The sequence below is a fragment of the Trichosurus vulpecula genome, chromosome 2 (genome assembly GCF_011100635.1).
Source record: "Trichosurus vulpecula isolate mTriVul1 chromosome 2, mTriVul1.pri, whole genome shotgun sequence".
Lineage (NCBI taxonomy): Eukaryota > Metazoa > Chordata > Mammalia > Diprotodontia > Phalangeridae > Trichosurus > Trichosurus vulpecula.
The window spans coordinates 83,014,502-83,086,590 of NC_050574.1; the positions used below are offsets into that span (position 1 = coordinate 83,014,502).

Below are 72,089 nucleotides of genomic sequence, written 5' to 3' on the forward strand. Positions count from 1 at the left end.
GCAGAAGCCCCCAAACTCAATTATTCTCATATTCTTTCCTTTTACCATATCATCTCAACATTAAAGGAAGTTCTTGCCAAGCCTGCCCTCCTCCTTCTGCAGATACCCCTGTTCACAGCTCACAGCTACTCCCCAAAGTGTTCTCAGCCAGAGTATGACCAGGGATCCCTTGTCCTCTTAAGGGCAGCTAAAACACGATTCCGACCCTGCAAAATTACAAACATTTCTATTCTAGGTTTCTATATCCTAGATATGGGAAAAGAATGTAGTGAATTAGAGAAGACCTTACAACGGCTGGCAGGCATTAATCTTAGTAGCTTCTGTTGGATCTGTGCATCCATGTGGAGAATGGTTCATGTCTGTGTTTGTAGTTATAAATGCATTCAGAACTTCATATAAATGTAGTTCTTTGAATATATGTTTGTGTAGGTCTTTGCTTCTGTGCATGTGGGTATGTACTCAGGTACATCTCTTTAGATTTGTATGTGCATACCTCCTGGCAGAATGAAATATTAGAAAAATTCATGTCTCTGGGGTCAGAGGACCTGGGTTCAAATCCTGCCTCTGATGCTTACTACCCTGCGATGCTGAGAAATTCACTTAACTTCCTTGGTACTCAAGTTTCCTTATCTATAAAATGAGAGAGACACTCTTTTTCTATCTTCTAGCTATTCATCTATGATCCTATTCTCCTAAATGGATGTGTTTCTGCATGTCTGTGTTTGTGCTTGTCTTTGTACTACGGAAGTCATTTTCATTAATGTTTGATTTTCTTAGAATAGGCCCTATAAATCTCCTGTGACCACCCCTCAGGTTATAGGGATCTCCCATTCTTCAAGATCCAAGCTCTGTCACTGGAGTTCAAATGTCTTAAACCCAATCTCCCCCTCTCTATTGCTACCATCATGTGTGGAGATTTCTCAGTCAGATTCTAACTAAAAGTTAACTTACCAACCACCTTATTTCCAAAGCCTGGAATTTTCCTTTAGTCACAAGCCTCTATAACACTGCCTAGAGTCTGTGTTAATCCTGTACTCACCTCACCATGATCATGGGAAGGAAAATTTATACTGGGAGTGGCCTCAGGATATACAGGGACGTGGCATAGGTTAGAGAGAGAGTTTCTGAAGTCTCTGGCCACAGGGTTGAGCAAAATAGTATGAAAATATGTCCCTGAACAAGGGTCCCAGGAGGTACCAGACTGACACACACATTTCCTTCTCACCTCTCCCCATTTTAATTTTGTCTCCAGGGGTCAGGAAAAAAGAATCCAAAACAATTCCCCATGCTTCTCAGACACAGCTCCGGTAGATGGGGATAAAGGATGGGTGGAGACTAGTGTCGATAATGAATGGACTTCAAGGAATTTCCTTCAAGGAATAAACTCAAGGAACTTTCATGAGGCTAGGGCTCCAATTTAGTCAATTATGTTTCTACCCTGAATAATACATGGAAGAACCAGAGCTCCTGTGAATGGGAATGTAAAGAGTCTGGATGTTTAGAAAGGTGTCTTTCTTCCCTGATTCTGACAGTTTTCCAATCTAGGGAATGGACTCTGGAAAATTAAAATTCAAAGATATTAGGAAGGTACCCGAATGTAGGTATTGATATCTTAATATTTGAAATGATGAAAACCAAGGTTAACAACAACAATATAACAAGAACAATGGAAATCACCTCCAAATTTCTTTCTACCCTTCCCACTACAACCAGGCTGCCACTATTCCTATAGGAGGTGGTGGTGAAGGAGGAGAGCAGATAAAAACTTCTGGTACAGACACATATACCATTGAAATGGGGCTTATGACCATACCAGCCTAGGGTTGTTGTAGGGTTTGTAAAGGTCCTTAATCAATCAAAAAGCATTTATTAAGCAACTACTGTTTACCAGGCACTGTGCTAGATTCTAGTTGTACAAATACAAAGATGAGAGTTGATGTTCTTTATCCCACAACATTGCTGTTATTGTGTGCAGTGTTCTCTTGGTTCACTTCCCTAGGCATCAGTTCATGTAATTCTTTCCAGGTTTTTATGAAATCATCCTGCTTGTCATTTCTTATAGTACAATAATATTCCATTACAATCATACACCACAGCCTGTTTAGCCATTCCCTAACTGATGGGCCTCCCTTTGATTTTCAATTCTTAGCCACCACAAAAAGAGCTGCTATAAATATTTTTGTACAAACAAGTCCTTTTCTCTTTTTTTAGATGTCTTGGGATATAAACCTAACAGTGATATTGCTGGATGAAAGGGTATGCACAGTTTTATAGCCCTTTGGGCATAATTCCAAATTACTCTCCAGAATGGTTGGATCAGTTCACAACTCCACCAACAGTGCATTAGCATCCCAGTTTTGCCACATCCCCTCCATCATCCAACATTTTTCCTTTTTATCATATTAGCCATTCTGATAGATGTGAGGTGGTACCTCAGACTTGTTTTAATTTGCATTTCTCTGATCAATAGTGAGAAAATCCCTATTCTTAGGGAGCTTATATTCTATTGGCGAGGCAATACTGACATATCTAAGTATATTATGTTACCTATAGAAATAAGTATAATAATATATTACATTCAAATAGATATGTATATCTATATAGAGAATAATACAGAAATAGTCACAATATAGTTAAGTACAAGTCAGGGAGGGAGGACAGTAGCGATGGAGGGGAGGCGGGAAATCAGGAAGGTCTTTGTGTAGATGACATTTGAGCTGCATCTTAAAGTTAATAGTTGAATTCTATGAAATGGAGGTGAGGAAAGAGTGCATTCCAGACAAGGCAGGTAGAAAGTACAAAGGCACGGAGATTAGAGCTGGAATGTCATGTGTGATATACATAGAGCTTTCTGGGCCATACCATAGAGCACTCCTCCCAAAAAAAGGAGTATGTAGCACAGGGGGTTGAATGCTGGGCCTGGAGTCAGGAAGACCTGAGTTTAAATCCATCCTCATACACTTGCTGTGTGCCCCTAAGTCATTTAATGTCTCTTCACCTCAGTTTCTCCATCTATAAAATAAGGATAATAATGCACCTACATCCCAGGGTTATTATGATGACAATATTAGCAGTGATAACATGAACTCCTTTTGACTCATAAACTCACAACTTCATGCTATACTACTCCTAGAGACAAATCATAGCAAGGAGAAATGATAACAAGAATAATAATAATGATTACAGTAATAACAGTACCCACCACTTTATTTTTGACCTATGGTCTTCATTGGTATAGGGAACTCCCTAAGAGGAAGCAACCTTTACACATGCAGATCACCACCTGCTCTGCAAATTATAGTCAGAGAGAGTTGCCTGGGGGTACTTAAAGGTTTAGTGACTTGCCTATGGCCCTACAGCTAGGATATGTCAGAGAGATTTGAACCCAGGTTGTCTTCTTCCCTCTCAAATCAAATCCTTTATCCAATCTAATTCCAATAGTTTAGTTCTTGAATAATGGAACGAATCTGAGATGAAATAGAACAGGGAAAAATGTCATGTTATACAAGAGTTCAAAATATCAACTTCACAAAAACAGGATATATAATAATAACTGATGACAGATTATATCAACATAGTGTTTTAATATTTGGAAAAGTACTTTACAAATGATTCCAGACGTTATTCGAGCCTCAGGCAGCAGAGGAGGCAGCAGCAGGGTGGGTCATGCCCCGCAGCAGGTCCGAGTCCCGCTTTTCCAGACCTCGCTCACCGCGGCCACCCAGCTGCGCCTCTGCTGCGAACCCAGCCATGGCTCCAAAACAGGCCCTGAAGCCCGAGTTCCAGGAGGGCGAGCGCGTGCTGTGAGTCCACGGGCCGCTGCTGTACGAGGCCAAGTGCCTCAAGGTGGTCACGGAGGACAAGCAGTGGCTGGAACAATAACTGGGGGGAGTGGGTGCCCGAGAGCCGCGTACTCAAGTACTCGGAGGCCCACCTGCAGAAGCAGCGTGACCAGCAGAGGGCCAACCAGGTGCACCAGGCCGAGGGCCAGGCGCGGGGCGGGGACCCGGGGCGCGGGGGCAGAACATTCGCATCACGCTCTCCACCTCGGTCGCCGCCTCCACCTCTGGCGTGGCCACGGGCGCGGAGGTCCCCGCTCCGGGCCCGGGCCGCAAGACCCGCAAGAGCAAGCAGAAGACCGGCGGGAGCGACCGTGGCGCCGGCCCCAGCACGAACGCGGCCCGGGACCCCCCCGCAGCCCCTGCACCGGCGGCACGCCCTTGGGGTCCAGGCTTCCAGGAGCGAAGCGGCGGCCGCCGCGCGCCCGGAGCCGCGGGTAGCAGATCCCCGCCGAGCTGAAGCCGCTGCTGGTTTGCGACTGGGAGCTGGTAACCCAGCAGGGCCGGCTGTTCACCGTGCCCGCCGCCAAGAGCGTGGACACCATCCTGGACGAGTACGTGGCCTTCCATCAGGCGCAGGGCTGGCGCGACAACCTGGAGTACGCGTCCGAGGAACTGGTGGGCGGCATCCACGCCTACTTCAACGTGCTGCTGGGCACGCAGCTGCCGTAGGAGAACGAGTGGCCGCAGCACGACCGTGTGCTGGCCGCGCACCCCGACGAGCCCATGTCGCGGCTGTAGGGCGGCCCTACCTGCTGCGCCTCTTCCTGCGCATCGGGGCCATGGTGTCCCACACTCACTTCGACGACAAGAGCCTGGTGCTGCTCTTCGCCCACCTGCACGACTTCCTGGGCTTCCTGGCCAGGGACCCCGAGGCCTTCTTCAACGCGGCCGAGTACAGGGAGCCGGCCCAAGAGCTGGCCCAGAGAGGCCCCTGAGCGCAGGGCGCCGGCCCCTCCATCCCCTCCGCCCCGAATTGTGCTGCAGACCCGACCGGTGTCCCGGGGAGGTGTCGGAGGCCTGGGTGGGGTGGGTACACAGTTTCCGGGGATGTTCGGAGGCCCATCACTGATCCGCTGCGCTTGTGTTGTGTTAATGCGCAGTGAGGAAACTTACTGATGCTTGTTTTGAAAGTTTCACCTTGGGGTCAGGTTGGGGACTCTCTTTACCTTCAGTTTCTTTTTTGATGCTTGAAGTCAATGGTACTTCCAAATGTGACTGCCGTTCATAGACATTTCTCCTTGACTAGACTGGGGAAAAAAGGTGGTTTTTCTTATGGGTTTTGTATTCTAATGAATATTCTCACTTTGGGAAATGCAATTCTTGTGTGGTTTTCTGGGGGAAATGGTATTTCAGTAGCCACTTTGCAGGTATTCATTTTTTGAAATTAAATAAAAGGGGATTGGACTAGAGTATCCTGGAGGTCTCTAACATTTCTGACTTTTTTTTTTTTGTTATTCACGCCATAGCCAGTAACCAGGTACCAATGGTACATACAGATGTATAGTGATTTACATGTTCTGGTTCTTCCTAGAACTGGCATATATTTTCAGCCTTCATATACCTTCTTAATTGTTGCAAATATTAATGTAAATGTTTTGCATACCCAGTCTTGTTGCTAGGAAGTCTTTGATAGTGGGGATGTGGTTAACTTAGAAATCACTTCTTTTCTGCATTATAGCTTTACAAATATAGTAATTTGCTTTTGATTCATTTCAACAAACTTATGGCTGGGCTCAGGATTCTTCTGGTTACAGATAAAAGTTTGGCTTGTAATGTTAGGTTCCAGAATACAACTATGTGTGAAACAGGAGTAATTCGAATATCTGTGAAGGACATGTTTTATGTTCAGTATTCTGATTTACTGCTTTTATGAAAAAAAAAAGGACCACTCAGCCACAAACCAAGAGGTACTCTTTGTAGTTTAATTTAAAAAAGCCTTAAAAAATCATTTTGAAATTTAACCAAAACAAAACAAAGCAAAAACCATATATTATCACATTTGATCCTCCCAACAGAAATGAGAGATAAGTGCAATTTCTATCCTCATTTTACAGTCCAGAAGACCAAGACAGACAGAAATTTAAGTGACATGTCCAGGGCCACATAGTTATTAAGTATCTGAGGCTAGATTTTAATTCAGGTCTCATGACTCTAAGTCCAGTGTCCTATGAACAGCACCACCTAGCTGCCTAATAACAAAGATGATATGGCGCAAAGTGTGTGAGCAAGATTTGGGGATTTCAGTAGTATGCACGCTCAATAATGCAATATGACCAAATTCACAAATATAATATTAGGTGGTTTCACTATAAGTTGTTGACTTGATTTATGTTATATAAAAGTATCTTCAAAGGTCTTAGAAGAAGGCAAAAACTAAAGGCATAGACTATACTTAGGAGGAAAGGAGGAACAAGAGGGAAGTCACTATTGCATAAGAGAGGTACACAACATGGAGCCTATAGTCACAGAGGAAGGGAAGGCAGAACTGGCATCCTATTAACCTCACTGAATATTGTTAGCATGTTCTCCTGTTCACATTATTCTCTTGACATGAGAAGTCATTTTACATAAACTGTCTTTCCCCCTTAATCACCTCTGATCCTAAGTTTTTAATGTTTCTTCCTTTTAATCTTCCATCCAATCTTCCATTCATATGCCTCTCTGCAACATTTGTGTTTGATTATAATTATTCCTTATCTTTCTTGTCTTCCCTCTTAGACCGTTCTCTGTGCTAGTCTTATCTTTATTTCCTCCTACTTCCCTTTTGCTCATCATGTATTTCGATCTGAGTATATGATTGTGTCCAACCTTTTATTATCAGATTCAAGGGAAAGCAAGGTTTGTATTGTGCTGATCCCTCTAGTTAGGTAATAGTTATAAGCACTCAAACTCAAATGTTGGGGAGAGGCATGTATATGGAGGATTGAAAGAAAAGAAAAAACATTAAAAACTTGAGATCATTGGTTAAGGAAGGAAGATTTTCTTCATGTTTCCCATCATCAGTTCTAAGGTGTAATTCCCCTTGCTATATCTAATCTTTCTAGTTTTTCCACTTTTTATTTCTTGTTTCATTTCCTCCAGGTACTCCTGTGGTCCCTGTGATGAAGATATTTTTCAGTGAGGCTTTACCTGGAATTGTTATGGAATCACTAACTCCTTTGCTTTTTATCCAGTTGGCATCTCTCAAATCAAAGTATTTCTTCTTGGTATTTAGATTCTTCCTTGGTTTGTTCCTTCCAGAGACTGTAGTTCTGGTCCAGTAATGGGCTCTGCCTAGAGGGTCCCCCTTGTCACAGGGCTCTGGGACTCCCCCACCCAGTTCATGGATCTTCCTGGCACCTGCCCTTCACTGATTGGTGTAGGGGTTACCTATATGCTGTCTTCCTGCCATAGGTTTCAGGACTAGTTTGGTTGTATTTTGCCTAGGATCTTCTAAGGTCACCAGTGCCCACTGGACTCTGCCTAGTATACCTCAGGACTGCTCTTTCTGATTGGCTGGGTGTGAGTTGGAGGGTATGGGGAAGGGCCAACCTAAGGCTTTGTCTCAGCTCAGAGTGCTTAGAGGGAGTGGTAAGCAAATGTGAAACCTCATTAATCCAGATAATGTCCAGAGCAATTAATTGACTGAATTAGCCCAACCTTACAATAGAAATGGGCTTTCAATGCCAAAGGATTTTAAATTTGATCCTCTAATTAATAAGGAAACTTTGAAGTTTATTGAGTGTTTGTGTAGTGACATGGTTAGTCCTGTGCTTTAGAAGATTCACTTTAGCCACAGGTTGAAGGACATACTGGAGTATGAAAAGACCTGAATCAGGGTAACCATTTAGGGTCTTGACAGAATGCAAGTGAGATGTAGTGAACACGTATGTCAGTACATAGAAGAGGGCTATGTGGGAGATATGAAAGTAGAAAGGGCAAGACTTGGTAAATTATTACATATATGGTTGAGTGAGAATTAGAGGTTGAGAGTTATACCAGGTTGCAAACTGGAGTGACTAGGGCAATGGTGATTCCTTTGATATTAAGAGAGAAATTTAGACGAGATGATGGTATTGGGAAAGAGAAAAAATTCTGTTTTGGACACTTTGAGTCAGAGATACTTGTGGGACATTTAATTCAAAATATCCAATAAGGAATTGGTGATGCACAAGTAAAGCTCAAGAGATGTAGACAAAAAATTCTGGGAATTCTTTCATAGAGATGGTTGATGAACCTATGGCAGTTGATGTGATTACCAAGTACAGTAGTATATGACCAAAGCAGAGAAAGATTCAAATCTTAAACTTGGGGGATAACCCAATTAACGGCAATGCTATAAGTAAACTGAAGGGACAAACATGTAGGAGAACCAAGAGAGAACGGTGTCATAAAAACTGAGAAAAGAGTGTATCTAAGGAGAAGATGATCAAGTATTCAGTGCTGCAGAGAGGTTAGGAAGATGCGAATTAAGAAAAAGTCATTGGGTTAGGCATTTAATAGATCATTGACAACTATGGAGAAAGCAGTTTCAGTTGAATGATGAGCTCAGAAGAGAGATTGAAGAGAGTGAAAGGAAAGAAGTAGAAGGTCCTGGTGACTAAAGATTTTTCAAGGAATTTAGGTCACAAAGGAACAAGAGATACAAGATGACATTGTAAGTCATGCACCTCTGGAGAAAAGAACTGCCCCACCAACATATGCCCAGGACATGCACGTAAACCAATAGTGCTCCTTTACAAACTTTCCTTAGATATGCAATCAATTAGTAAACATTTATTATGTGCCTACTGTATGTTAGGTACCGTGGAGTGGAGGAGAAAGAGCATTCCTGGCATAGGGGTGCAGCAGCCAGAGAAAATGCCTGGAACTGAGAGATGGAGTATCTTGTTTGTGGAATAATCAGGAGGTCAGTGTCACTGGAGCACAGTGTCACTGATTGAAGAGTACATGGCAGGGATTAAGACGTAAAAAGACTTGTAAGGGAGAAGGGGAGTAGGTTATGAAGGGCTTTGTTGCTCATGGAAGTAATAAGGAGCCACTGGAGTTTATTGAGTAGGGAGATGACATGATTGCACTTGAGTTTTAAGAAAATCAGTGTAGTAGCTGAATGGAGAATGGTTTGGTGTGGGGAGAAACTTGAGTCAGGGAGGCTCACCTGCAGGTTCTTTGGTGCACAATTATAACGAGCAATTTAGCTACAAAGAGCAAAAAAATATAGGACTATAATAAGCAGGGATGGAAGAATAAACTGAAGGATTTTTTTTCGGGATGTGTGACATATGGACATGTTTGTAGGCAGCAGAAAATGAGTCAGTAGAAGGGAAGAGATCGAAAATAAATGAAAGACACAAGGACAATCTGTTGGAGGAGATGGAATGGAATGGGATTGCCAGAACAAGTAGAGGGGAGACCTTTGATAGGAGAAAAGCCACTTCATCATGTGAAACAGGGGTAAAGGAGGAGAAAATGGTAGAAATCACCTGGGTGATAGGAGATGAGAAATATGAGGGGAGAGGGGATTCACAGCAAATGACCTCAACTCTTTTTTGTAAAACATGAAGTAAAGTTCTCAAGAGAGTGGGGGGGGGAGGGAAGACCATAAGAAGTTTGAGAAGGGATGAAAATGTTTGGAAGAATCACTGTGGAGAATGGGATAGAGAGTTGGTAAATGAACCTTAGTAGGATTGCCTAGCAGTAATAAAGCCCATTTGAGGTTATGTAGCATAAATTTGTAGTGGAACCATACAGTTACATACTTTCTCCAATTTCATTCAGGAACATGTGTGTAGGTACAAAAGCAATGAATGGTGGTAGTGATCCAAGACTGAGGCTTATCTAGCTGTACTTGGCAGTATGATGAGGGAGTATGGATTCAAGAGAGGAAGACAGTGTTGAGTTGAATTATTTTACCAAGGAATCAAAATGGGGAGATTGCGTTCAAATAAGGGAACTTCAGAATTCTTGAACATGAAGGTGATACATTTGTGTGTAATGGCAAGATCAAGGGCATGACCATCTTTGTTTTTGTCTGAGGTGGAGTGGAAGAGTGGGAGGTGAGTAGCTTAAGGAACTGAATGTTCAGGGTATTTAAAAGAGAATCAGTATGTATGTTGAAACATCCTAGTATGAGGGTAGGAGTTGAGGAGGAAAGAAAAGTTGTAAGACAGGTATCAAACTCACTGAGGAAGGAAGGGGAGTAACCTGGAGGTCTCTAGACAGGATTTTCATTGGGTAATAGATATGAATGGATAGTAGCATGAATGTCAAAGGAAGAGAGGTTACTGAGTAATGTGGGAAACCTGGAAGTGGCTAGGAATATTCCAATTCCCTTGCCTCGACCAGTGAGGTGAGGAGAATGAGTAAAGGTGCAATCAATATTGGAAAGGGTATCCAGCAAGGCTGTGTCATCAGGTTAAAGCCAGATTTCAGTAAGAGCTAGTATATGGAAGAAGTGAGAAAGGAATAGATTTAAGATGAAGGGAAGTTTGTTGCCTACGGAACAGGCATTAGAGAAGGCATGGTGGAAGAGGTGGATGGAGTTAGGATGACACTTAGAGATTGGAGGAAATGAGAAATTGAGTAGGAAGTATGGAATGGGTTTGGATGATGATCTATAGGAGTTCCAAGTTACTGGGATGTTAAGGGTATGATCATGTGTGAGAATGTTCATCATTAAGTGAAGGGTGCTAGCTTTTGCTCTCAAAGGACAGGAGCAGGAAGAAATGGAAGGCCTAAAGTCGATGGGAGAGTTGCTTTTCTTTACACTCAAGATTCTCCACATTCCATTTGGGATAATTGAGCTGGCAGCAGGAGGTAAAAAAAATGCCTTGTGCTGGGACAGAGGGAAGTGGTCATTTTGAGGTAGATGGAAGATGCCTAGCCTGGCTCCAAGCAAGCTTTCCTCAGGGAACTCACTGTGCCAAGCAAGAGATGCAAGGTTCCATGGGCTAGCACACATGTACTATACACTCATATGCAGCACTACTGCTGCACATATTTATGGGAGAGTGTGCCTCAAATATAAGGGAAATGCTTTATTTCCACTTTGCTTACTGTCATTTCCTTAAATACCTTTGCTCTTCAATTAATTATCTTCTGACTGACTTGTGAATGTAAACACATTGGTGAGGGCTCAAGAGCTATGATTTTTGCATATGTGTGCATATAGAGTCCCTTGACATTGGGGTAACTTTGTCCTAGGTAACCTTTGTGGTCACCCCAGGTGCTAAAAAACATAGCACCTGCATTAAAAAAGGTTACAATTTAGTAGGGGAATAAAACATGACAAAAATACATATAATACAACTGAATGGGAAAAGTGCATAGGAGAAGTCAAACATATCCTTGGAGATATTGGGAAATGTCATATTAACATTTGTCACCTGGAATAGGAGTTCTATTATTCTGGTCCAGAAATACATGCAGTCAAGCAGGCAAGAAGGCTGAAATGTAAATTGAATGTAAGAAAGTGGGATGAAGGAAAGCTAGAAAGATGGACTGAAAACAAGTCTTAGAAGTTCTTGAATGGTAGAGTAAGGGAATTATTCTTTGTCCTATAGGCAATCAGGAACTTTTTAAGGCTTTTGATTAGGAGAGTAATAACATTCTCAGAGCAAAGCTTAGGAAGCCTACTTTGAAGGCATGAAATGTAGATTGAAGGGAAGAGACAGGGAGATAATGAGGTCTGAATTACAATGGTATCAGTGAGAGGACAGAAGAGAATGCATAGCAAGTGTGTTATACAGTTGCACTGGATACCACTGGATGAGCAAATAAAAGTAGAGGTGGGTGTGAAGAAGAGGTAAGAGTCTAACATGACAACTTTAAGTCCTGGTTGCCTGGTGGATGATAGTGTTAGCCACAGAAATAGAGAAAAAGTAAGAGTAGGTTTGGGGAAGGAGACAAATGTCTTTGAGACATGTTGGGTTTGAGAAAATGGTGGAAAACTCAGATGGAGCTGTCCAGAAAGTACATTGGAGGAAATGGATGGCTAAGCATTGATAGATGCTTTTTTCAGTAGCCTGAGTTCTTCAAGGCAGCCATTGTTACCAACAGAGGTGACATCTAATTTAGTCCCATTTCTCTTCTCTTGAAAGAAATTTGAAAAAAATCTAGCAATAAGTAATTTCTTGAGTTATAAATCTAAATTTTATTATGACTAACATACAACTTTATAATTAGTTCATATGGAATGAGTGAAATATGATACTAATTGCTACAAGTCATATACAAATGATAGATAAAATGGTAGATTCATAGAATCTCAGAGTTGGGAGGGACCTCAGAGATCATCTAGCCCAACTCATGTTTGAACAAATGTCCTTTCTAATGATACTCCAGACAAGTGATTATTGGAGCTCCACTTGACAAATTCCAGCAATGGGAAACTCACTGTCTAACAACAGCCTGTGCCAATTTTAACCGTTTATGATTGTTAGAAAGTTATTTTTTATATTCAAGTGAAATATGCTTCTCTGGAGCTTTCTCCCCTCACATCTAGTTCTGCCCTCTGGGCCCTCTAGAAGTAATCAAATAGCTATGAAGGTTATACAAGTTTAGAAACTCTTTGACCAGAATACTTTCTTAAGTGGTTGATACTCTGTAGTCCCTCGCCCTGTATGCCTCCCTGTGTCTCTCTCCTTCCCCCCTCTGCCCTGCCCCACCCTCCATTTAGGACTTAGCATTTCATGTGGACAGTAGATGACTTATCCTCTTGTTCTTTAGTCTTGGCAATATGGATGTCACTTCTCTTTCCACATTGCTATCTCCCTCTATTTCTTTTTGCTCTGGGCCTCACAGTTTGCAGGTCTGTATTGGGGCACTTCCTACTCTATTCTCCATGCTCCCTTATTAATACAAGGAACCAAGATCATAGATATCACAGCAAAGTTTTTCCTGCTCTAAAAGGAATTGAAAATGATTGAGATAATCTGTTGTCTGTGGCTAAAGAGGCCTGTGTAGTACCTTTGGCTTCCTTTCTGCTCTATGTCCCCACCTAGTGCCTTACCTTGGTCATTAATTTCATCTTCAGTTTTTTTTTCTAAATCTCTCTGATCCATTATTTGTTATAGATGATATTATGTATTTGATACCTCTACTGCACGTCTTTAAGCAATTTCTGGTGGTGTCCATTTTAATACACTTTTATTCATCTATTCATAGAACTATAGAGTAATAAATTTTTAGGGTTCGAAACAAAAGGGGGAAAGGAACATGCATTTATTAAGTGTCCTCTATGAGGCAGGCATTGTGTTAGTTGCTTTGCAAATACCTTATTTGATTCTCATAAAAACTTTGTGAACTAGAGGCTAATATTATCCCTGACTATTACAGCTGAGGAAACTGAGGCACAGAGAGGCTAAATGACTTGTTCAGGGTCATACAGTAAGGGTCTGAAGGTGGAGTTAAACTCAGGTCTTCCTGAGTCTAGAACCAGTACTCTATTCTCTGTAGCACCCAGTTGCCTCTAGACAAATGGATCTGAGTGGTCATCCAGTCCAACCCATACAATACAAGCAAGAATCACTTCCACAAACATCCCTGGTGATTCTCCCCCACTTAAAAATCTCTGGTATCTTTTAAGATATACCCTTTCATTTTGTGGCAACTCTAATATTTACAAGGTTTTACATTTTATCCAGCCATAATTTGCTTTTTCTATAGAATGCATGTTTTCCTCCTAATTTGATTCTCAGAGATAAGCAAATTAAGTCTAATCAGTCTTTCAAATGACAACCTTCAGAGACTTTAAAATAATTATCATTATCACACTTTGGCTAAGTTCTTTCCTTTCACTCCTTCCATTTGGTTGTTGACATCAGTGTATTACTGAGGACAATCTAGTAGCAATGATCTTCCTGATTTTTTGTTGTTTGTCACAGCCAGCCCCCAGATCATAATGTGGAGGGGATGGGACAAGGAGGACACTGTTGCGGGGTTCAGCCACTATCCTTAGCTAATTCTGGGAATAGAATTTGAAGACAAGTATAGCAACTTCATCTATAACTGGTCTAGGTTGAAATATTATAGATTTACAACTGGAAGGTAGCTAAGAAGCCATAGATTCCTATTGCTTCATTTCACACATAAGGAAAAATATGTAAGAGGGCCAGAAAGTGGCTAGATTAGGATTACAAATCTGATAAATGTCTAAGGGAGGATTTGAACTAATCTTCCCTGCTGAAAGTCAAATACTCTGTCTAGCCACTGTGCTACCTGGGTGCTTCAGAAATGTAGTCTGAAGCCTTTGAACGATAGAGCCCCGTAATATCATTGAACTGTTTAATATAAACTCCATTTTGACATTTGTCAAAATTTTAGATTCATAAATATAATATCAATTCATCTGTGAATATGAAGACATTTGTAACTTCTGGGAGGTAGTATCAAGACAGATGGACCACTGTAAATAAAAATGTATGAAGGGAAAGGGAGATAAAGTAGTATGGACTATAGTGGCAAGAGAACTGAACTAGGAGCCAGGAGACCTACATTCTAATTGCTGCTCCAGCACAAAATACCTGGGTATCATTCTGGGCTTCTCATCTTAGGAGTTGGACCTGAAATGCGAAGGAGTTAGAATTAGGAGACTTCCAGTTGTAATATTCTATACAGGTGAAGAAGGAAGATGAGAAGCTGAGAAACAGAATAGGAAGGAGTTATCATTCTCTAACCCCAACCCCCACCATTTAATTTTTCCTAAATTCTGTGATTGATGGAGTAGGGTGTTGGCTTAATTAGCTTTCAGTGCTATTCCCATCAAACTCTGATTCAGTAACTCTCCTGTGGTGTCCTAGTTCTTACGAGATGACAAAGAAAACCACTGAGATAAAGAGAGCACATTGAGGAAAGTATCTTCCATTCCCTGTATAGTAGTTACTCTTTCTGAACAAAGATCTTCAGAACACACTCCCGGATTTGTCTAGTCCTAACTCCATAGATGATGGGGTTGAGTGCAGGTGGGACAACCACATACAGATTAGCCAAGAGGATGTGAATGTATCGGGGGATGTTTCGGCCAAATCGGTGGGTCATAAAAGAGAAAAATGCAGGTGTGTAGAAGCACAGCATGACACAGACATGGGAGCCACAAGTGTTGAGAGCCTTGAGCCGGGCATCACGAGAAGGGAGCCGAAAGACAGCACGGAGGATGAGCATGTAGGAAGTAGCTATCAGGATCACATCCACTATTATGTTAGAAATCACCATCAACCCATAAATGATATTGACCCTGATGCTTGCACAGGCCAATCGAGCAAGGCCCATGTGTTCACAATAGGTGTGAGGAATGATATGATGCCCACAGAATGGCAGTCGGTGAATGAGAAATACAAATGGGGTAACCAGAATTAAGTTCCTCCCAACAACAACTGAGGCTAATATGATGATTGTTTTGCTGGTGAGAATCATAGTATATTGGAGGGGATTGCAGATGGCCACAAAACGATCATAGGCCATGGCTACCAAAAGTACTGTCTCCATGCCTGTAAACATGTGAATGAAGAACATCTGGGCGAGACAACCAGCAAAACTTATTTCCCTCAAGCTGAACCAGAAAATGCCCAGCATCTTAGGAATGGTGGATGTTGACAAACCCAAGTCAATCACTGACAGCATGGCTAAGAAGTAGAACATGGGTTGGTGGAGACTTCGTTCAGTTTTGATTACTAATAAGATGGTGACATTCCCCACCAGTGCAATTAAATACACAACACAGAAGGGAAAGGCAATCCAGATGTGTATACCTTCCAGTCCTGGGATTCCTAGCAGGAGAAATGAGGAGGGATGGAATTCAGTGACATTCATAGGAGACATACTCCTAGGCAGTAATAATAGCCCACGGGAAAGCAAGAAGGCTTGCCTCTCTTCCAAGGCCTTCTCACAACCAGGCCCTGGAGAGACACAAAGTACATCAGCTTTAGTCAATACTAAATAATAATAATAATTCACATTTATATAATACATGATTGTTTACAAATTGTTTTCCTTCGCAACAACTCAATGTGATATTGAATGCAAAGATTGGTTATTGTTCATTTTATAGGTGGAAAATATGGGGTTTAAGCAAGTAAATTAATTTTTGAGGGCTATCCAAATAATATAAGTATCAGAGCCAGAGTTTGAATGTAAATATTTTTACTTCAAGCCTAATGTTCTTTCTCCAGGTTTTGCAATCTTGAGAGCTGGGATCAAATCTTTTTTTTTAACTCATAATAGTTTTTTGGCTGTAGACAACTCATTTAAAGTCCCTGATCCTCAGTTTCCTCATCCTGGAAAAAATTATTCATACTGCTTACTTCATATGGCTGTTGTCTGGAAAGCATTTTCTTGAAATCTATGAACATATGAGTTATTACTATACACTTTTATTGTACAATATGTATTAATATAATATATATTATATGTATTACTTTTATAATATACTTATTACTTTTATAATACACTACAATAATTACTTTTATAATACAATACTACTTATTACTTTTATAATACAATACAATAATTACTTTTATAATACACTTATATTACATATTATTCATTACATCACGACATCTCTCAATGTTCAAGAGGAAATAGGTGTTTTTAAAAGTTGACAGAATTTCTTTCTCTATCCTCAAGGTACTTAACTTCCTTCACACAGTGCCTATTATTAGCATCAGTATTGTTTACCTATTATTCTTACTGTTTCTAATAACTCCTACACCAATGTCACATCCTGGTATAGAGGTGAACCTAGGTTTTCGTTGATGCTCTTGGAGTACAAGGTCTGGCAGTTCTAACCAGTCTGGAAAGACTTTGGATGAAGAGCTAACGAGGACATCTATATGTATTTTCTGAGGTATGGCCTAGCTAATAGCTAACATTTACATAGTACTTTAAAGTTTGTAAAGTGCTTTATACTGACTATCACATTTGATCCTCATAACAACTCTGAAAGGAGGGAGACTGAGAGAGATTAAGAGACTTGCCCAGGGTTGCAGTTTCTGGGGGTATGATTTGAACTGTGATCTTGCTGATTTCAAATCTAACATTCCATCAACTAAACCTCTTACCTAAGTTTGGAGAGGTTCATTACCAAGTTGGTCACAGGTGGATGATGATGTCAATACTAATTTAATGTTTTTTGCTACCCCAATGATTTGATACCTTATAATGAATTGTAGAGAAGGACTTCAATGTTCATCAGTGGAAGAACTGAGACTACCTACCTGACAAAATGAGAAAATCTTGACATAAGTATTCTTATTAAGGGGACAACTCTTCCAGGACACAGACTTGAGTTTTCCAGTCCCTTTTTTTGTTTTTCCCCAGGAAATCAGGATGGGGCCATATACAGGAACCTTTAGCCAGTAGTATAGGGTGATGGCTAGTGGCTCATTTATCTTAGCTCAAGAAATATGGGGGAAAAGATGGGGCAGTGAGAGTAACAGCCTCAATAATGAATGGATTGTACATATTCCTGAGCAAATTCCCAGAAATAACAGAGTCAGTAGCAAACTTCAGTTTAGACAAATTACATAAATCCTGCTATGCTCGAAATGGGCTACCATGTGTGTTCAGAAGAATGGATGGCAATAAGGTTGATTTGACTTTTTGGAGTGGAGAGATGAGGAGAAATCAGACATTAATACCTTAAGGTGTCTGGGGTTTCCTCAAAATAGTAGCTATATCTTCTACAGCATTTGCTTATATTTAATGGTGGATATAACAATAAAGACGGTGACTATTAAGTACAAAGATAATTAGTTGGCTATCTCTTATTTCTCATACTTGCTCTTCATTGATGTCTCTTGCTCAGCGTTCATTCTCCATCTAAATCCAGCACTCTCCTTTCTCTCACCAATATGCACTATTATTTTCTCCTTACTCTGCTCATCTCCTGGTGATCCCATATTTAATTCTACCCAAGAGAAAGATAATCTCTGGTGCAGGAGAAGCATAGTCTCTTTCTACAGGAAGAACCCTATGTCCCAGAGGCCCCCCTCTATTCTATTTACCACAGGCCCTGTATGTATGTGTGACAGTCTGACATCTTCTTCAAGAACCTTGGGCATACAGACACACATACACATACATGTGCATATATATATATATACACTTACATATATGTTTACATATAAATGGGCTAATATTTATATAGGAATGGTGGATGTTGACAAACCCAAGTCAATCACTGACAGCATGGCTAAGAAGTAGAACATGGGTTGGTGGAGACTTCGCTAGGCACTGTGGTAAGCACTTTACAAATATTATGTCATTTGATCCTCACAATAAACTAGGGAGGTAGGTGTTATTATTATCCTTATTTTGCAGATGAAGAAACTGAGTCAAACAGGAGCTAAGTGGCATGCATAGGATCACACAATTAATAAGTTTCTGAGGCTAGGTTTGAACTCAGATCTTCCTGACTCTAGGCCCAACTCTCGATCCACTGTGCAACCTATATATACATATATTAGATATTATGTGAATATATATTTAAAGTACTGGAAAGCACCATCCCTGATCCAGAAGAGTTGCTAACCTAATCCCTATTTGAGACATGCATGCCTGGGGGGTGGGAAAAGGCAGAAAAGCATCTCAATTGAGTATCAATCATAGGACTGCGATGTCCTACTCCAGGAAGGTCTCCTGTCCTAGGAAGCTGTCAGTCTGTGACTTACAGGATTTATAAAATGAAAAGCTTTTAGAGATCATTTATTCTTTTATATATAAATGAGGAATCTGAAGCCAAGAGAGGTTAGCACATTTTGTTAATATCACATAGGAAGGAAGGAACAGAGTCAAGCTCAGTTTAGTTCAGTTCAACTCATCAAGCATTTATTAAGTCCTCCCCATTTTCTAGGCATTGTAGGTACAAGGATGAAACATTATTTGACCTTAAAGGGCTTACAGTCATTCTGGGGTCAGGATTGGAACTCAGATTCTCCCAATCCAGATCCAGATCTTGTTTTTGGCTGCAACATCTTGCCTAAGAGTCCAGTAGAGGAGTATGAGACATAGATGAAAAAATAATAATCAGTTCATAAGTTAATAAGCATTTATTAAGTGTCTACTACATGCCAGCAACTTTCCTAAGGCAGGGGCCTACCAAGAAAGGCAATAGATAATTTCTGCTCTCAAGGAGTTCACAGTCTAACAAAGGAAACAACATGCTACATAAAGGATATATTGGATATCATCAACAGAGGAAATACACTAATATTAAGGGTTATCAGGAAAAGTTTCCTATAGTGAGTAGGATTTTAGCTGAGCCTTGATGGACACACAGAAGTGGGAGTGAGGAGGAGAGCATTCCAGGTAAGATGGGCAGCCAGCACAAATAGCCAAAGTCAGTGAAATATTTTGTGCGAGGAACAGTAAGGAAGTTAGAGCCACTAGATCACAGAATATATGTGTGTGTGAGGGTGTGTGTGGAGATTGGGGATAGGTAGTAATCTATAAGAAGACTGAAAAAGCAGGAGAAAGCCAGATTATAAAGGGCATTAAATGTAAAATAGAGGATTTTATATCTTATCCTGGATGGGATAGGGAGCCACTGGAGTTTATCGAATATGGGGGGAAGGATTACATGATTAGATCTGTGCTGTAGGAAGATCAATTTGAGTGAATGATGACCAGAGTAAGGAGAAACTTAAAGCCAAAAAGAAGGCTAATGTGATAGACCAGGCATGAATTAATCAGATCCTGAACCAAGGTGGCGACAATGTCAGAGGAGAAAAGAGGGTGGTGGTGTCTTTGACAATAATAGGGAAGTTTGGAAAGAGGAAGGGAGGATTTTGTGGAAGAGTCAGAATTCAGTTTTGGACATGTTAAGTTTCAGATGTCATGTCTATGGGATATTCAGCTGGAGAGGATCAATAGGCAGTTTGAGTAATAATATCAGTAAGTTCCTAACATTTCTATAGTGCTTCAAAGTTTCCAAAGCACTTTACACATGTTATTTTCATCTCACACAGGAGGAAATGTATACTATATACATTAAAGAGCAAATACTTTGAAGAATTTCAAAGCAAATGGTTATTTGACATCTAAAATGGAAAACTATTATCAATGAGCAATCAGGGAAGGCTTCCTGAATGAGATGGCATTTTCATAGTGTTTCAAAGAAAGGTTGAAGTTTTAACACATGATGAGATGGAGGGAGGGTATTTTGGGAATAGGAAACACATGGGCAAAGATGCTGAGCTGGAACAGCACAGGCATGTTGGGTGAATTGGTAGTTTAAAGTAGTTTACTTGTCAGGAATGTAGAGTACATGGGAGGGGAAGTGATATGAGATAGGAAGGGCAAGTAGGGTAATGTAAGATGATGCGAAATCTTAATGCCATAAAAAGGAATTTGAACCTCTTTTTTCCCTGTAGTCATTAGGGAAACACTAATGACCCCAAATTTAAAGAGTAATATAACCAGTACTGATGCATAAGAAATATTATAGCTTAGATGTGAAAGGGAAATGATGAAGACTTGGTATATCACTAATGCGATAGTTCAAGTGGAGAGTAATCTGGGTCCATATTAAGGTGATGGGAGAGGAAATGGAAGAAGGAATATATATTGGGGATGTTATAGAGGTAGAATTATTAGAAATTGGTAAATAATTGGATAAGTAAGGTAAGGGAGAGAAGAATTGAGGATAACATGAAGTTTTATTATTTCTTATAGACAAGAGGAATGGGGTTATTATTATTATATATTATTTATTAGAGACGAGAGGAATAGGGTTACCACAATCAGAAAAATGAGGAGTTAGAAATAAGATCAGGCCTAAGCAAAAAGAGAATAAACTTGATCTGATGTGTGAGACCTTATATTTTAGAGCAAGAAGGGATCCTAAGTCTAGAGCTTTAAGGGATGTTAGAGTTTATCTAGCCCAAGCCTCTTATCTTACGGATGAGAAAACTGAGACCTAGTGAGGTGCGGCTTACTCAAAGCCACACAGATAGTAAGTGAAAGATGTGGGATATGAACCCACTGACTCCTCTGACTCCAGAGTCAGTGCCTCCCATGTTGAATTTGAGATACTACTGTGAAATCAAGGTAGAGATGTCCTACAGGCAATTTGAGATGCAGACCTGGAACTCTCAAGAGAGATAAAGGCTTGAAATAATAGATCTGGAACTTATGTGAAAAGATTCAATAATTGAAGTTGCAGAAGTGAATGAGATTTCTAAGGAAGAGAAGACAGTGAAAAGTTTAAATGTTCATAGGACATGTCATTAGGGAATATATGCATCAAAAGTTTGGAAGTAAAATGATGGTATATAGTAGGAGAATTATAGATTATTGCTTGTAATGTTAAGTGCCCCAGAATGCAGGAAGGATGAGGACTAAGAAAAGTCCACTGTTTGTTGATCAGGAGTCATTAGAGATCTTAAGAGAGCAATTTTAATAGAATGATGGTGGGGGGACAGATGGAGGTAGAAGCCAGAGGATTTAAAAAAATTGAGGCAAGTGCTGGATAAGTAGGAAATAGAATCACTGGGCATAAAATATTTTTATTAGAAGTGAAAGAGAAGAAAGGGATGCAATAACAACCACAGGGTATTGAAGAGTCAATGGAGATTATTAGGGATTATAAACTGACACCTACCAGAATAGAATATATTGATAGCAATGTGAGACTAAGAGAATAATGAAGGAGAGGTTGTAAGTCTCATGGGGATACATACACTTTTTTGCTTTTCATCCCTAGTTTCCTTCATCCTTTCCTTTTTGCTATGTTTGAGTGTGCTATGTTTGCTAATTATTTGATAATAAACATTTTAAGTGCCTAATATGTTTGAGGTGCTGTGATAAGCACTGGGGAATCCCTGAAGAAGCTTGCATTTTTACAGCGGGGGTGGGGGGCACGCAACATAGAGACAAATTAGTATAATGCAAACAAAATGTTTGTTCTTCGGTAGAAGAGATTCCTTCAGTCACTCTTAGTCAAACTTCTTTGACCCCATATTCCCTACCCTGGACCTAGATATGGGCTCTGTCTTTCTCTTTATTCCTCCCACCCTACCATCCTTTGTTTTGGAGCAGATTTACCTACCTCAATGTCTGCCTCAAGGACAGAACTTGGCTGCTTTCATCCAGCATGTGAGGTCCAAGCTTCCTTTGTTTTGAAGAGAGAGAAGGATTTTTTTCTAAAGCTGAAACTCCTTGGGGAACTTCATTGGGCCTCTCTGTAGTCTTGTAATACGAGGATGGAAGAATAGTTGTCTCCAGGCACGGGAATGTTATTACTGCCAGTATTCACACATGGGACTCCTCTTCCCCCCACCCAACCCCTACCACTTGTCTGGGTATATTTCTTGGGTCCTAAGAAATCTATGATTAACAGTATGGCTGTTGGAGGGGAAGTAATGGAGTCAAGGCGAAGGAGGAGGACACCTAGATAGTTTAGGGGATTTCATCTCTTGTTTTGACTTAAGAAAACACTAAGACAACACTTTGATGTTTTCTTTTCTTATATTCAAGGGAACACGCATTCTCCTCCATCCTGCCCTTAGCAAGACTACTCTATGTACCAGACACTTCTACATCCTAAGAGTTGCAAAGGGCTTCAGAAGACATTAAGCTCATTGTCAACCAAAAAATGAAAGTCATCTACAACATCTATCAAAAGAAAATCATTTAGCCTCTGCTTGAAAACATCTAATGCATGTATAGGTCTCCACTCAATTGTTTCTTTCCTCCCCCTGGATTCCAGCATTTTAGTCTAATGGCAGGTTTTTAAAAAAAATCCTCAGCAAACCATAATCAATTTATATTATCTGTGCCCATTTAGATGAATTATAATACCCTATCCACGTAGTTCTACAAAACTACTAACCAGATCATTACCCTAGTCACGAGTCTTAGCAGTAAAAAATCATAAGGCAAAAGATATAATTATCAAAAATTAAGATAATTGATTCCCCATCACTATAATATTAATACAACTCACTATAATCCTCCTTTCTTAATAGCATGCAAAGACGAACATCAGTATTGCCCATTACCACCTTGAGGACAGGTTCATCCTTCCAACTGACAATTAATGGAGAAGTGGATGTGGACACAACTTGTTCTGGACTTTCCTCACCTCCTTCCTTATTGTTTTGGAAGAGATTCAAATGGATTGAGAGAAGTTAAAGATAGTTTTACCCCAGAATTGTAGAATCATGACTATAGAGTTGGACATGTCCATCAAAATGCTACTGTACAACCTTCACATTTTGTATATGAGGAAACAAAAGCCCAGATCACACAGATAAAAAGAACTACATTCAGAATTCTAATGCAGGTCAATTGATTATGAATCTATACATATTACCTATCTATACTTTAAAAAAATGAGTTGGGAGCTGAGTGAAGGGTGGATTAGAATTTGGAGACATATGAGTAATGGAGACCAAGCAGAAGGCTATTGCTCTTATTAAGGTATGAGGTGTGCAGGCCCTGAACTAGGGTGTTGACCATATAGGTAGAGAAAAGACATGTAAGTAAGATGTTGTGAAGATCATAGCAATGTGTGGGGCAAATAAGTGAGGAAAACACTACCTGTGAGCCTAGGCAACTGGAAAGTTCATAGTATTCCCCATAATAATGGTGAAGTTTGGAGTAAGGAAGGCTTTTTTTGGCGGGGGGGGATATACAATGATTTAAAGATAGAAGAAACGGATATGTTTGTAGACCAGAGAGGATGAGCTAGTATATAGGGAGAAATGAAAGATTAGAGGGGATATCTGAACCCAAGTCTTCCCATATCTGAGGCCAGCTCTCTATTCACCATGCCATATCACCTTTTTGAGTTTTCAAGTGGGCTCATTTTCTGTGGTAGAACAAGAAGTCCCTGAGACTTCTTGTTCCTGTCATGTCATTCTTTTTTATAGAAAATCTTCAAAACTCTCTCTCGGATCTGCTTGGTTCTGACCCCATAGATGACAGGATTGAGGGCAGGTGGCACAACTACATAGAGATTGGCCAGGAGGATGTGGATGTAATGGGGGATGTTGTGGCCAAAACGATGAGTGAGGAAGGAGAAGAAGGCTGGCATGAAGAAGGCTAAGATGACACAGATGTGGGAACTGCATGTATTGAGTGCTTTGAGTCGAGCATCCCGGGAAGGGAGGCGGAAGACGGTCTGGAGTATCCTGGCATAGGAGATGATGATCAGAATCACATCCAGAAATAATATGGAAATATTTCCCAGACCAAAAATGATGTTGACTCTGATGCTGGCACAGGCCAGTCGAGCCACACCCATGTGCTCACAGTAGGTATGGGGGATGACTTTGTGCCCACAGTAAGGGAGTCGAAGCAAGAGAAATATACTAGGAGCTATCATAAGCAAGCTCCTTAGGAAAACCACTAGAGCAATGAAACCAATGGTTTTGTGAGTAAGGATCATGCTGTAGCGGAGGGGGTTGCAAATGGCAACATAGCGGTCAAAAGCCATGACCAAGAGTACAATACTCTCCATGACTGTGAAGAAATGGATAAAGAACACTTGGGTGACACAGGCCCCAAAGTCGATAGCCCTCAAGTGAAACCAGAAGATTCCCAGCATCTTAGGGATGGTAGCTGTGGACAAACTCAAGTCAATTCCTGACAACATGGCCAGGAAGTAGAACATGGGCTGGTGGAGGCTTCGTTCAGTCTGAATTGCATACAGGATGGTGATATTTCCCATGAGGGCAACCAGGTATAAGGCACAGAAGGGAAAGCCAAGCCAGATGTGTGCACCTTCCAGCCCTGGGATTCCCAGAAGCAGGAAGAAGGAAGGATGGAACTCTGTGTCATTAAAAGAGGGCATCTTTATGGGGGCTACTAAAGGCTGTGATCATTTCTGAAATATCTTCCACCCAGAGTGAGAATTCACCATCTCCTTCTGGAGTCCTGGAGAAATAAAAGAAAAAATGTTAAAATCTTCTGTGTACTTTTACCACTCAAGAGAATCTGAGAGGGGGAGTATCTCCATCTACTGTCTTTCCTGATCCTCTTCTTTCCCTGTATCTTTTAGAGAAAATTCTTCAAGGACATGGTGCCATTTGATAGCTATAGGTCATTCTCTGCTATTTCCTCTCCTTCCCCATGGGTATAATCTTCCAGATCAGAGAAAGGGGATGCAATCAATGGGGCAACTAAGGAAGTAGAGGGGGTGGGTGAGAATCACCTCCCTTAAGACACTCGGTTCTTTTCTACTGTGCTACAGTCTATATCCAGTCTAAGTAAATGTAGGTGTGATCTTGGGCATTTAACTGCTTTATCAGTGAGTCTAAATATTTGCCGTTACAATGGATGTAACTTGAGACCTATTGTAGACACTGGGAAGAATACAAAAGAAATAGAGAAGCTGATCTATTCCGTTGAGAATAATAGCATAGAAAGGGAAATGCTCCCTCTGTTTCTGTCTCTCACATACACATACACATACAGAAATACACACACACTAATATAGCGTAGAGAATAAGGGGCTTTCTGTCAAGAGACCTGGGTTCTAGGCCTGATCTTGTCACTGATTATCTTTGTGACCTGGGGAAAGTCACTCAAACATTATGTGTCACAACTTCCTCTGTTATAAAATGATAGAACTCACTGAATTCTAATTTTTTTCAACTGTAACATTATATGACTATTTATAAAAAAAACAAATTAGAGTACAGGCTCTAGATTTAAGTAGAAGATGTTTAGTAAAGTGAGATTTGCACATATTGTTCCCAAAGATGTATTAAATTGGTGGAAAATATAGACAAGAATGTTGCAAGGAGGAGACATGAACAAAGGCACAGCAGCAAGCTTTTTTAAGGCATTGGAGGATTATGGGATAGGTCTTGTCATCCGATGAGCAGAGATGATAAAATTAGTAAGAATCAAAGGCTAAAAGGTAAGACTCTCACAATTAGCTGCAGTAGTTTCTTGAAGGCCAACTGTCTTGCAACATCAATGTTCCAAAGGGGGAGCACTGTCTGTATCTTATAATGTTACAACAGTGAGGACTTGCCTAACTCAGCTTAGGAAGTGGAGGAGTGTGTGGGTGGTAGGTCATGGTTAGGGAAGAAGTGCAAATTGTGAGAGAGAAGAGTGTATAGTGAGGGTTCTTCTAGAGGAGTGATACGGGAGTCAAACCAAAGCAGGAAAACTCCATCTCACAGAATCCAGCAGTCATGTTGCATTAAAGTTTTCACTTAGAGAGGCTAAAATATTCCATTTTGCCCAAATGATTCATATGGGGCTTGTTTTCACATTCATACACAATTCTCAGTCACTCTATTCCAGCTGATTTAATCGGAAGAAGAGCCACCTAGTGAGGAAACTCCTGTCTCTTCTGTTAGATTGTAAGCTTCTCAAGGGCAGGGACTGTTTTTACCTTTCTTTATATCCCTAGTGCTTAGCACAGTGCTTGTCACACAGTAAGTAAGGTTTCTCCTTCTGATCTGTCTTGCCTTCTAATCTTTTTCTGTGGCACTCACATTCTCCTAATCTCTTATTTGGTAACTTTGTGATCTTGGGCCTTTTACTCTGCCTCATTTCTAATATTCAATAGATCAGCAAGTCTGTCAATTCCCTGTCCGTATCATCTCTCCCACATTGGGAGAAGCTAGGTGGCACATTATATGGCACATCAATTATGTCTGATTTTTTTCAGACTTTGAGATTTTCTTGGCAAAGAACTGCACTAAAACACTAGCTAAACCACTAAAGTGGTTTGCCATTTCCTTCTCTAGCTCATCTTATAACTGATGAAACTGAGGCAAACAAAGTTAAGTGAGTTGCCTAGGGTCACACAGCTAGTAGGTGTCTGAAGCCAAATTTGAACTCAGGAAGATAAGCCTTCTTGATTTACAGTCAGGCAGATCTGAATTCAAATTGCACCTCATACATTTACAATCTGTGTGACCCTGGACAAGCCTTGAACTTAATTTTCCTCATATTTAAAAGGAGGATGTTGGATTCCACTTCCTCTAAGGACTCTTCTAGCTCTAAATCAATTGTGGCATCTCACTCTCTTCTAATTGGATTGGCACCACAGTGGTAGAGGACTTGATCTACATCCATGTAGGCTATTGTAATGGCAAATCTATATGCCTTCTTGCCTCCACTGTCTTTCCTTTCAATGGTCCATTTTTCTCATGACTGTAAGAATCTACCTTATACATAGTTGTAGTCATAACACACCTCGTACAAAAAGATCCAAGTGCTTCCACTATTCACGGCTCTGCATGGTCTAGCAATACTGTACTTTTCCAAGCCTTATCTCATATGATTCACTAACAAACAAACCAAAATGGATCTCTCTCCATCCCTTGAAAACATGATAAAATCTCTTAGGTACAAGCCTTTCTCCAAGGGTTCTGTTGGCCTCAAATTCCCTCCACCTGTCCCTCTCAAGGCCTGTTGAATTTCTGCTAACACTTTGAAAACTAACTCAAATTCCAATTTCTCCAGAAACAAAAAACAAAAACTTTCCTTTCCTGGCATCCCATTCCTATTTGATAATTTTCCCTCTCAAACTTTATATAATTCTTTGTTTTGTAATTTTCTAATGTACGTATTACATAATATTTGTGTCAGATGGGATTGTTCAGGCATCATTTGCACTCGGCAGACTATAGACTCTTTCTGCTTAGGGACCAAGTCATTTGTATCTTCTCCAGCACTTGGCAGAAAGCTGTGTGTATATATAGGGCCCTTAACAATTGTTACTATTTATTTCCTGAATTGAACACAATACTCAAAAGCATTAAGATAATGGGAAAGTTCAGCAGAGCTGACATTTGCCTCTTTAGAAAACCTACATTTCTGTTAATGTGATACAATGTCAAAACATATCAGCTCTTTGGCTTGCTATGTTATTCTAATAATGGCACTCCAGGCTTATGGTCTCCTAAAATCCAAGTTCTTTTTAGTATAAACTGTTGTCACATAGAACCTATCCTGTACTTGTGTAGTAGATTTTAAACTTCAGTGAATAACTTCAGATTTTTATCAAATCCAGCCGGTACCTGTATGTTAATAAATTCAACCATTCATTCAAAAGGCCAAATGAGTCTCTTCTATAACATTCTTGGCTAGTTCTCTAGCCTCTAGATCTCCAGTGATATAGAGTATGCTATAGCATCCAACTCGTCCTGTTGCACTTTGGGACTCCAGCAAGCATTAAGATTTTTTTAATTAATAACTTATAACTTTACAGTCATTGCTCCCAGATAGTTGGTGGTACAGCAAATAAAGCACTGGGACTGAAGTCAGAAAGTCCTGATTTGAAATTCAGCCTCAGATGTTTACTAGTTGTGTGCTCTTGGGCAAGTCACTAAATCTCTCTTTGCTTCACTTTCCTCAACTATAAAATGAGAGTATTAGCACCTGCCTCCCAGTCTTTGTGAGGATCAAATGAGATGATATTTGTAAGGTGCTAACCGCAGTGCCTGGAATGTAGTGGGTGCTATATTATATAAATGCTTATTCCCTTCCCCCTCTTTGATCTAACAGAACAATTTCCTTTCCCCTTCTATGGGAAATCTCTTTAAATATTTGAAATCACTCATTCTTTAGATTAAACGTGTTAAACAAACTTAAAACCAGTCCTTGAATAACATTCTCTCCTGATTTCTCACCAAATTGGTCACCCTCTTCTGGAAGGATTCCAAGTTATCAGCATTTTCCCTAAAATCTAGCCACCATCAGGACTGACATGTATGCCAAACTCCTACATGAAGCTCTTCCTCATCCTCAACATTACTTTGTATCTGCTTTCTGTGTATTTTATGTTTTCTTATCTATGTACGCATGATTTCCCCCCAATATTATGTGTGATCCTCATGGGCAGGAACAGGTTGTTGCTGTTATTTGTTTTCTTGTTTGCTTTTGTATCCCCAGGGCTCAGCACTTGGTGCCAGCTGAAAAGTAGTAGATCCTTAATAAATGTTTGTTGAACGAATGAAGGTTGGATTCATTATCCATTGCCTCCTTTTACTGAGGTGAGCTTTCGTAATACAGTCAGTTTATTATTGTTTCTCTTCTCCTTTCCGATCACTCTGAAAAAAGACAAGGACATCCAACACTCCTCCCTACTCTGGCACATGGATTTCCAAATGGAAAATGTATCATTCTAAAGGAACAAAATATATTAGAGAAGTGGTAGAGTGGGTGATATTTAATTGCAAAAGACTATAGAGCTAAAGCCTATACACATATATTAAATATGTACAATATACATGCATATGTGGATACACATAGACACACAATGTATATGCATACACAGATGGAGGAAAGATGGATAGATAGGTAGATAGACAGAGAGACAGACAGACAGATAGATAGATAAATAGATAGTTTGACCTACACAGAGAGGTGTAGGAGTTGTCTGAGGGACAGTAATTCTTTTGGTTTGTTTAGGACATCAAGGTGCCACAAGGGGGAGCACAATCACTGAACCAGACCCTTACAAAGTGTCAACAATGAGGATCTAACTTAATACAGCTTGCAAAGTGGAAAAGAGTTTGTATTTTGGGAGTGGGGAGGAATAAAGTGTGGATAGATAAAGACTGAAGTAGAGATAGAGATAGATGATAGAAATCTAAGTGCACTATTTACATTCATATATTTGTCCACATACACTATACATACATATGTTTATGTGTATGTGTGCAAATCCATATATACTTGAACATGTGCACATTTGCATGCTCAAACCCACATTCTGTTGGTGTTGTTCAATAGTGTCACATTCTATGTGACCCTATGGACCACAGCATGCTGGGACTTTCTGTCTTCCACTATCTCTTGAAATCTGTCCAAGTTCATTTTTGCTATTTCCATGATATCCTGCACATCATCTGCCCTCCCTTTTTACTTTTGCCTTAGATCTTTCCTAACATCAGGGTTAAAACCAAAAAAAAAAAAAAAACAGTTTAAGCCAGTAAAAAAAAAAACAGTTTAAACCAATTCAAATTAGCAAAAAGCAGTACAAAACAATTTAAACAATTTCAAACTGGCTAAAACCCAGTTAAAACCAGTAAAAAGCAGTTTAACTGGTTAAAATCAGATTAAAACTAGTTCAGACCAGTAAAAACCAATTCAAACCAGTACAGTTAAAAAGCAGAAAAAATATAGTTTAAATCAGTTTAAACCAATAAAAAACAGTTGAATCCAGTTTAAACCAGTAAAAGCCAGTTCAATCCAGTTCAAAAGTTAAAAGATATTAAAACCAGTGTAATCCTGTTTAAACCACTAAAAGCAGTTTAAACCATTTTAATTCATTTCAAACCCATTCAAACCAGTAAAAATCCATTTAAACCATTTTAATTCAGTTCAGACCCATTCATACCAGTTTAAATCAGTAAAAAACAGTTTAATCCATCTGTTGCTATCCATTCATAAAGTCACCCTATGAGCTGTTGAAAAAGAGTGTTTGTTTTGACCTGTGAATTATTTTGACGAAACTCATTTAGTCTCCGTCTTGCTTCTTTTTGTACTCCAAGGCCAAACTTGCCTGTTATTCACTGAGCTATGTAAGCCTCTCCATCATGACAAGCTGTGATGCAGAGGGGGACCATACCCACATATAAATATTATATGCACATATATGTTGTAAACAGAATTGTACACATATGTACAAATACATATTTATTTATATCGTATTTATTCATATCATATTTATCAATGTGTATTTATGGTAGAATGGTCCATTAGGGTAGAATATTGGTACATAGGGTTATTGCAGTCTGAGTTCTAATTCAACTGCCAATACTTACTAGTCATGTGACTCTAAGTAAATTAAATGATTTTAATATTTCCGGTCCTTCTCAGTTACCTCACCTGTAAAATGAGGATTTGAATACATCTAAAGACCCTTCAGGATCTAAATCTTTGAGTTTTCAACTACTGAAATAACTTTACGAGTTATCTATATGTAGATCTCTGCCATATACAGATCTGGGTCCTGGCTTTCTCTAGTGAGATCTTGCACGGGGCAGATTCACCTGGTTATCTTGCTAGTATTTACCATGCAACATATATTCAAAGCAAGGCTAATTCTCTTCCTCCCAATGTCTCGATTTTGCTGTTTATTTTAGCTCTTCACTCTTGCCCATCCTCGTATTTAATTAGTTACTAAGTCCTGCTAATTCTACTTCCATAATATATATTGCATCTGTGTGTACCTGTATATAAATATATACCAACACATTCATATGCACATAGACAAACAAGCATATCTAAATATATGTAACTAGATATATTCCTTTTGGATGAGATACATGCCTGGTGTTTATAGTCTCACAGTAGGAAGAATTGGATTAAATTATTTGATTTTAATAGCTCTTTCATTGAAGCTCTGTCTTTGGCTTTGGCACTCAAAATGTAATTTATCATATATGCTAGGCTTCAGCCTACTGGTTTAAGGCATTGAATACTAAAATGCTTGTATTGGAAGGAAACTTAACCAACACCTCATGAACTCTAACTATAACAAGGTGATTGGACAAAAAGTAACTTGGTCAAGTTCATATAATTAAATTAGTGGCAAAACCGCAACTAAAATCCAGGTCTCTTGACTTTTGGTCCTCTCTGCTTTTCAATGCTGTTATGTATGATTGGATGAACAGATTTAAAACCTTACTTTGTCTGTATATGAAATTATGATGTGTCTATTTCTAAAATCCAGGAGGCTGCTCCTGGGTTTCTTCGCAGCAGAGCTAAATTTAGAAAACCAGAGAAGTACAACCAAAATAATCAAGAATTAAATGTAAATAATTAAGAGAGAATAGGGAATATGAAAGTTATCAAGTCATTAAAGGTATGGCTGAAATGAACAAGGGCTTGTTTTAGTCTCCTCTGAGAATCTCCTCTATAGTCAACCTGTTTCCATTAATTTTCAGGTTTCCCCCCACATTATAAATACTACCTTATGCCCTTCTACCCCTTCAATTATAGTTGCATTTTTCTCTTCCATATCACCGCCAGACTTTTTGAATGAGTAGTCTATACACTATCTCTAATTTTTAGTCCCTAGTTATCAACTCCTTGATGTTTATTCCCAACAAACCACTGCCCATTTGAAAGTAATCTTTAATCTCCTTAATGTTCATGTATTCTCTTCACGATTCTCTCCAATTTATCTTGTAAGTAGTTTGTATGTAGTTGTTTACATGTTGCCTTCCATCTCACTGAGAGCTTGGACTTATGTTTTTCCCTTTCTTGGTATCTCAAACACAATCCAGTGCTTGGCACATAATAGGCACTTAATAAAATTTTGATCATTTGAGCAATAAATTTATAAGCATTGAAATTTGCAAATTGGGGAGATTATTCTCCATTTCTCTCTGTCATCCTAGAATCAAAAGTTGACAAATAATCCACATATCCATATGACAGATGTCTGGCTTAGATTTGATAGGTAATAATAATAATAATACTTCAATAATCTGATTATCTGTGATCTTGCTGGTGTGGGTACTCCGTAGACGGTCTTTGATAGTAGCTGTAACTGAAAAATTCATTACCCTGAAATCAACCTGGTTGCGAGATTTTCCAGATGTAGTTATGATGGTCTTGAGATAATAGACATATGGCTCAATAATATGAATACTGTCACTGTTCTTGCTGTGACTTCTGCTATTCCTATTATTATGATACAATTAATAATAATGATGATGATGAAAATGGTGGTGATGATGAAATTGTAGAAACTGCAACACCACTACAGCTTACAAAAATAAGTAGAACTTCCTTAATATCTAGAAAGATATTGTCATAGCAATAAATGTTCAAAGTTCACTAGCTTTAATAAATTGTCCTTGGGACTTGACCTGGGATTTAATTGGCATAGAGAACTCAAATTGAGGAAACTCCCTTTCCAAATGGTGGTTAGCATCTCTGCAACTTTCTTTTTGTAAATAATATTTTGTTTTTCCCAATTACATGTAAAAACAATTTTAATATTCATTTTTTTAAAAATGAGTTCCATTTGCTTTTCCTCCCCACTGCATCCTTCCCTGAGATAGTAAACAATTTGATATGTTATACGTGTACAATCACATAAAACATATTTCTGTATTAGCCATGTTATAAAAGAAAACAGACAAAAATTTAAAAGAAACATGAAAAAAATAAAGTGAAAAATAGTATGCTTCTATTTGCATTCAGACTGTATCCATCCTTTCTCTGGAGGTGAGAACCTTTTGAAATTGTCTTGGATTACTGTATTACTGAAAATAGTGAAGACATTAACAATCAATCATTGCATAATATTACTGTTACTTTGTCCAGTGTTCTGCTTCTGCTTAATTCATTCTGCATCAGCTCACATAAATCAAATTTTTCTGAAATCATCCTGCTCATCATTTTTTGTAGCATAATAGTATTCCATTACAATCAGATAACACAATTTGTTCAGTCATTCCTCAGTTGATGGACAGTCCCTCAATTTCCAATTCTTTTCTACCACAAAAGAGCTTTTATATATAAAAAACTTGTATAAATAAGTCCTGCCCACCACCTTTTTTAAACTCTTTGGGATATAGACATAGTAGTGGTATTGTTGGGTCAAAAGATATGAAGAATTTTATAGCCATTTGGATACAGTTCCAAATTGTTCTCCAGAATGGTTGAATTAGTTCACAACTCCACCAACACTGCATTAATGTCCCAATTTTCCCACATCCTCTTCAACATTTATCATTTTCTTTTTCTGTCATATTAGCCAATCTAATAGGTATGGAGTGATACCTCAAAGTTGTTTTAATTTTCATTTTTTTCTATTCAATAGTGATTTAGAGAATCTTTTATATGACTGTAGATGCCTTTTATTTCTTCATCTGAAAAATACTTGTTCAGATCCTTTGAGCATTTGGCAATTTGGGAATGACTTGTATTTTTATAAATGTATCTCAGTTCTCTATATATTTAAGAAATGAAGCCTTTACCAGAGACATTTATAAAAAACAGCTTTCTACTTTCCTTCTAATCTTGGTTGAATTGATTTTGTTTGTACAAAATGTTTTTAATTTAGTATAATCAAAATCATCCTACAAATAATCAAAATCATCATACATCTCATGATGCTATCTCTTGTTTCGTGATAATTTCTTCCCTTATCCATAGAATTGACAGTTAAATCATTCCATCCTCCCCTAATTTGTCCATGGTATCAGCCTAAATCCAAACCATATAACCATTTCAACCTTATCTTGGTATATGGAGTGAGATGGTCAACACCTATTTTCTGCTAAACTGTTTTATAGTTTTCTCAGCAGCTTTTCTCGGATGGTGAGTTCTTGTCCCAAAAGACTGAATCTCTGAGTTTATCAAACAATATATTACTATGATCATTTACTACAATGTATAGTGTACCTCATTTACTCCACTCATCCACCACTCTATTTCTTAGCCAGCACTAGATTGTTCTGATGCTTACCATTTTAATATGAGATCTAGTACTGCTAGACTACCTTCCTTCACATTTTTCATTATTTCCCTTTGATATTTTTTACCTTTGTTCTTTCAGATAAATTTTGTTATTTTTTCTAGCTTAATAAAATAACTTTTGGTAGTTTGATTGGCATGGAAGTGAAAGAATATATTAATTTAGATAGAATTTTAATTTTTATTATATTGGCTCAGCCTACCCATGAGCAACTGAAATTTTTCCAATTGTTTAGATATGATGTTATTTGTGTGAAAAGTGTTTTGCAATTTTGTTCACATAAACTCCCAAATTTTTTGTATTGTCTGCTGTTATTTTCTATAGAATTTATCTTTCTGTTTCTTGCTATTGGATTTTGTTAGTATTATAGAGAAATGCTGATGCTTCATATTATATTCATCAACTTTGCTAAAATTGTTAATTATTTTTAGTTGATTCTTTAGGATTCTCTAAATATACCATCATGTCATCTGCAAAGAGTGATAGTTTTATTTTCTCATGGTCTATTTTAATTCTTTCAATTTTTTTTCTTCTCTAGCCATAGTCAAACACATTGAAACTTGACTCTAGCATAGTGATATCATTTTGGTCCTCTTCGAGAACAAAGAACAGCAACCAAGCAACCATTTCTAGTACAATATTAAATATTGGTAGTGATAACTTGTGTCTTTGCTTCATCATTGACCTTATTATGAAAGGTTCTAGCTTATCCCCATTACAGGTAATGCTTGCTGATAGTTTTAGATGGACACTTCTTATCATTTTAAGGAAAACTCCATTTGTTTCTGTGCTCACTAGTGTTTTTAATAGAAATGGGTATTGTATTTTGCCAAAGCTTTTTCTTCATCTATTGACATCATCATATGAGTTGTATTGGTTTTCTTATTTATATGGTCAATTATGCTGATAGTTTTCCTAATATTGAAGCAGCCCTGCTTTCCTGATATAATTACCACCTGGTTATAGTGTGTGAACCTTGTGATATATTTCCATAATCTTTTCCCTAGTTTTTAACTTAAATTTTTTGTGTCAATATTCATTAGGGAAGTTGGTCTATGGTTTTCTCTCTGTTTTTTTTCTCTTCCTGCTTTAGGTATCAGCACCGTATTTGTGTTATAAGAGAAATTTGGTAAGACTCTTTGCCTATCTTTTTCAAATTGTTTTTATATAGTATTGGAATTAATTGTTCTTTAAATGTTTGGTAGAATTCACATGTAAATCCATCTGACCCTAGGCATTTTTCTTAGGGAGTTCATTGATGGCTTGTTCAATATCTTTTTTCTAAGATATGGTTATTTAAGTATTCAATTTCCTCTATTAATCTGGGCAATTCATGCTTTTGCAAATATTTCATCCATTTTGCTTAGGCTTTCATGTAATTGGGCAAAACACCTCCTAATAATTGTTCAATTTCCTCTCCATTATTGGTACAATAACCTATTTCGTTTTTGATACTGACAATTTGGTTTTCTTTCTTTTTTTAAAAAAAATCATATTAACCAACAGTTTGTCTATTTTATGATAAAATCAGGTCCTAGTTTTACTTATTAGTTCAGTGGATGTCTTATTTTCAATTTTGTCAAGATCTTTTATTTTCAGGGTTTTCAATTTAGTATTTAATTGGGGATTTTTAATTTGTCTTTTTTCTATTTTTTTTAGTAGCATACACAACTCATTGATCTGCTCTTTCTCTATTTTATTGATTTCAATATTTAGAGATATAAATTTTCCCCTAAGAACTACTTTGGCTGCATCACATCAATTTTGGTCCACTGATGCAGTTTTACTATTTCCTCCTCTAACTCACCCAAATTTTTAAAAAATCTGGATGCTATACCATTTGGTGCATATACTCTGCAACTTTCTTTCAAAGTTGTTTTGAACACTGAAAATATGCCTCAGAGGCAAGACCTGAAGCCTGGTCTTCATGCCTCCAAGGTGAGTTCTCTAGCCATTATGCATACTACCTGTCTCACTTAAAAGATAATAAATCCCTGTACTACAAATATAGCCCCAAATCCACGGACTTTCAATGAAATGTACTGAGACCAGAACATCATTAAAGCAAAACTGTTGCCCCATATCTCTAAAATATAATATTGATTGAAATAATTTTAAGAATTTTTTAGTAGATGTCACCATATCAGTTCCCATAGCCTTCAATCTGCATGGAATAAAAAACTCTGTAAATAAAGTAATGAAGTAGAAGAAATAAAAATCATGTAGAAAAAGAATCATTCTGTCTCCTACTAAAGCAACAATGTTTGAGTGAGCATAAAGAAGCTGAGTTTACATCCCAATACTTAATTACCAAAACCAGTAATTGCATACACCTGAGAAGTAGTTTACCAAACATTAAAATCAAAGAACAATAGGTGGCAACTGCATTGTCTGAGCATCATCTACATAAACTGTTGAATAGAGGATAAGAAGAATCAAAACAATGGCAACCACAATCTTTGGGCCATATTAGGAGTGTCTTCCCCTACTAAAAGGGAATGGATTTGATGACTTTTCCATTAGTCTTCAGGGTATGGCTTCTTTGCTTTGACACCAAGAGAAGACTATACACTGGGGCAATATAATGCAAAATATAACATGATATGTATTTGTGAAAAAACCTTTTCTGTGTTGAGAGCCACGGTAAGTGCCAGAGCTCAGATACAAAGTTCAAATAAGAATCTTTCTTATCTAGCTTTAGAGAATACAGTGATATAACTTTTATCATTTCCAGAATCAGATGCCTGAAACCATCATCTCCAGAGGGAGGAAGGGATAACAACAATGGACCAGCAGGGAAGCTAACTGGATAGGAAGAGTCTCGTAGATCTATGAGAAGAGAGTCATGATTCTATAATCTTGCTGAGTCACCATTGCTATATTTTTGTGTCTCTCAGGTCCCTGCCAAGAAGCACAGGGAACAACTGATGCTCGACTACTTCTCATTCATCAAGCAAACAATTTCCCCTGTCTTTTACTATTTCCGTTCCTGAATAACCTCTTTACTCAACAGCAAAAGACGTGGCTTTAGACAACTCATTCAGACAAACATAATCAGTGTTGTGTCTTCTTTGCTTTCACTCACTTTGGACTTTGTGATTATTAAGGTGTAAAGACTAGAGACAATAACTATTCATCATAAAGGATTCCTTTTTACTTTAGACTGAAACTTCCTTGTGACCCTGAGAATCTTTCCTTTGTCCCTCCCTCTGGCTTCTATCTTTCTATCTCACTTCAACCAAGTCCCACTGTCCCTGACTTTCCTTTCACAAATCCTACAATGACAATCAGTATCTCTGGTTCATTTCACCAGCCCTAATAATGTACCAAACTTACCAAATTCTTCATTCTCTGAGATAAGAATCTAAACACTACAGTCAGGTTCTATTGAGGTCAGTATATATTTTACTTTGAAGAAGGAGATCTCCTGGGAATGACTTCCACATAGGAATTCCTTGGAGTCTAGACCATAGGAACAAAGAGTACACAAGTTCCTGACAACCTGTGGCCTCTGGCCACTGGGACAATCAATCTTTTTTCATCACCAGCTTCCCACAGGGACAGAAGAAATATCCAGGTCTCTCCTTTCTCCCTTCCTCACTGTTTACTCCCTTCCTCACTGTTTACTCCCTTCTTTACTGTCACTTCTTCCTGTCTTCCTTCCTGTCACAGTACATTCATCTAAACAAATTGAGCCCTTCTCATATGTGTTTTGTATTATAATCACATATGATTGTGTCTTATGCCTAATATACTGTATATTGTGTAAGGACCGAAATCATGATTTAATATATTTAATCTCTCCCACATCAGCACTCTATATATCAGTGGTGTCAAAATTACATAGAAGCAAGGGCCACTAAACTGTGTATATGGATCCCTGTGGGTTACATATTGACTTAGACAAACACATATTAATATTAGCTATATTTTATTATATTTTAGTTAGTTAAGTATTTCCCAATTACATTTTAATCTGGTTCAGGTTGCATGTAGCCTGTGGGTTGCTTGTTTGACACCAAGCTGTTCATTGTAGATGCTTAGTAAATATTTGTTGAATGAATGAATGAACTAAAATAGGCAATGTCACTTAGCACACAGTCTGCTACATTGGACTAATTACAGAAATTTAGAACTCTCTTGTCACAGATGATGAGTTAATTTAAAAAAAAAGACGGAAAAAGGTGTCTACATTCAAATCATCAGGGAGAGAAGAGAAAAGAAAAAATAAGAGAAGTGGGCATATAATGAGAGGAGGAAAAAAAAAGTAAAAGTAGAGGAGATGGGAGGGAAGAACTGTTATATTAGGATGTATAAATTGAGACTGAACCTCTGATAAGGGGTGGGAGGACCCCTGGGTTGCAGAACTTAGCCAAAAGACTACTTGTTTTTGTCTTTATACCCCTAGCTTCCAGTACAGTGCCTGAAAGTTGGTCAATAATCACTTAATAAACACATCACAAGCTTACTATGTGTAGCTAAGTGGCACAGTGGATAGTGTTGGACCTAGAGTCAGGAAGACCTGAGTTCAAATCTATCTCAGACACTAATCGTGTGACCCTGGGCAAGTTACTCAGCTTCTGCTTGCCTCAGTTTCCTCATTTGTAAAATGGGAATAATAATAACACCTGCATTTCAGGACTGTTATGAGGATCAAATGTGATAATAAATATAAAGTGCTTAACATAGTGCCTGGCATCACTATATAAATGCCAGCTATTGTTATCATAGAGTGGGACTTTCTCATTGATTGATTCATTGATTAAATTCCATGGGAATCATTGTCATGTATTATAGAGGAAGCTGTGGGGCACAGTAGGTAGAGTGCCAAATATGGCATCACAAAGACCTGAGTTCAGATCCAGCCTCAGTAACTTATTAGCTGGCCAAGTCATTTAACCTCTTTTTGCCTCATAAAGAATAGCACCTACCTTGCAGAGTTATTCTGAGGATCAAATGAACTAATATTTTTTTAAATGCTTAGTACAGTGCCAGGCACATGGTAGGCATTATATAAATAAGTATTCCCTTCCCTATTCTTCTTTCCTTAGAGATTACTTTGTTATTCATTTCTTAATTCAATTAAGCAAGGATTTACTAAATGTTTCAGGTACTACATTATATATTATATTATAATCAGCTGTCAAACTGTGAGCACAAAAAGGGATAAAAATAGTCTTTGCATTCAAAGAGTCTACATTATGTTTTTTGAAGCTTCTTTCTCTTTACCATAACACATTACCATCACCACTACCTTCGTATGCTCATACTATGTCTATAGTCCTCAATTTGCTGAATTATCATTCATTCTCTCCCCTTATCTTCCAAAATACAATTACCATATGTGGGCAGGGAACCTGGGCGGGTTCTGCTGGTGCATCCATTCTATACATGAATAGCCACAGCAGAGACAAAGCAGGTAAAAATTTCAATGGATTTCCATTTCTGTCAAAAGCTGACTGTGCAGGCTGATATTGAAGCCTTTTTGGTGGATGTGATGGTTTCAGATGGGTAGATGGCAACAACATAAAAAATCTGAAGCTTAGATAGTACCCTCTCCACTCTGGTAGTGGAGTCCAACTTTAATTTAAAGTTAAAAGACAAGAAATAGTTGGGGAAATGAAGGGAAAAACTACAAAGGAACCTGACCATAAAAAAGCTACAATGGTGACAGGGAAGATCAAGACACAAATGCAGAAGAAGACAATGATGTCAAAACAGCTACAAGCAAAGCCTTAAAGAAAAAAAAATGTAGATTGAACACAAGCCCAACAAGAATTCCTGGAAGAGCTTTAAAGAAAGCATTTTAAAAATCAAGTAAGAGAGGTAGAGGGAAAATTGAGAAAAGAAATTAGAATGATTTGAGAAAATTATGAAAAGAGGGTTAATACCTTCGTAAGAGGCACAAAAATACTGAAGAAAATAACCCCTTAAAAATAGAATTGGCCAAATGTCAAAAGAGACCCAAAAAGTCATAGAAGAAAAGAATTCTTTAAAAATCAGAATTGGTCAAATGGAAAAAGAGGCACAAAAGCTCACTTAAGAAAAAAATTCTTTAAAAAGTAGAATTGGGTAAGTGGAAAGACTAATGACTCCATGAGACATTAAGACACAAAAAAACAAAATCAAAAGAATGAAAAAATAGAAAAAAAATGTGAACTATCTCATCAGAAAAAATAACTAACCTGGAAAATAGATCCAGAAGAGATGATTTAAGAATTATTGGACTACCTGAAAGCTACAATCAAAGAAAGAACCTAAAAATCATATTTCAAGAAATTGTCAAAGAAAACTACCTTGATATTTTAGAACTACAAAGTAAAATAGAAAAAGAAAGAATCCACTGATCACCTCCTGAAAGTGTTCCCCAAGTGAAAACTCCCATGAATATTATACTCAAATTCCAGAATTCTCAGGTGTAATGGTAATGTAAATGAAGATCTTCTTATCCATTAATAGGCCCATGTGACCTGCTTAAGTCACATGGAAGCTTAAGTTACATGACGCCTGTGGTGGGAGGAGCTTGCTGAAGGGTGGAACAGGAAAAAATGGAGCAGGAAGGGTGGAGGAGAATGGAGGAAGTTGGTTGAAGCAGTTAAAGCAGAGGGAGAGATAAGAAGCAAGCAGGCAGCTAGGATTGTGATTGTTTGTTTGTGTGAAGTCCTGAGCAGGGGGAAGGCTTTGGGATTGTGGTGCTCCCTGCAGTGATAATGTGTATAAACTTCTTCATTGCTTTGATGGATTGGGTTTTCTGGTGTTGGGATTTGGCTTTCCGGTGTTTGAATAAATGTTTTGGTTCTGTCTTCCATATAGAAAGTCTGTTATATTCTGTGATTCAGAACTATGCCAACATATTCATAATCACCATAGTTGCTGTGAATATTGCTTTGGCAATACACTAGGTCAGTTCACATATTGTAGAGCCACCATCAGGATAACACACTATTTAGTAGCTTCCACAGTAAAGCAATGGAGTGTTTGGAATATGATGCTCTGGAGGGCAAAGGAGATAGAATTACAGCTGAGGATAACCTACCCAGAAAAATTGAGCGTAATTCTTTGGGAAGAAATGAGTATGTAATGAAATAGAGAATTTTCAAGCATTCCTGATAAAAAAAAAACAGAGCTGAATAGAAAATTTGATGTTCAAATAAAGATTCAAGAGAAGCATAAAAAGCTAAACATGAAAGAAAAATCATAAGGGATTTAATATGGTTAACTGCTAACATTCTATATGGGAAGATGCTGACTGTAACTCTTAAGAGATTTATCAGTATTAGGATAGTTAAGAATATATCTAGACAGAGGACATGAGTAAGAGTTTACTTTGATGGAATGATCTAAAAAAAAAACAAGGGCTAGAAAAAGAGATGTACTGGAAGAAGGGGGAAGACAGAGGTAGAATGAAGAAAATTATTCCACATAAAAGGGGCATGCAAGGAAGAGTTTTTAGAGTGGAAGGGAAAATGGGGAATGGGCAATGCTTGAACCTCACTCTTATTGTAACTGATTCAAAGAAGGAATAACATATACATTCAATTGGGTATAGAAATCTATTTTACCAAAAAGAGAAGTAGGAGAGAGAAGTATAATTGAAGGGGTGGGGATGATAGAAGGGAGAGCAGATTATCAGAGGCAGTGATCAGAAGCAAATAGTCTTTTCAGAAGAGAGGAGAGGGAGAGAGAGACAGAGACAGAAACAGAGACAGAGACAGAGAGAGAGAGAGAGAGAGAGAGAGAGAGAGAGAGAGAGAGAGAGAGAGATAAACAAATGAACAAAAAGGATGGTGGGAAATATGTAGTAATCATAACTGTTAATGTGAATGGGATGAACTCACCCATAAGATGGAACCAGATAGTTGAATGGGATTATAAACCAGAATTCAACAATATGTTACTTGCAAGATACACATTTGCAACTGATAGATACACACAGAATAAAAATAAGGGAAAGGTGAAAAATCTATTATGCTTCAGCTCAGTTAACAAAAAAAAACATGGATGGCAATCATGATCTCACAAAGTAAAAGTCAAAATAAATCTAATAAAAGAGATAAGCAGGGAATTTACATTTTGCTAAAAAGTACCATAGACAATGAAATAACATCATTAATAATATATGCAACAAATGGTATAAAATCTAAATTCTTAAAGTAAAAGCTAGTTACAGGATAAAATAAACAATAAAAATATTATACTTCTGGGGGACCCAAATTTCCTCTCCCTAAACTAGAGAAATTTAACCCTAAAATAAATAAGAAAGAAGATAAAGAGATGAATAAAATTTTAGAAAAATTGCATATGATAGGCTTCTGGATCAAAGAGAATAGGAATAGAAAGGAGTATGCCTTTTTCTCAGCTATACATGGCACTTTCACAATAATTGACCATATATTATGGCATGAAAACCTCACAAACAAATATAGAAAAGCAGAAGTATTAAATATAGCCTTTTCAGATGATGATTAAATTAGAATTCAATAAAGGGCAAAGTAAACACAGACTAAAAATTAATTGAAAACTAAATAATCTAATCTTAAAGATTGAGTAGGTCAAAGAACAAATCACAGAAGCAATCTACAATTTCACTAAAGAGAATAATAAAAATGAGACAACATTTCAAAATTTGTGGAATGTAGCCAAAATGCTATTTAGGGGAAATATTATGTGTCTAAATGCTTACATCAATAAAATAGAGAAAAAAGCAGATAAATTAATTAGGCATGCAACAACAACGACAAACTAGGAAAATAACAAATTCAAAGTCTCCAATCAAATATCAAAATGTTAATCCTAAAAATCAAAGGAGCTGTTAATAAAACTGAAAGTAAAAAGCATTGAACTAAGAAATAAAACAAGGAGTAATAAAAAAACCCAATAAAATATATAACCTATTAAATAATTTTATTTTTTGAAAAAGAAAAAAAAACAAAAATTACCTCTTTCAAAAATGAAAAGGTGAATTTATCATCAATAAAAAGGAATGTAAAGCAATTATCAGGACCTATTTTGCCTAATTATATGCCAATAAATCTGACAATCTTAGTGAAATGGATAAATGTTTACAAAAATATAAACTGTCTAGATTATTAGAAAAGAAAATAGAATACTCAAATAACCTTGCCTTAGGAAAAGAAATTGAACAAGCCATCAATTAACTCCCTATGAATAAAATCATTGGCATTGCTGCAAAGATGGCTGTCCTGAGAAGTCTGTACATGGTGACTCCATTAGTATTTATGCTAGTGAGGCTTCCATTCTGTGGAAAACATATCATTTCTCATACCTATTGTGAGCACCTGGGTATTGCCCAACTGGCTTGTGCCAACATCAGGGTTAACATAATATTTGGACTGGAGAATATTTCTATCTTATTATTGGATGTGGTTCTGATTGCAATCTCTTATGCGAGAATCCTTCATGCTGTCTTCCTCCTCCCATCAAGGGATGCCCGTTTGAAAACCCTTAGCATTTGTGGTTCCCATGTCTGTGTCATCTTGTTCTTTTTCATCCTGCATTTTTTTCTTTCCTCACCACTGCTTTCGCCACAACATCCCTCATTATATTTACATCCTTCTGGCAAATCTCTCACCTGCTCTCAACCTGGTCATTTATAAGATTATGATTAAACAGATTCATGACAGAGTGATGAATACCTTCCTGATAAAAGAGTGAAGCCAACAGAGGAAAAAAAAAACAGATGAACCCCCTTGAATTCATTCATGGAGGGATTCCAGTAAGTTCTATGGGAAAGTGGATAGAAGATTGACCTAGAATCAGGAATCCTGTCATAAGCAACTTTTATCCTAGGTAAGTAATGTAACTCTCTGAGTTTCAGATTATTCATGTAAAAAAAATAAAAGTACTTATTTCCTAGAGTCGAAAATGAGTCAATAAGAAGTGAATCCTTGTGGTATCAATCCCTAAGCTCAGACCTCATCAATATGACTACAGAAATTGTGGGGCTCTAGGCCATGAGCCATATATGGAAACATTAAAATGTTTTACAATCATTAAACTGCTAACTAAATGTCAATTATTATTATTGTTATGTTGAATATTTTTCAACATAATAAAGATAAGATAGATAAGAGGGATTGATGGTTTGCGAGAAATCATTTCACCCACTTTTAATGTATTCATGTTCTATTTTGAGAAACTATAAACTTAAAACCATGTTGTTCTTGCTGAAAGTTAAATTTCTTTTAAAAAACGTTTTAAAAATGTTTTACTTACAACATCTATGCAGTATAAGTATTATCAATTCCATTTTATAGCTGACACTGACTCTCAAAAAGTAAATAACAGCCTGAGTCACACAGTTAATAAATGGACTTCAAATTAAATCACCTTTTTCCACTGAAAAATTCCTGGAAATGATAATACAGACACCATTTCAAGGCTTCTAATAATGGAAAAATTCTACCCACCTAAGAATATGAGTCCTCTTTTGAAAAGTTTTGTTTCTTAGGAAGGGTTTATTCCTCTTAAAGAAATATCTCCTTACAACTTATACCCATTTGCTTCTTCTGCCCTCAAACAAAACCATGCAATTTCTCTGCTATTTGGCAGTTTTTCAGACGTCTTAGGAGAGTAAGGGTCCTTGTTTTCCTAACTACTTCAATGTATCTTCCTATTATAAGTTTTCAATACCGTCAATATCCAATTGGTATACACTCTGTCTGCCCAGTGTCTTTCCTAAAATGCCTAGAACTGAAATCTGTATTCCAAATATTTCTTACCTTATTATAGACCTTCTGTTTCATACAATGTAAGCTTGGATTACATTAGCATTTTTGCTTCCATGTCACACTTTTCACTCATTTGCAATCCATTAAAACTCCTATGTCTTTTTCACATGAATATTTAAACTCCTTGTAATGGTAATCGGGGCAGGATTTTTTTGCTGTTCTCTTTTGGAATGCTAAGGCTATCAAGCATCTTTAATGAGTCTGGCTTTTGCTTGAATGGGGCAGGTAAAGTAGGATCTTTTTGTCTTGTAGTGTTTCTCAGCACTAAGGCAATGGGGAGTCATTGACTGGAAACAATGTATAGAATGTGGTACTAGTGATTGAACAACTTTCCCATACCCTGGTGTTAGTGATTGATGAACTAACATTCCCACACCCTTGAGCCCTCAGGCTCCTGAACAGCATATATGTACTAGAAGGTTAGTGTTTGACTTTTAAGGGTACACTCATTGAGAGAGTGTTGGTGACAAGACTCTGGGCAAGCCACTGAAACAGCGCTCCACCCCAGCTTTGACCACTCAGATGTTGGTGCTTCTCCGGTAACTATGTATTGCTACAAATAGACTGGTTTGTGTTATTTGCTTTGTTTATAATGTATGCTTGTAATTTCTGTTTGTATTTTCCCTGAAGTTCAGGGGACTGAACTTTTTCCCCTGAAGTAAGTGAATGTTACAGTTTGTTTAATTAAACTGAGTTGCTTTCTTTAGAAAAGCAGATCAAAGAACCTGTGTTGGCAGCCCTTCTGTGTGCTGGTGTTATTGGTCTTACACAGCCACAATAGCTGCTAGCAACATTGTTGTTACACTCATTCCTCTATTTTGTCTTTTATAACTGCTTTTATCAAGCCATGTATAAGGCCCATGATAAATGGAGCGAGCCACCTCCTCTCCTGGAGCAATTGTCCCAGTGCTCAAATTGAGCAGTTCCCCAATACCTAATCTAATTAGATTTAGCTGTAGTTATCTTTTGATATCATAACAGAGCCATAACTAGGAAACCTTGTTTCTAGCACTGTTTGGGGTAGGGCACTGGTGCTGTCAATGGGAATACAGGTACTAGGGAACTGTTCAATTCAAGCACTGGAACAATTGCTCCAGGAGAGGAGGTAGCTCACTCCAGAATCCAGCCATTAACTCTATGGGAGTTGGAAGGGAGGTAGTCCCTGTGATAGTGTTCCATGTGATAGGATCTTTCTGGTGGTAGTCTGAAGCAGGGGCACAGCAGTGTCATATCCAGCAGAACATTTTGAGGCACGTTGTGTGAACACTGTTCTCTACAAGAGAAGAATGAACTCCTCCCTTGGGTAATCTGCAATCCTGTTTGCACACCTCTAGCTCCAGGGGGCTCCAAATCATAACTCTTTCCTTGTGGGATCACAGATTTTTTTTATAAATCCCCACTTCTCTGTACTAATTATGTATCAGCTTCAGATAGATAACTGCTGAGCATCTCAGAGTCCTGTCTGAAAGAAAGGATCCCAGAACTGTGGTGAAGGCTGGTGAGTCTATTCTAAAAGAAGAGTTGGGATGTGCCTGGAGCCAACACCAATCGTATTGAGTGATCAATATGGAGAGAAGTGAGTAGATGAGAAGTTTAGGTGTTGGTAGATAGGGGCATTGAAGCTGGGGAAGAAAATAAGGATAGACAAATGGATACAGATGTGAGGAAGGTTATATGTATTTTCTTACATGGTGACACAAAACAGATACGTAGAGAAAGGTTGTTGTGGAGTTCTTAGGCAGGGGAAATGCTTGATTGCCAGATGCTCTGCCCACTCCTATTAAATATGTAGTTCATCTCCATGAGATCTACTAGTATCCCACCTCCAATAAAGAAGACCATGCTAGATATTTTGCTAGTCAATCTGTTACCCATTTATCCTTGGGTTTGTGAAATAACGATAGACACTTACATGGTTATCCTTTTAATTTTAACCCCCACCTCCTCAAACAAAATTGTGGCCATCAGCACTTGTTACCTCATAAGATCTCAAGATTATGGGATTTAGAACAAGAAAGGACCTTAGAGATCATAAATTCCAACACTGTACCTCAAAAAAGAGAAATTCAGAAGTCTAGAGAAGTGCTATGCACTGCCCATGGTCAGACAAGAAGCCAAAGCAAGACCTCTGAGTTGGAAGGGATCTCATGGATCATTGTTTTTGATTCATACCCCTCCCCAAAATTCACTATTTGAAATATCTGGTAAGTGTTTGCTCATATACCTCAACAAAAGAGAACACCATGACATTCCAACACAGACCTTTCTGCTTTGATGAATCAAATTGTTAGGCAGTTTTTTCTTACACCAAAGTTCAGTTTTCCTTTCTACAGCTTCTCTTAATTCAGGCCAATGTGACATTTGCTATAAGCACATATTTGGTGCTTAATAAATGCTCGTTTTCTTCCTTCCCCCAAGAAAAGCAAGTGGGATAGTTTGGCAGGTATACAGAGATTGAAGGGCAATGGTGTGAAAGAAGCTTAAAAGGCAGGCTAGAGCCAGATTGAAAAGAGCTTTAAGGAGCTAAGTTTAGATTAGAAAGGCAATAAGAAGTAGTTAACATTTCTCCAGGAGGGGATTCAGATAGTCAGAGATGGGCTTTATTTTCTGTTAAACCACAGGCCTCACAGACAAGGTGTCATTTGACAGAATTTCATTTGATATGCTCAGTAGTTTTCTTCCTACGTTTTGATTAATAAACAAATGGCTTCCTAACATTTCTGTCCTCCCCTAATCATAGTCACCACAACCCCTTCTTTCACACATAAGTCTCTCCAAATGGGCATTAGTATTTCATTGGACTTCCCCATAGTTGTTGAAGAAAGCACTGTTAATAAATTCTTATTGTTTGTAATGCAGGGGAGTTTAGATGAAAATCACAGGACCACAGAAAGATTGATGAACAACCTTAATTGCTAGTCACAAGAGAAGTAGGAGAACTGCTGCTAGGGGGGACAGACTGGGTATGTGGCCCCCAAGCTTGCAATAGGCAGCACAATGGGTGGGAGGAGGGAGGTATGGGGAGGAAAGCAATTGCTTTTTCTCCAGCCCACAACCTAGAGCCCTTTCCATCTCAAAATTATACATTATTTGAGACATAGACCCAGTTTGATACCAATAGAAGATGGCCCTATTAGAACCTATAAAGTGAGGGTATTGTCTGGATTATTTAATAAGGACTGAGGAGCTATTTTTTAAACAAATCACATTGCACTAATAGATATATTTTTAACTTAGCACCTCATCTTTACAAGGAGAACAGAATGGCCTCAACCTCCTGCTCCCTTCTGGCAGGAATCAACATCTGCCTTGATGAAGGTAAAGGGCAAGAGATTCCTCTCTGTCCACCAAATCTACCTATTGCCCACATGGGTAAAACAACGTATGAACCACCATTCTACACACACACACACACACACTTCTGTTAATTCAACACATATAAAAATGAGACACCCTTTTTTGAGGTTCATTACTTTTTTATTGTGTCACAGATAAAATTTTTGAGTGTTTTGACCCTAACTCTATTTTTCTGTAAGCTCTGTGGTTTTTATTGTATGATTTTACTCAAAATAGTGGTTCATAGCAGGCTGTACCCAGAAAAAACAAACAAACAAACAGATGAACAATTTGCACTGTCTATATTTGGGCATGCAACAAGCAATGAAGATAGACCATCAGTATATATATCTAACAAAGGTACCATGTCATGAATTTCATTGGAGGGAGATATTGGATAGGATTCCATTCGGGAAATGGAACAATCTTTTAAATGGCCCCAAGAATCAGACATTTATTTGGCTGTGTGACTGTGGGTAAGTCACTGATACCTCTGTCTGCCTTAGTTCCTCATCTTTCCAGGGTTATTGTGAGAATAAAATGGAATAATATTTAGAAAGAACTTTGCAAAACTAAGAGCAATATAATTTTTATTATCAGTAAACTTGCAATACATCTCTTGTTGATTAATCATTTAGTCCCTACTCCACCTTATGAAATTGTACTTATGTAATAAATGAAAGAAACTTTTTTGGTATAAGCTTTTTCTCATCTATCTCTTTCTATCTTGCCCTCCCCCCCATCTTCAAGGTTTACATAAACACAGTCACTGTTACGGCTATGATTTGTTAACAGTATAACCGAGAATAAAACAAAGACATAAATGAATATTTACAATATGTTGGCTGTAAGAAAGATTAGAGTCAAGGTAACCTTTAATCATTACTGTGATTAATAACTTCTTAATTCTGGAAACATTCCTACCTTTTAGTTCTCTCAGGATATCAATTACAATTTATTCTGAATGATTCTTTTGATGTGCTTTTCAAGATGGGGTTAGATACAATTCTCTCAGTATGTAAGTTCTCTTAGTCCTTTTTCCCTGTTCTTTTATCAGGAGATATAGTGAATAGTCACATATTAGTGATGGTTAAACTCTCAGTCTGTGCACAGACTCCTTGTACAACAGAAGATAAACTGTCACTGAGATTTTCTTTCCTCTGAGAGAAACAGTAATCACATCTATTAGCCCCTATGGGAGGCTAACAGCCTCTGTAGGAGAGACTATTCAAGCAGATGTGGCAGAAGTGTAACTCCCTAAGAATACCAGATTTGTCTTCCCGTGTCACACAAATCATGTATGTATCTTGTTATAGATACAATATGTATAAATGTCTTCTCAAACAGAATACAATCTTCTTTAGATTAATGATTATTTAATTTTGCTCTTTATATCCCAGGTGCTTAGTAAAGTACTCGGCACATAGTGGACACAATAAATTCTTGTTAATCTATTGAATTCTTTTGAGAATTAGTGGTGCACAAGTTTAGTTTGTGAGTTGCCATGGCTATTCGTTGTGATATATTTCTTGACCTTTATGGATGTATCCCAAATGTATCTAAGTTTCCTTGCATGCTCCCTTTGTATGAGAAGATTCATTAAAATAGGAATCTTTGGGTCTGGACCTTGATTTCATCAATCTTTAGAATATCAGTATGGAAACTCCTCCCACCAATGAAAATTAACAGCTTGCCTTTCATTTATATCATTAGTTTGGGAAGCTCTAATAGATTTAGAGATTTGACCAGGGTCAAATTGCTAGTGTATGTTATAGAGAGAGCCTTAACTCTGATCTTCTTACTCCAAGGCCAGACCTTTATCCAATGTATTATACTACTTCCTTTCTGCTTGTACATTTTTGCTTATAATCTATAAAGATAAATACATAGTTTATTTAAGAAGTAACTATGTTTTCTTTGCATTTCTACAGGATATTAAATGCAAAGGAGAACCAGGTCCAAGTCTCTTCACAGGGATGGATAGTCTATCTTTGATGAGCAAAATTTCCAGTTTTCACTAGAAATGCCTCTTTTCAATGACACTGAATTCCACCCTCTTTACTTCTTGCTACTGGGGATCCCAGGCCTGGAACATTTCCACATCTGGATTGGATTCCCTTTCTGTTTTGCTTATCTAGTTGCAATCATGGGCAATGTCACTATTCTTTTAGTGATCAAGAGTGAACATAGCCTTCACCAGCCCATGTTTTATTTCCTGGCTATATTGGCCACTATTGACTTGGGTTTATCTACAGCCACCATCCCTAAGATGTTAGGCATATTCTGGTTCAATCTAAGAGAGATCATCTTTGCAAGTTGTCTCACACAGATGTTTTGTATCCATATGTTCACAGCCATGGAGACCATCGTGCTTGTGGCCATGGCCTTTGATCGCTATGTGGCCATCTACTACCCACTTCAGTACAGTATGATACTCACAAATAAGATTATTGGCATTATAGCAGCATTAGCTATTTTGAGGAGTTTGTTAATGGTGGTTCCACTTGTGTTTCTTCTTCTGCGGCTGCCTTTCTGTGGGCACCACATCATACCTCATACCTACTGCGAGCACATGGGCATTGCTCGGTTGGCCTGTGCAAGCATCAGAATCAACAGCATATATGGGTTGGTGGATATCTCTATCCTATTTTTGGATGTGATCCTGATTGCCATATCTTATACCTTGATCCTCTGGGCTGTCTTCAGACTCCCTTCCTGGGATGCCCGATTCAAAGCCCTCAATACTTGTGGCTCTCATATCTGTGTAATCTTAGCTTTCTATTCCCCAGCACTTTTTTCCTTCCTCACCCATCGCTTCGGCAAGAATGTTCCTCAATACATCCATATACTCTTGGCCAATATGTATGTGGTCATACCCCCTAGCCTCAACCCTATAATCTATGGGGTCAGAACCAAGCAGATTCGCGAGCGAGTATTTAGAATTTTCAGGAAAGATTCATAGTGAACAGAGACAAGGGGGAAAAAAGGCCTTCCCATTTTTTTCTATCAAGTTTCACCAATTTGAAGCCCTCCCTTCTGTGATTTACCTTATATACCACTGCAAGACTAATAGTCCCAACACAAAATTTAACATATAACTAACTTCCTCAATGTTTTTAGTAGTTTTCTATTATATTAAGTCTATTTTCACCACCAGGCTATCAAGGCCTCTCATATTATCCTACTCATTGAACTAATTTTATATTCCCAATAAATGCAAAGCATACTTTAGTGAAGCCTGCTATATTTACTGGGTAATAGAAAGGAATAAAGTCATTTTTGCAATATATTTTTTCCACTAGCAAAAATATATTTTACTTGACTCTTGCACTCCCATCTGTGGAAAAACAAAATAAAAGAAAAATGAAAAACAGTAACAAAGTCTTCATAACAAATGTGTGTATAACAAATTTTTGAATTGTTCATGTACAAAAAATATCTTATTCTGCACTCTTAATACAGTTCCTCTCTTTTGAGGGATGGGAATCATGCTTCATCATCTCTCTTCTGGTACCATGATCGGTCTTTTTAAAATCAATATTTCTAAGTCTTTCAAAGTTATTTATCTTTCCAACAATGTTTTTAATGTATAAATTTTTCTTCTGGTTCTTCTCATTTCACTCTACAGCTATTCATAAATCTTCTCAGGTTTCATCGAAACTATCATCTTCATTGTTTCTGACAGCACACTAATTTACTGTTTTATTCATTCATTATGAATTATATGTTCATTCCCCATTCATGGGCCCACCTTAGTTGCCAATTCTGTTTAATTATAAAAGTAGTGGATGTGAATATTTTTGGTATACATAGGTCTTTTCTGTTTGTTTTGATATCATTAGAATATAGGCACAGTGGTAGAAATGCTGGGCCAAATGGTATGTACAACTTGGTAACTTTTGAATATAGTTCCAAGTTTCTTTCCAGAATGACTAGATGAATTCACAGCTTCACCAACAGTACATATATGGATTGATTGGAAAGGACCTATATGTATAAAAATATTTATAGCTTTTTGTGGTGGCAAAGAATTGGAAATCAAGGGAATGCCCATCAATTGGGGAATGGCTCAACAAGTTGTGATATATGATTGTGAAGGAAAGCTATTAGAAATAATTAGAAAGCTATAAGAAATAACAAGCAGGAGAGTTTCAGAGAAAAACCTGGGCATACTAATATGAAGTGATGCAAGGTGAAATGAGCAGAACCAGGAGACCATTGTACACAGTAGCAACAATATTGTTACAATGATCAAATGTTAAAGACTTAGGTATCCTAATCAATACAATGATCCTTGACAATTTTAAAGGACCCATGATGAAAAAATGCTGTCCATCTCCAGAGAAAGATATGATGAACTCTGAGTGGAGTTTGAACCATAACTTTTTTCACTTTCTTTATATTTCTTGCTTCTTATTGTCTTTTGTTTGGCAACATGGCTAATATGGAAATATGTTTTATATGACTTCACCTGTATAAGTGACATCATAGTGCTTGCCTTCTTAATCAGTGCAGGAGGGGTAGGAAGGATGGAGAAAATTTGAAACTTAATTTTTAAAAAATGAAGACTAAAAATAAATAAAAGGGTAAAAAAAGGAAAAGGAAAGGGCTCATAAATGAAAAAGAAAACCCAACAAACAAAATGTTTTGTGTTTTACTCCTTAATTGAGAGAGAAAAAAATGCAGAAGAATTAGATAAATAGAGAAAAGGAATTAATAAGTAGAACTCCAGAAATACAGAAATAGATAACAAACTGGTTGTGGTTGTAATGAGAGGGGAGGGAAAGAGAACTAAAGGCCTAGGGTTGTCTTTAGGCAGACTGAATAAAAATAATAATAAAAAGCATTGTGTGATGTGCCAGATACTGTACTAAGTGCTAGGTATAGAGAGTAACACACACACACACACACACACACACACACACACACACATACACACACCCCACCCTTGGTCTATAGGAACTCCCAGTTTACTGGGGGCAAAACAGGAAAACAACTATGTACAAATAAGATATATTAATACATATCATAAATATGGACATAGACATTAATATAGGTAATGATCAAATTGATATATAAAGGGTAAATTAGATTTAATTTCCGAGGGATTGTACTAGCATCAAGAGTAATCAAGAGAGGGACTAGGTAATGAAAGGCTTTAGAAGCAAAGATATTTTATATTTGCTCACAGAGGTACTCTATGGATTTAACTGAATATGGAGATGAGATGGTCAAACTTTTGCATTAGAAAGATCAAAATGCTAGCTGAGTGGAAGATGAGTACACACAGTGCCAGGTGGCACATGTGAAACACTTAATAATTGATTTTTGATGACTTTGGAGTGAAGAAGACTTAGGGCAGGAGAGACTAACCAGTAGTTTGCAATAGTCCTGGTGTGAGGTGAAGAAGAGACAAAGTGTAAATGAGAGACATTACAAAGGGAAAAATGAAATGACATGGAAAGAGATTGGAAAGGGAAGAGGGATGAGAGTGTTTGAGGAGCTGACCACTAGGTTTCAGGCCTGGGTGACTGACCAATGGTAGAGGAAGGGTTTGAGGGAAAGATAATGAGTTTAGTTTCAAACATGATGACTTTAAGATGTCTATGGGACATAGGAAGATGTTCAGTTTGAATTTGAAGATACAATACTGGAGATTAGGAGAGAAGTAAGAGCTAGACAAATAGATCTGAGAATTATTTGTAGAGAAATGTGAGTGGAACCCACAGGATTTAATGATATCACCAAGTAAGACAACATGAAGGGAAAAGAGAAGTAGACCATGGACAGAGCCTTGGGGGACATCCATGGTTAGCAGGCATGGCCAGCAAAGGAGATGGAAAAGGAGCAGTCTGTCAGCTAGGAGAATGAGAAGAGAGCAGTGTCACAAAAACCTAGAGAGAAGAAAGCATCAAGAAGGTGAAAAACAATATCACAAGGGGAGGAGTCAAAATGAACCAAAAATTGGAATTCAGGGGGGAAATCTATATTAGAAAAAATGGAGAAAAGCATAAAAACAATCATAACTTTAAATGTTTAAACATTCAACAATTCAAAAAAATAAAAATAATAACAGATTGTATACAAAAAGCAAAACCCCACAATAACTTGCTTCCGAGAAACACAGAAGCAAAGGCACATACAGAAGGAAAGTGAAGGACTGGCACAAAATTTGCCACACATTGGATTGTTGTTGCTGCTGTTGCTCAGTTGTTTTAGTCATGTACAGCTCTTTGTGCATCAAATAGATTCCTCCAAAAGCAAAAGTTGCAAAAATGTAATACAACAAAAACAAAATTCACAACATACAAAGGCATAAAAATGAAGACAACACTGAAAGGAAACAAAGATGAAAACTATATCGATATTAAACATGCTCTCCAAATACTTTACCATCTAAATTCATAAAGGAAAATTAATTGAATTACAAGAAGACATATACAATAATATGATGATAGCAGGAGCATTTATTATCCATTTCTCAGTTTGCGACACATCTAAGAGAAAGATAAACAAAGGTGAAAATCCATAATTAAACAAATTGATAAACAAGGTAAAATTCTTACGGCATTTCATAAATGAGACTTTTAAAGCATGTAAGTATTTCTTAGCCCCACACAGATTCTTTAAAATAAAAATTGACCACGTATTAGAGCATAGTAATATTGCAAGAAAATATAAAATGCAGAAATAGTAAACAGGTACTAGAGATTATATTACAATAAAAATTGTAGTTTGTTCAAAGAGCACCAACACCTCGCTGCCCCAATAATAATAGAAGCTAGTACTTATTCAGTGGTTTAATGTTTATAAAATGTGCTACAATATTATTGCTTGTTATACTAACAACAACCCAAGGGGTCTTAGGTGCTATTATTGTTTTCATTTTATAGATGAGGCTACTGAGGCAGAGGTTAAATGACTCGGTCAAGGCCACATAGCTCGTCTGAGGTCAGATTTTAACTGAAGTCTTCCTGACTCCATATCTAGTGCTCCATCAACTATGCAAGCTAGTTGAGTGGATCAAAGAACAAGTTATGGAAACAATGAATAATTATCTGAAAAAAGGTCAATGACAAAGCAACCAAAATTTCTAGGATATAGCTAAAGTAATCCTCACTGGATGGGCAGCTCAGTGGCACAGTGAATACAGTTCTGGGCTTATAGTCTTTGGGTGTTCAAATCTGGCCTCAGATACTTACCAGCTGTGGGACCCAACTCACTTAGCCCTTTTTGCCTCAGTTTCCTCATCTGTAAAATGAGCTGGAGAAGGAAATGGCAAACGGCTCCAGGGTCTTTGCCAAGAAAACCCCAAACATGGTCACAAAGTGTTGGGCATGACTGAAAATGACTGAACAAGAAAAGGTCCAGGTGGAAAAATTGTATCCCTAAAACCTTATATTAACAAAATAGAAAAAATAGAGGATTAATGATTTTAATGTGCATTTTAAAATTTGGAAATGCAACAAATGTACTACCCAAAATAAGCATGAGTAGATATTGAAAATTAGACAAGGTTAACTGAAAAGCTAATTTAAAAGATTGTAAAGGAGAGGATTCTGGGAAGATGGTGGAGTAGATCAGAAAATTCCAAACTCTCAAAATTTTCCCCCACAAAATAGTTAAAATAACACCTTAGGGTGAAAAAAATGTGGGTGGAGAGAGATCCTATGAGGAAAACTCATAGGAGTGTCATAGTTAAATACCAAAACCCCCAGCTCAAGGATAAAATATTAAAAGCATCAAGATTAAAACAATTTAAATATGATGGTGCCACAATTAGAATTACACAAGACCTAGCAGCAGAGACATTAAAGGACTGCAGGTCTTGGAACACAACATATCGAAGAGCAAAAGACCTGGGGCTTCAGCCAAAAATATCACACCCTTCAAATTTCAGTATTATTTTGAATGAAAAAAAATGGACATTTGAGAAACCCTCAGACTTTCAAGACATTGTTAAAGAGAATCCCCAACTTAATAGAAGATTCAGCATACAAGAACCAAGAGAAACATAAGGTACATACCAAAGACTGACTATAAGGGATTCATAAGAACAGATTGCTTACCTTTTACATAACATAAAATGTAAAATGTATTTCTAACATTCTTATTAATTATTGTCGAGCTCATTAGAAAGAGGTGGATAAACCTGACTATGATATGATTTTAAAAAGTAAAACCATTTCAAAACAGCTAAAAATAGTAACTATTTTATATAAAACAGGTACAAGAAGAAAGGATACAGAGGATTTAGATGAGAGAGGAGAACTGGTAGTTCTGGTAACCTACTTTCGTCGGGAACGTGGTTAAGAGGGAAAATGCATATATATTTAGAAGAGTATAAAAGTCTTCTAAATTTAGAAGAAATAAAATGATAGTGGTATAGTGAGGGGAGAGAGGACAAGGAAGGGATTAGGACAAGGGAGCGATTTTTAGAGGGGAGAATGAGGTAATAGATAAAGGGAGTTCAGATCAATGGAAATGGGAGGATAGGGAAGGATCCTTAGAAAGGGGAAGGCAAGTAATGGGAGGGCAGCATGGTTGGTGGGGGAGCGGGGATAGGCAAATAATAGGAAGGTGATGTAGCAGGTAGAAGTAAAATAGAGGAGGTAGAAGGGATAGGAAACAAAAGATATGTGCAAATATAAAAAAAAACAAAGAGCAGGAGTAGAGTATGTTTGGGAAAGTATATGTCTATATACATGTTTATATGTATATATATGTATATATCTGTATGTGTATGAATATATCAAGAAACATATCTAAATTGTATCGTAGCCTTCTGGGGGAGGGAAGAGGGGCAAAAAAAAACAAAGTTAAAAAGAGCACAGCAGAGAACAAAAGAAAACACAAGGAAGGAAAGAAAAGATGGACAATTCTCAACACAATCATACAGACTTTCTTGAAATGAAAATTTATTGTTACATATTTTTAATCCTCTCCTATGTTCTGCTATGCATATGATTTTTTCTTTCTTACTTTATATTTGTTTCAATATTTAAGTTTATGATATGTTTTTGTTTCTTTTTTCTATTTTGTATTTGTGTTCTGGTAAAATAAAATAAAAAACTGAAAAAAAGCTCATAAAAATAATAAATAAAACAAAAACTGCTTTTTTGAGAAAACTAACAGAATTTATAAATCATTATCCAACCTGATTAAAAATTAGATTGCAGAAAATAGAATCAACACATTAGCAAATGATCAAGTTAAAATCATAACAAAATCAGAAGTAATACAGAAACTACTTTTCACAGAAATGAAACAAGAATGAGGGAAAAAAAGAGATGGGTGCCTTAAAAATGAAAGTACCAAACTCTAATAGGAATACTTTATAAAATTTGACAAAATAATTGCAAGTTTGTAGATGGAAAGAACAATCAAAAAACAATTTTAAAAATTTGCGAAATTATAAAAATACTTAGTTTCTATGTATTGATTGGTTTTGCTGATTTTTCTCTTCTTCCTCTTTAAAAAATATTTATTGGTCAAAAGAGAGGAAGAGTCAGTTTTCAGAGGAAGAAATACATAACTGTATCAAAATATATTCTGCCATTGATAATTGGAAAAGTGAAAATAAAAAACTTGGAGTTTCTACCTAACATTTATGAGTGGCAAAGTTGTCTGACTCTTTGTGACCCCATGGACCATAGCACACAGGACCCTTCTATCTTCCACTATCTTCAGTCTGTCCAAGTTCATGATCATTGTTTCCACGACACTATCTACCCTCCTCATCCTCTTCCCTCCTCTTTTCCTTTTGCCTTCAATCTTTCCCAACAACAGGGTATTTTCCATTAAGTCCTGTTTTTTCATTACATTGGCAAATTACTTAAGCTTCAGCTTCAGTATTTGACCTTCCAGTAAATAAAGAACCTGAATTAATTTGTTTAAGTATTGACTCATTTGACCTCCTTGCTGTCCAAAGGACTCACAAATGTGCTCTCCAGCACCACAGTTTGAAAGTGTTGATTTTAAAAAAAAAAGTTTTAGATTTTTTATTTTTAGTTTACAATACTCAGTTCCACAAGCTTTCGAGTTCCAAATTTTCTTCCCCTCCCTCCCCTCCCCTGCCCAAGACAGCATGGAATCCAATATATTTTCTACATATACCTTCTCATTAAACTTATTTACACAATAGTCAAGTTGTAAAGAAGAATTAGGGCCAATGGAATGAATCATGAGAAAGAAGAAACAAAACCAAAAAAGAAGAGAAAAAAAAGAGGAAGAGCAAATAGTTTGCCTCATCAGCATTCAGACTCCATAAATCTTTCTCTGGTTGTAGATAGCTCTTTCCATCATGAGTCCCTTGGAGCTGTCTTTGAACCTTGTGTTGCTGAGGAGAGCCAAGTCTATCCGAGTCATCATAGAAGCAATATGTCTGTGGTTGTGTACAGTGTCCTCCTGGGTCTGCTCCCCTTACTCGGCATCATATCATACCTAGGTCTTTCTAGGTTACTATGAAGTCTGTATGTTCCCCATTTCTTATAGCACAGTAGTATTCCATTATATTCATATACCACAACTTGTTCAGCCATACCCCAACTGATGGGCATCCTCTTAATTTCCAATTCTTTGCTACCACAAAAAGAGCTGCTATAAATATTTTTGTACATATGGGTCCCTTTCCCACTCGTGTGATCTCTTTGGGATATAGTCCTAGAAGTGGTATTGCTGGGTCAAAGGGTATGTACATTTTTATAGCCCTTTGGGCATAGTTCCAAATTGCTCTTCAGAATGGCTGGATCTGTTTACAACTTCACCAATAATGTAACAGTGTTCCAATTTTCCCATATCCTCTCCAGCATTTATCATTTTCCTGTTTTGTTATGTTAGCCAATCTGGCAGGAGAGATGTGATACCTAAGAGTTGTTTTGATTTGCATTTCTCTAATCAATAGTGATTTAGAGCATTTTTTCATATGCCTATATATATCTTTAATTTCTTCCTCTGAAAACTGCCTGTTCATATCCTTTGACAATTTCTCAATTGAGGAATGACTTGTATTCCTATAAATTTGGCTCAGTTTCCTGTATATTTTAGATATGAGGTGAAAGTATTGATTCTGCAGCACTCAGCTTTCCTTAGTTCAATTCTCACAGCCAAACATTACTACTGGAAAAACCATAGATTTGATTCTACGGACCTTTATCAGAAATGCAACATCTCTGCTTTTTAGTATGCTGTCCAGATTTGCCATAGTTTGCTTTCCAAGGAGCAAGCATTTTTAAATTTCATGGCTGCATTTGCCATCTGCAGTGATCTTTGAGCCCAAAAATATAAAATCTGACATTGCTTCTATTTCTTCTTCTTCTATTTGCCAGGAAGTGATGGGGCTAGTCACCAAGATTTTAGTTTTTTTTTATGTTATGCTTCAAGCCAGCCTTTACACTCTCCTCTTTCACCCTCATCAAGAGGCATCTTAATTCCTTCTCACCTTCTGCCATTAGAGTGGTATCATCTGCATATCTGAAATTGTTGATATTTCTCCTGGCAAACTTAATTCTGGCTTTTGATTCATTCAGCCTGGCATTTTACATGATGCACTCTGCATGTAAGTTAAATAAATAAAGTGACAATATACAACCTTATTGTACTTTTTTTTCCAAGTTTAAAACAATCAGTTGTCCCAAGCTCAGCTCTAACTATTGTTTCTTGGCCCACATACAGGTTCCTCTGGAGACAAATAAAATAATCTAGTACTTCCACCTCTTTGAGGACTTGCCACATTTTGTTGTGATCATCTCCAGCTCATTTTACAGATGAGAAACTGGGGCAGAGTTAAGGGACTTGCCCAGGGTGATGCAATTAGTGTCTGAGTCTTGATTTGAACTCAGGAAGATGACTGTTTCTGGCTTCAAACCCAGCACTCCATTCACTGTGCACCACTATTGATTAGAGAAATGCACATTAAAACATGTTTGAGGTTCCATCTCATGGACTGGCTAAAGTGACAGAAAAGAAAAATGACAAATGTTATAGGGGTGTGGAAAAGTTGGGATGCTAGTGCACTGTTGGTGGAGTTCTGAACTGTTCCAAGCGTTCTGGAGAGAAGTTTGGAATTGTACCCAAAGGGCTACAAAATTCTGCATACCTTACTAAGTCTGGATTTCAAAGTAATCAAAGAAGAAAGAAAAGCATCTATTTATTAAAAATATTTATAGCAGCCTTTTTGGTGGTGCCAAAGAATTGGAAATTAAGGATATGCTTATCATTTAGGAAATAGATGAACAAGTTGTGGTATACTATTTTGATGGAATCCCATTGTGCTATAAGAAATGTTGAGCGTAATGGTTTCATAGAAACCTGGGAAGACTAATACAAACTGATGCAAAGCAAAGTGAGTATAACCACGAGAAAATTGTACACAGTGACAGTAATTTTATATGATAACCAATCATGAATGAATTAGCCATTCTGATCAATACAATGATCCAAGACAATTCTGGAGGACATGATGAGAATGTTATCTACCTCTGGAGAGTCAACTGATGGAGTCTGAATGCAAAGTGAAACATTTTTTTTACTCTATTTTTCTTGCTTTTTCCAACATAGCTAATATGGAAATATGTTTTGCATGATTTCACTTGTGTAATTATATCATATTTCTTGCCCTCTAAATGGGTGAGGGAGAGACAAGATAGAGAATTCAGAACTCAATTTAAAAACATGAATGCTAAAATAAATAGCTACTAATAATTGTACTACTGATTTTACAATTCATTGTGAGAAATGTATTTTGTAAACCATAAAGTAATATAGAAATATATTTAATATCATAGTTTCAATTGTTTTTATATGAAACATTTTAAAACATAAAAAGACATCATACCCTGTATGATGGAGATACAAATAATAGTTATTGAAAAGATATCAGAGAAATGAAGGTTAATTTGAATCGGATCAAGTTGGAAATTTCATAGAGGAGCTAGGATTTGAGCTGGGCTTTGAAAAATTACTACTAAGTTGTTGGTCAGTACACATCTCAACAGTTGTAATATCCATATCACTAGCTATGGTGCTGATAAGAAAAAAAAATTTCTTTTAAAAAGTGGAAAGAGAAGGGCTTAGAATCACCATGTATAAAACTATACTACAAAGCAACAATCATTAAAAAAATTACCAGCCAGAAAATAAAAAAATTGACTTGAAGTGAAACAAATTAGTTATACAACACACAGAAATTAACAAAAATAGTAGCATAATGTTCAGGAAATCTAAATACTGTAATTCCTAGGGACTCACTATGTGACAAAAATTGCTGGAAAAACTGGAAATCAGTCTGGCAGAAAGTAGGGGTATACCATGATCTCATAACATACAGTACAATGAGTTCTAAATGAGGATGTGTCCTAGATGTGAAAGCACACATCATAAACAAAACTCTTATAGGGGAAGTGTTCATGACTAGGCAAGAGATGGAGAGGATCATGGAAGATGAAATGGATACTTTTAATTACATAACTTTGAAAATACTCTTACACAAGCAAAATGAATGTAGTTAAAATAAGGAGCAACCTGTTACCTGAGATGAAAAATCATTGCAGCAGGTTTTTTTGATAACGATCTGATACCTAAACTATATATGGAAATTATTCTAAATGTGTAAGTATGACATCGAATTTGACATGTAATTACCATTGAATAACAAGAGGTCATTGGTGACTTTTATAAAACATGTCAGTTTCAGAAGCTATTCATTCATAAACCTTTTTTCCAGGATTAAGGCACAGGTACTGGAGAGACCTCTAACCAGCTTGCAAAAGTAAATTTTTAAACTTTCAGTGCGAACCTTTATACTTCAGAAATTGGAAAAAAAACAACCCAACAACAGGCTTGATTTATTGTTCATTGATTTTCTAGATTCAAGAAAGAAATGTAAAAATATTGATAATTCAGATTAAACTTAAATTTGCATCATGTTTTTGGAGAACCAGCTGTTAAACATCTGCCAGCACACCTTTGCTTCAGGGATAAACTGTACCAAATTCATTTTGGTGAATATGAACTTCCTATCCCTAACACTTACAACAGTGACTGACGTGCTTAATTAATGCTTATTAACTGACTGACTAAACAGGACAATGTCTGCTCAGAATTGTAAAGTCCTAGAACCATACTGCAGGGTATTGAAGAGTGAGTGGGAGGAGAGAAAGTGGAGGTCAATCAACCAGTCACCAAGCATTTCTTAAGTTCCCACCATGATACTATGGCAAGATACTATAACTGCTAGAAATAGTGACTGCATATTACTTTTGAAGAAATTTGGTAGAAAAAAAGAAAAGAAATAGGAGCTCAGCTCTAAAGGTTAGCAAGCTGAGAGGGAGGTTTTTTTTTTAGCATAAATGAAATGTGCCTATGTTTGGAAATGGTATGGAAGAAGACAGTGAGGAAGGAGAGATGCACAATACAGATGAGAGAGGAATGATTTTCATCATGAAGCATTACTTTTGTAGCATGGAGGGAATAGGATAAAGGTTTTAGGTGTGTGTCAGCAGATAAAGTTTTTTTTTTACCAGAATGAAAGAAATTAACAGAAAAGAGGTAAGACAGAAAGACAATAATGATGTTCCGACATCCCTAACCTCTGTTTAGGGAGCATGGCATCAAGAGGGAATTACTTAGCCCAATGAGCCTCTGCCTATGACTCTAAGCCTGAGTGATTATGTTTCGCTTCCATGGGGACTGAAGCTCCAGCATAAACCTTAACTCTGCCACTGATGAGCAGAGTGTAGAGAACTGTGACAGACATCCAACAGGAACTGCTCAGCATCATTTATGAGAGGGAATCAAAGGCTATGGTGAGTCTGATCTGACCCTGGGTTAGATAAGGAAGAAAAGAAAAGAACTCAGGCCCAGGATATTTAGAAGAGAGAAGCAGGGTAAAGTGAGAAACCAAGTGTTAAATACAGAGGAAATGAAAGCCAAGAGAAAAATAGATCAGAAGAATGTGCTCATAAATCTATTCCAATAAACTGACTTCTGAAATCTGGTCCAAAATAGAATGACCATTGTCTTCCAAGGGGATTTTTGATTGCATTTCACCATGAATTATTTGTTATTGGCAGAATTAAATACTGAGAAACAATGTTTCTCAAAATGAGGACTATCGGAAAAGACTCAATGTGACTCAGGATAGCAGTCCAGGCTTGCTATTGACAGTCCTTGGAAGTGGCTATCAACTCCTGTAAGTATTACAAGGCCTTGGACACCAGCTACAGAAAATCCATTTGGGGAGAATAGGTCAAACATTAGCTCAGAGACCATATTACTGTATGTATGTATATATGTACATATGTATATATGCATGTATGTATATATCTTAAAATCTCTGAGCTTAAGAGCTGGAAGGGACTTCAGAGATGTTACATTACAAAGTGATGTTTCTAAATACATACCTGACCAGGTCATTCTTCTGCTCAGTGTAATCTACTGGCTCCTTATGCCTTTAGGGTCAGATATAGGCACCTTTGTTCAGCCCTGGAAGTGCTTCAAAAGCTGGCTGCAGACTACCTTTCCAGCCCTTGTTGTATCAGTCATCTATCTTGAAGCATGCTACATTCTAGCCAAACTAGCCTTCTGGAACTTTCTTAGAAATGACAAGCCTCCCACCCCAACCATTTCCTGCACAGGCTATGCCCATACCAACAATGCATTTCTTCCTCAGCTACTTCTCTTAGAACCCTTTGTTATTTACTAAGTTTAGCTAAAATACCACTTATTTCCTATTTTCACTTTGCTAATCCCCCTGTGGTGAGTGGTGTGCTCCAAATCACCTTCTGTGTATTTTGCATTTATTATAATTGTAAATTGTCTCCTGCTATGGAATAGGAACTCCCAGAAGTCAAGCAGCTCTATGTTATTTTTGCTATTTATCTCCAGTACTTAGTCTGGTCCATAATAGTGGCAATCTATGCTTGTTGGTTGATGGATTGGCCTGGATGTGTGGACTAGAATGAATTTTACATGGTAAAGAGTCCTCCTTATTTATGCAAAAATCAAGGTCATTACCTTTATTCATCCACTTACTCTATAACCCCTTTATCTGGAGTCTGTATAAATATGGTGTCTAAGTGATTTCCTCTGTCATAAATCAGATGTAGCATGCTATGGAGCAAGTAAATGCAGGATCCTTACTTATAATATTTCTGTTCCCCAAAGTTCCTTAAAACCACATTTTGCTACATTGAAATCAGCCAGGTAGAGGGATACTTAATACTTTGTAGGACCCAGATAAGGAAAAGATGGTGGCTTAAGGAAGATGATTCCCTCCTCTGTGTTGGAAAGAATTGGTTTTAAATATTTATATTTTTTTCAGGTTTTTGTCTCAGTAAGAGGAGCAGCACAGAGGTCTTTTTCTGGGAAGAGGTATCTATTTGTATTGATGAAAGCTGACAACCATCTGTGGCAAGCATGTCTCTAAATAACACAGAATTTCACCCTGCATTCTTCCTGTTGCTTGGGATCCCGGGACTGGAAGCTGTACATCTCTGGATGGGTTTCCCTTTTGGTGCTGTATATGTAATTGCACTCATGGGGAACATTACCATCCTCTTTGTGATCCAGAAGGATCGAAGCCTTCATCAGCCCATGTTTTATTTCCTGGCCATTTTGGCCACCATTGACCTAGGCCTATCCACAACTACAATTCCCAAGATGATGGGAATCTTCTGGTTCAGTCTAAAGGAGATTGCTTTTGGAGGATGCCTGACTCAGATGTTCTTCATCCACTTCTTCACAGTCATGGAAAGCATTGTGTTAGTGGCTATGTCCTTTGATCGATATGTTGCCATCTGCAACCCCCTCCGGTACAACACAATCCTTACCAATAAAATCATTGGCCTCATTGCAGAGTTGGCTGTCCTGAGAAGTCTGTGCATGGTGACTCCATTAGTATTTCTCTTACTGAGACTTCCATTCTGTGGAAAACATATCATTTCTCATACCTACTGTGAGCACATGGGTATTGCCCGGCTGGCTTGTGCCAACATCAGGGTCAACATTATATTTGGGCTGGGAAATATTTCTGTCTTATTATTGGATGTAGTTCTGATTGCAGTCTCTTATGTGAGAATCCTCCATGCTGTCTTCCGCCTTCCATCACGGGACGCCCGTCTGAAAGCCCTTAGTACCTGTGGTTCTCATGTCTGTGTCATCTTGTCCTTTTTTACCCCTGCATTTTTTTCCTTCCTCACCCACCGCTTTGGCCACAACATCCCTTATTATATTCACATCCTTCTGGCAAATCTCTATGTGGTTGTCCCACCGGCTCTCAACCCTGTCATTTATGGGATTAGGACTAAACAGATTCGTGAGAAAGTGATGAATATCTTCCTGAAAAAAGAGTGATGCTAACAGAGAAAAAACCAGATGAACCCCCTTGGATTCATTCATGGAGGGATTCTAGTGAACTCTCTGTTATAGTAGATAGAAGACTGACCTAGAGTCAGGAATGCCTGGCTCCAAATCCTCTTATAAACAGTTATTTGTTATTTTTCCTAGGTAAATAATGTAACCTCTCTGAGTTTCAGATTATTCATCTATAAAACAATACCCATCACTTAGAGTTTATTTATTTATTCATTGAGGACCAAATGAGATGATGAATTATAATATAAGAGATTAGAGGAAATTCTCAGTCCATTTGGTGAGCTTATAGGCAGGTGAGACAGGATCTTTCATAATAATAGTAGCTAGTGTTTTCTATGGGATTTTATGGTTTTCAAAGGGCTTCATCTGATACTCACAACAACCACAGTAAGTAGGTGTTATTCTTATCTCCATTTTATAGAGCTACTAAGTATGTGAGACCATATTTGAACACAAGTGCTCTTGACTCCAGGACTAATGACCTACGCACTGCGACACTTAGCTGGCAATCTATATCACTCTCCGTGTAGGGTATAGAAATTCTCATTGATAATTTTTAAATGGACAAAGACAACTTCTGATTAATATTAGTAACTAGGACTAACCAGAGTGATATTGTGACTGAGAGTCTTAGGAAGATGAACTTTTGTCTGAATAGCAATGTCATATATGCCCTAGTTAAAAAAAAAAAGACTAACATGCTGTTATCAGTCCTTTGGCTTTTTCTCTTGAGTTTCTTATTTGGACTGCATTGATTGGGGGTTGGTGAGATTTCTCCCTGAACTTCAAGCACAGAAAGAGATTCTTTTGCCTTGGAAAAGTGAGAGGGAGGGCCAAGGCTTTAACTTCTGTCTTTCTTTTTGATTTTTTGAGCATAGGTCAGAAACTGGAGAACAAAGACTGTAGTTTCTTAGCCCAAGTAATTACAGCACATCTGAGCAATGTTGGAATAGCAATAATTCTTATTGAAACATATAACAGGAACAGATATGTGCTTATCCATGTGGCCTGAGAGGTGAATTTATGGACATTAATCCTGAATTTCTCCTATCTGTTTAAAGGATAGGGCATTTTGATTTCTGAGGTGATCCTATAGTATAAAAAAAACAAAAACCAAGAGAGATTTCTTGTGCAACACTAGGCTTGAGGGTAACTCGTGATTAAGTCAAAGTCAAGTTCAAGAATTTGGGGATTTAGATTCTAAGAACAGATCAGATAGATGAGAGAGAGAGAGAGAGAGAGAGAGAGAGAGAGAGAGAGAGAGAGAAAGAGAACTTGTGAATTGTGTTTTAAACAGGGTGCAATAAAGGCAGTCCTATACCTTACATCCACTTATTTCCTTCAAATACATCTTTAACCTATGTCTGTGGAAATAGATGCAAACTATCTATAGAGATTTCCTGGAATAAATTCTGGAAAGAATCCAAATGAGTCAATAAGAATTTGATCCTTTTAGTATCAGTCCCTAAGCTCAGACCTCATCAATATGATTCTGGGCCATAGGCCGTGTGTGTGTGTGTGTGTGTGTGTGTGTGTGTGTGTGTGTGTATGTGTGTGTGTGTGTATACGTATACATATACATATACATATGCATACACATATACATGTATGTACATATATAAACATTAAAATGTTTCACAATCATTAAAGTGCTACATAAATGTTAGTTATTATTATTATGCTAAATAGTTTTCAACCCAGTAGAGATAAGGGAGATAAGAGGGATTGATGGTTTGTAAGAAAACATTTCTTCCACTTTTAATGTATTCATATTGTTTTGCAAAACTATAAAATATAAAACCATGTTGTTCTTGCTGAATGCTAAATTTGTTTAGAAAATATTTTTAAAATATTTTACTCAACAGAACTATGAATTATAAGTATGATGAATTCCATTTTATGGCTGACACTGAGCCTCAAAAAGTAGATAACATAGCTTGAGTCACACAGTTAATAAATGAACTTCAAAGTAAATCACGCTTTTCACTGAAAAATTCCTGGAAATGATAATACACACATCACTTCAAGACTTCTAATAATGGAAACATTCTACCCACCTAAGAATATGAGTCCTCTTTGGAAGAGTTTTATTACTTAGGAAGGGTTATTCTGCTTAAAGAATTATCTTCATACAACTTTTACCCATTGCTCCTTCTGTCCTCAGCGGTCAAACAAAACTGTGCAATTTCTTTGCTGTTAGGCAGTTTTTCAGACATCTTAGGAGAGTAACGGTCCTTGTCTCTCTAGCCACTTCAACTTATCCTCCCATCATAAGTTTTCAAAGCCCTCAACATTCAACCTGTATCCATTCCATCTGACCAGTGTCTTTCCTAAAATACCTAGAACTGAAATCTGTATTCCAAATATGATCTGGCCAGTGCTAAGTACAGTAGGAACATTTCGTCCCTTAAAAACATTCTTTTTCTTTTAATGTAAGCTTGGATTACATTAGCATTTTTTTTCATGTGACACTTCTCACTCATTTGCAATCCATTAAAACTCCTATGTCTTCTTCACATGAACATTTAAACTCATTCCTCTATTTTGTCCTCTATAATGGCTTTTATCAAACTATGTATAGGGCCCACAATAAATGCCATCCAATTAGATTTAGCCTGTAGTTATCCTTTGGTATAATAACAGAGCCATAACTAGGAAACCTTACTCCTTGCATCGTTTGGGGTAGGGCACTGGTACTGTCAACGGGAATATAGATACTAGGGAACTGTTCAATTTGAGCACTGGCACAATTGCTCCAGGAGAGGAGGTAGCTCACTCCAGAATCCAGCCATTACTTCTATGGGAGGTGGAAGGGAGGTTGTCTCTGTGATAGTGTTCCATGTGATAAGATCTTTCTGGTGGTAGTCTGAAGCAGGGCAATAGTAATGTCGTATCCAGCAGAAGTCAAGGGAAAGTGTGTAAGCAAGAGAAGAATGAGCTCTTCCCCTGGGTAATCTGCAGTACTGTTTGCACATGTCTATCTCCAGTGGGCTCCAAATCATAACTCTTTCCTTGTGGGAACACAAATTTTTTATAAATCCCCACCTCTCTACACTAATTATGTATAAGTCTCAGATAGATAACTGCTGAGCATCTCAGAGTCCTATCTGAGAGAAAGGATCACAGAGCTGCAGTGAAGGCTGATAAGTCTGCTCCAAAAGAAGAGTTGGGATGTGCTTGGAGCCCACACCCTAATCATATTGAGGAAGCAAGGTGGAGAAAACTGAATAGAAGACAAGTTGAGCTTTTGGTAGACAGGGGCATTGAGGCTGGGAAAGAAAACAAGGATAGATAAATGGATACAGATATAAGTAAGGGTATTCATATTATCCTATACAGAAACAAAAAACACTCAAGACACATATACAAAGGTTGTCGTCAGTTCTCGGGCAGGGGAAATGCTTGATTGTCAGCTGCTCTGTCCACTCCCATTAAGTATGTAGTTCATCTGCCTAAGATATGCTAGTATCCCACCTTCAATGAAGAAAACCATGCCAGATATTTTTGCTGGTCAATCTGTTACCGATTTATCCTTGGGTTTGTCAAACAACCACAGACACTTACATGGTCATTCATTTGATTGTTAACTCCCTCTCCCTCAAACAATATTGTGGTCATCAGCACTAGTTACCTCATAAGATCACAAGATTATAGGATTTAGAATTAGAAAGGACCTTAGATATCATAAATTCCAACAATGTCTCTTAAAAAAATAACTCTGAAGTCCAGAGAAGTGATGTGCACTGCCTATGTTCATACGAGAAGCCAAAGCAGGACTTTGAAATGGAAGAGATCTCATGGGTCACCTTGTTAAATTCATACCCAAGCAAGAATTCACTATTCAAAATATCTGACAAGTGTTTGCTCATATACCTCCAACAAAATAGAACAACCATGACATTCCAACACAGACCTTTCTGCTTTGGAAGAATAAAATTGTTAGGAAGTTTTTTTCTTTTTTTAAATTTATTTTTTTATTTTTAGTTTACGACACTCAGTTCCACAAGTTTTGAGGTTCCAAATTTTCTCCCCCTCTCTCTCCTCCACCTTCCCTCCAAGACAGCATGTAATCCTAGGTTCTACATATACCTTCACATTTAACTTATTTACACAATAGTCAAGTTGTAAAGAAGAATTATGGCCAATGGAATGAATTATGAGAAAGAAGAAACAAAACCAAAAAAGAAGAAAAGAAGAGAGCAAATAGTTTGCCTGAGTCTGCTTTCAAACTCTGTAGTTCTTTCTTTGGATGTGGATACATTTTTCCACCATGTGTCTTTTGGAGCTGTCTTAGAACCTTGTATGGCTGAGAAGAGCCAAGCCTATCAAAGTTACTCATCACAGATATTGTGTGTCTGTAATCATGTATAATGTTCTCCTGGTTCTGCTCCCAACATTCAGCATTAGCTCACGTAAGTCTTTCCAGATTATTACGAAATCCGCCTGCTCCTCATTTCTTATAGCACAATAGTATTCCATTACATTTATATACCATAATTTGTTTAGCCATTCCACCGTTGATGGGCATCGCCTTGATTTCTAATTCTTTGTCATCACAAAAAGAGATGCTATAAATATTTTTGTACATATGGGTCCATTTCCCACTCATGTGATCTCTTTGGGATACAGCCCTAGAAATGGTATTGCTGGGTCAAACATTTTCACAGCCCTTTAGGCATAGCTCCTAATTGCTCTCCAGTATGGCTGGTTCATTTCACAACTCCGCCAACAATGTAAAAGTATTCTATTTTCCCACATCTTCTCCAGCATTTATCATTTTCTTATTTTGTCATGTTAGCCAATCTGACAGGAGAGATATGGTACCTAAGAGTTGTTTTGATTTTCATTTCTCTAAACAATAGTGATTTAGAGCACTTTTTCATATGACTATTGGTACTTTTAATTTCTTCCTCTGAAAATTGCCTGGTTATATCCTTTGATGATTTATCAATTAGGGAATGACTTGTATTCCTATAAATTTGACTCGGTTCTCTGTATATTTAGAGATGGAGACCTTTATCACAGACACTGGTTATAAAAAGTCTTCCCCAATTTTCTGCTTCCCTCCTAATCTTTGTTGTATTGGCTTTGTTTGTACAAAAAAATTTCAATTTAATATAATCAAAATTATCCATTTTGCATTTTGTGATGCTCTCTATCTCTTGTTTGGTCATGAATTCTTCCATTTTCCATAAAACTAACAGGTAAACTATTCCTTGCTCTCCCAAATTGCTTTTAGTATCAGCCTTTATTCCTAAATCATGAACCCATTTTGACTTTATTTTGGTATATGGAGTAAGATATTGGTCTATGCGCAGTTTCTGCCATACTATTTTCCAGTTTTCCCAGCAGTTTTTGTCAAACAGTGAATTCTCAACTCAGAAGCTGGATTCTTTGGGTTTATCAAAGAGTAGATTGCTATACTCATTGACTACCACATCTAACCTATTTGACTGATCCACCACTCTATTTCTTAGCAAGTACCAAGTAATTCTGGTGATTGATACTTTATAATACAGTTTACGCAGTTATAATACAGTATAATACAGTTTAATATCTGGTATGGTTAGGCCACCTTCCCCAGTATTTCTTTTCATTAATTCCCTTGATATTCTGGACCTTTTGTTCTTCCACATCAATTTTGTTATTATTTTATCAAGCTATATGAAATAATTTTTTGTAGTTTGATTGGTATGTCACTAAATAAATTCATTAATTTAGGCAAAATTGTCATTTTTGTTATATTAGCTCAGCCTAACCACAAGCAACTGATGTTCCATTTATTTAGATCTGACTTTATTTGTGTGTAATCATGTTCATATAGGTCCTGGGTTTGTCTTAGCAGGTAGACTCCCAAATATTTTATAGAGTCTACAGCAACTTTATTTTTTTTTCTTTATTTATTTTTAGTTTACCACACACGGTTCTACATAGTTTTGAGTTCCAGTTTTTCTCCCCTCCCTCCCCCCTCCCTCCCCAAGACGGCATGAAGTCTCATATAACTGTCATGTATAACTTCTCATTGAATTAATTTATGCTCTAGTCAAGTCATGGAGAAGAATTTTGACCAATGGAATGAATCATGAGAAAGAAGAAACAGAACCAAAAAAAAAAACAAAAAAAAAAAACCAAAAAAAACCCCAAAAACAAAAACAAAAGAGAAGCAGAAAAGGCGAGCATGTAGTGTGCCTCAGTCTGTATTCAAACTTCGCAGTTCTTTCTCTGAATGAAGATAGCATTCTCCATCGTGGGTCCCCTGGAGTTGTCCTTGCCCCTTTAGGTTGCTGAGAGAAGCGCAGTGTGTCAGGGTTGGTCCTCACGGAATCCACATATCTGTGGCTGTGCACAACGTTCTCCTGGTACAGCAACTTTAAATGGAGTTTCTCTTTCTCTCTCTTGCTGTTG

General features: G+C 37.5%; 3 protein-coding genes and 3 pseudogenes across 3 annotated transcripts; 4 read left to right on the forward strand and 2 right to left on the reverse strand.

Annotated features, from left to right (window-relative positions):
- The first annotated feature begins 3,750 nt into the window (after positions 1-3,750).
- Positions 3,751-4,777, forward strand: LOC118836510 (annotated as a pseudogene).
- A 9,922-nt stretch (positions 4,778-14,699) lies between these two features.
- LOC118838240 (olfactory receptor 52E4) lies at positions 14,700-15,638 on the reverse strand. Its single transcript, XM_036745476.1, has one exon. The coding sequence runs from the start codon at positions 15,636-15,638 to the stop codon at positions 14,700-14,702; it is 939 nt and encodes a 312-aa protein (XP_036601371.1).
- An 8,035-nt stretch (positions 15,639-23,673) lies between these two features.
- Positions 23,674-24,681, reverse strand: LOC118838264 (annotated as a pseudogene).
- Positions 24,682-43,388: 18,707 nt separating this feature from the next.
- On the forward strand, positions 43,389-43,899 carry LOC118836511 (annotated as a pseudogene).
- A 6,435-nt stretch (positions 43,900-50,334) lies between these two features.
- On the forward strand, positions 50,335-51,273 carry LOC118838466 (olfactory receptor 52E8-like). Its single transcript, XM_036745778.1, has one exon. The coding sequence runs from the start codon at positions 50,335-50,337 to the stop codon at positions 51,271-51,273; it is 939 nt and encodes a 312-aa protein (XP_036601673.1).
- A 13,454-nt stretch (positions 51,274-64,727) lies between these two features.
- LOC118838220 (olfactory receptor 52E8-like) lies at positions 64,728-65,663 on the forward strand. The gene has a single exon (XM_036745454.1). The coding sequence runs from the start codon at positions 64,728-64,730 to the stop codon at positions 65,661-65,663; it is 936 nt and encodes a 311-aa protein (XP_036601349.1).
- The last annotated feature ends 6,426 nt before the right edge of the window (positions 65,664-72,089 follow it).

What these genes read in the sequence shown, in the direction of transcription:
- LOC118838220 (XM_036745454.1), top strand. Translation starts at nt 64,728, where the DNA reads ATGTCTCTAAATAACACAGAATTTCACCCTGCATTCTTCCTGTTGCTT.
- LOC118838466 (XM_036745778.1), top strand. Translation starts at nt 50,335, where the DNA reads ATGCCTCTTTTCAATGACACTGAATTCCACCCTCTTTACTTCTTGCTA.
- LOC118838240 (XM_036745476.1), bottom strand. Translation starts at nt 15,638, where the DNA reads ATGTCTCCTATGAATGTCACTGAATTCCATCCCTCCTCATTTCTCCTG.